The 72,089-nt window shown below is 37.9% G+C and overlaps 3 protein-coding genes across 4 annotated transcripts in view; 2 read left to right on the top strand and 1 right to left on the bottom strand.

Annotated features, from left to right (window-relative positions):
• Nucleotides 1-479: 479 nt before the first annotated feature.
• Nucleotides 480-43,590, top strand: LOC108440285 (Fc receptor-like protein 5). The gene is made up of 34 exons (XM_037543680.1): nt 480-664; nt 746-1,001; nt 1,229-1,407; nt 3,026-3,115; nt 4,398-4,433; nt 4,576-4,848; nt 4,990-5,271; nt 6,807-7,082; nt 7,266-7,541; nt 7,632-7,913; nt 8,178-8,456; nt 9,044-9,292; nt 9,393-9,503; nt 9,634-9,726; nt 9,916-9,951; nt 10,042-10,116; nt 10,859-10,936; nt 11,079-11,138; nt 13,093-13,146; nt 20,084-20,332; nt 21,173-21,283; nt 26,460-26,564; nt 28,762-28,797; nt 28,932-29,204; nt 29,340-29,621; nt 29,712-29,993; nt 34,059-34,337; nt 38,003-38,251; nt 38,345-38,464; nt 38,570-38,659; nt 39,419-39,493; nt 39,709-39,768; nt 42,602-42,646; nt 42,924-43,590. The coding sequence occupies exons 4-33, from the start codon at nt 3,085-3,087 to the stop codon at nt 42,631-42,633; spliced, it is 4,734 nt and encodes a 1,577-aa protein (XP_037399577.1). The 5' UTR covers nt 480-664; nt 746-1,001; nt 1,229-1,407; nt 3,026-3,084; the 3' UTR covers nt 42,634-42,646; nt 42,924-43,590.
• An 8,764-nt stretch (nt 43,591-52,354) lies between these two features.
• On the top strand, nt 52,355-66,051 carry LOC108440291 (C-type lectin domain family 10 member A-like). Of its 2 annotated transcripts, none has more exons than XM_037546493.1 (11): nt 52,355-52,570; nt 58,298-58,351; nt 60,479-60,640; nt 60,776-60,823; nt 62,327-62,410; nt 62,698-62,781; nt 63,103-63,186; nt 64,664-64,723; nt 64,872-65,029; nt 65,459-65,580; nt 65,739-66,051. In XM_037546493.1, exons 1-11 carry the CDS (start codon nt 52,534-52,536, stop codon nt 65,911-65,913), a joined length of 1,068 nt encoding a protein of 355 aa, XP_037402390.1. In that variant the 5' UTR covers nt 52,355-52,533; the 3' UTR covers nt 65,914-66,051. The 2 variants fall into 2 exon arrangements, with proteins under 2 accessions (XP_037402390.1, XP_017574573.1); XM_017719084.2 differs by lacking the exon at nt 52,355-52,570 and adding an exon at nt 53,528-53,880.
• A 5,025-nt stretch (nt 66,052-71,076) lies between these two features.
• LOC119264784 (cation channel sperm-associated protein 3-like) overlaps nt 71,077-72,089 on the bottom strand; it is a 3,806-nt gene continuing 2,793 nt past the window's right edge. The window contains exon 4 of the mRNA XM_037543686.1: nt 71,077-71,253. Coding sequence (XP_037399583.1) covers nt 71,077-71,253 — 177 coding nt within the window. The remainder of the gene's footprint in view (nt 71,254-72,089) is intronic.

Consider the following 72,089-nt stretch of genomic DNA (forward strand, 5'->3'; position numbering starts at 1 on the left):
CTTACAGTAACTGGAGATATCAGTGGTATAAAGGCAGCAGTAGAACTGCAGTCAGTCAGTCTCAGACAAACACCTTCACCATCAGATCAGCAGCAGATCAGGATCAGTACTGGTACGGAGGAGAGAGAGATAACAGACCCACATCAACACAACACAGAAATACTGTTATTCTAACAGTGAAAGACTATTGCTTTCATACATTCACTGTAAAGGATGATATCATAATTTAATTAGACTGCTGTTGGTATCAAACTTATATATAATTTAAATGTTGAATCTGCTGACATCTTACAAGAAATGTTGACTTTTTTATTCATTAACCATTTTGTGTCTTTTCTTATATGCCATTTTTCATGTTTTTAAGGCAGTTGTTTCTGGGTGAATAATATTTTCTGCTATTCTCACAGCTTTACCCAGAGCTACATTGACTGTAGAGCCCAAATGGAGTCCTGTGTTCACTGGAGAGTCAGTGAGATACAGTCTTACAGTAACTGGAGATATCAGTGGTATAAAGGCAGCAGTAGAACTGCAGTCAGTCAGTCTCAGACAAACACCTTCACCATCAGATCAGCAGCAGATCAGGATCAGTACTGGTGTAGAGGAGAGAGAGATAACAGACCTACACCATCACAGTTCAGTAACAGAGTGAATCTCTCTGTTAAAGGTGAGTAATTACTGTGATAATGACTCTGAGATCAGTGTGTGAATTCTTCATGGTCTGAACTGTGTGCTTCATCTCCAACAGCAGAAAAACCTAAACCTGAACTCACATCAAACCATAAAGGAACTGCACTGATAGGAAATCCAGTGGTTCTGTACTGTAAGCTGGATCAGTCTGCTGGATGGAGGTTTTACTGGTCCAAACACACACAGAGCCCTGAGAATGAGACTAAGACTGAAACACACTCCTACACCATCAGCTCAGTCAGTGTCTCTGATGGAGGACAGTACTGGTGCAGAGCTGGGAGAGGAATCAGTCGCCATCCCTGTGGTCTAAGCCAGTAAGGCATATAACTTGTAACTTTCAGCTGTTTTTTGTGTTTTGTGTTGTGTTAAAAATGAACAAAGTGGAACTTTAACAGAGAAACACACTTTCAATTTTTACTGTTTAGGGCTTACCTACCATAGTGACAATGTAAAGAGAATCTTAAATTTTAGTAATATTTGTTTGCAGTACTTGTTGCTGTAATAGTTCATTTTGTAAAGTGTAATATTTTCTCTGTTCTAGATAATAATGTGATCTTGGACAGTCCTGTTCATCCTGTGACTGAGGGAGATCGTCTGATGCTGCACTGTTTATATCACCACACAAAGCCCTCAAACCTCACAGCTGAGTTGATGGATCACTCCTCCAGACTCAGACTACAGGAGAGATGACCATCCATACCGTCTCAAAGTCAGATGAAGGTCTCTACCACTGTAAACACCTAGAGAGTCAGAGTTAGAGTGAGAAGTGAGAAAAACAGATATAATCAAAATAGAGTGTTTAAATCATCAAACAGTGGGGTTTGTATTAGACAGTACAATGTGTGTGTGTGTGTGTGTGTGTAGCAGGTGTGTCTAACTCAGGAGCTTCATTCTCAGTGTTCAGTGTAAATGAAAAAAACTAAAGTTGTCACTTCAAGCAGCAGCAATGCTTGTGCACCAGCAGAGGGCAGTGTAGTGTTTTTTGTTAGTTTTTTTCTTACACCTCAGACTGATGAAGATTACAGACAGCATTCAGTCACAGTGAGAATGAGTGAGAATAGAGTAAGAATGTAAAAGAAAACTGAATGTAGAATGACGTCCATCTGTTTTCTTAGTGTTTTCAGAAAATCAATGAATATCAATGAAAATCATATGTTAGCTTTTATCATTTTCCATTTATATGATAAATAATGCAGAAATGTGACATTTTGTATTGTTTCATGTTGTCGTTGTTAGTTAAAGTTGTGCATATGTTTGTTATGTGTTGTTCTGTGTCAGGGGTAAGGGTTCAGTTACATTAGGTTAGTGCTTTTTAAAGGGCTAGGTGTGACCTGCCATCATTTCAGGTGGTCCTCTAGTGGCTTTCTCTGCCTTGCTTGTCAATCAAGAGCAATTCTGAGTAGAAATTATGGCCTTACTTGACTCTCCTCTTGATCGGCACCACATTTGTATTATTTGTACAGATTTTACCCATTGTAAATTATTTACTATCAATTATTTTATTTTCAAGACATGTTCTTTCTTTGTTCATACTGATTTCAAAGAACTATGAAGAGAATATGGCAAAAAGTCAGTTTAAATATGTGTAAAATGGAGATATGTTTAATAAAAGTTAAAATACCTTTCTCCAATTTAAAATTCACACATTCATTTTACTCACTACTGTAGTATGGAATAAATGAATTCATTGATTTTATTATATTAAATAAAAACAGTTTATTTGAAATAAAACAGAGCGTCTTTGGTCATGATGGGATATTCAGATCTTAATGAATATTGTCTAAGTGAGGTACAGTTAGCTAAAGCTCTAAAGGTGCTAAAGCTCATGAAAAAGGGTGTAAAAAGAGTCTGCAGAATCATTCAGGGCCAAAGATTCAACATATTCATATTCACACTCACTTTGTATCCTTCAACTGACCACTCTTCTTGAGGGACATTTGTCATACTGTATAAGACTGGCCACATCCCCTTAGACATGAGGTCACTGACCACTAAACAAGGAACTGAAACAAACTAGCCACACAGAAAGATTCAACAAATCACTAATATCTATATTAGCAGACACTTTGATGAGAGTGAAATATAAAGAGCAGAATATATATATCCACTTTTTCCATTGTATCAGCTCCACTTTCCATGTGGGTGAAAAGAAAGTTCTACAATTACAGGCTGTACTCCATCTGTTTCTACACACACGTGTGGTAACGCAACGCAATAGGATGTCATTGTTGCAACAAGACAGTTTGAGAAATTTTTTCCTTACAGGATATTCTACAGCTTCAACTGCACTATGAAAGAGAAGTAAGACACATACATGTTCTCTCTCTCTCTCTCTCAGGAAGTGATGAGTGTTGAACACAGAGCGTTGTTCAGTCAGTGAGTCATTACGGGGACAGTATGGAGTTCAGGTCACTCTCTGTGATACTCTGTGAGTAAATGTTCTCTTTATGTCTTCAGCAGAGTGAGAGCTGCTGTAAGAAGATACTAATATTTAATCTGAATGATGAGGCTGGGTGTGAAAAAAGTGATCAGGTGCAGCTTTGATCAGCCTGTCTCAGAATATTGTAGTGACGGGGTGGAGATTCCCATCATTTCTTGCAGCTTCTTTGTTGTTTTTTTTTTTAATTTGTTTGTTTGTTTTTGTTTTGTTTTATTTTTGTTAATGTGCTCTTGTTTTTCCTTCTATAGCACATTTATCAGGAGTATTTTTAACATGTTGTTCCATAAAATACATGTTTGGATATATTTTGCATTGTTTTGTTATTCTAACTTTGTTGGTGTCTGTGTTTCAGTAACTACTTCATCCTGCAATGTTATATTAACAAATATTTGATAACTGCAGTCTTTGTAGTCTTAATGATGGTGTCAGTGCAGTAACTGCTGTAATGTGCTGTTTAGTTCATGGCGTGACTGATTTAAAAAAAAAAAACAACAACAAAAAAGCAATCTTTACTGTGTAACTTTCTGTATGAACATTCAAGCATTTGATATCAGAAGCTCACTAGATAAATTTGCACATCTGTGCATGTTGTACTGCATAATGAGATCCTTTAGACAGCCATGGGTTCACATTACAACATGCAAGCTGTACATTAGAATAGTAAATGAATCTGTAAATGACTGGAGAGTTTGTGTTTAGTAAATTGTGAATAGTAACCTTTTTTGGGGGGGTAGTATTGTGTTAAATGCTGGTCTTCTAAAGTAAAAAGGTAAAGCAGTTTTTAAGTACTTCACTACTAAATTACAGACACTAATCAAGCTTAATTAAAACACACTTGATTTAGTCTGTTTGCTGTTAGATTTGAGATTTGTTCTGCTGCAGTGTTACAGACATCTCTTTCTTGGCGATGTGGCCCTCCACGCAAAGAATAAAGTTTCTTTTTCATTGATAATGAGGGAGGTCTTCATCTATTTTCAGATGAACTAGAAATGACGCTGTTTATTAGAGTACCAGTGAAAAATGTGCGGACTGACAAAAGCAGCATGCGATGTAAATTCAGCTCCAGATCAGCAGATAAAACTTCATATGAACCAAATCACACTTTAAATATATTATTAACAGTCTGCTTGAGGGAAATATTTTAATGGTTTGTAGGGATTTCATTATAAATATGGTCTGATGAAGTGAAAACACTTTTTGTGCATTTTCTTGAAAAAGGGAATGAATTTCAGTGTTGACATCATGTTCCTGTTTCTCTTCCTGTTTTTAGTGTTGGTTTCAATCGTTCAAGCTGGGCATGATGAAGGTGATTTATATATGGTTAAATAATTATATTGTCTGTGCTTGTTTCATTGATTAGGGAGCTGAAAAGTTGTGTTCATAACGTGCTGTGACGAATAAAAGCTCTGTTCATTGAGAGATGTGTGTTTTCTGCTTGATTGTTACAGAGGAGCATAAGCCAGTTCTGACTGTGGAGCCTGATTGGCCACAAATTTTTAGTGGACAGAACGTCACACTTACATGTTCCATTCCAGGAGAGAGGGTAGCTTACTGGACGTACAACTGGTACAGAGATTCCGTAAAATTTCACTCATCAGATGAAAACTATTACATCATAAGAGACATAAAAACGCATCATGGTCTGAAATACTGTTGTTATGGTTCAGGAAAATGGAACTCTTACTCTCCTTGGAGTAATCAAGTTACTCTCTCAGTAACAGGTACATGTCTGGTCTTGAACTCCTGTAACATGAACTGTGAAATATAATCAATTACTGGAAGAATTTAATTTATAGATCTCTAATTGTTAGAGCAGGTGTGATTGGCTGTTTTACAGTAATATTTGTGATGTAATTGTACAGAGAGACCAAAAGCTTCACTGATTCTGGTGCCTACTGGACAGATGTTTAATGGAGAGAAAGTGACTCTCAGATGTGACATACAAGGACACACAGACACTGAGTGGAGATACAGCTGGTATAAAGATGGTGACAGTAACCATCCAGTTCATTCCTCTGATAATAAAACAGAATATTCCTTCAGCGTTGTAGAGTCTAACAGTGGTAAATACACCTGTAGAGGAGAGAGGAGGAGTGACTCTCAGAGATCAGAGATCAGTGATGCTGTTACACTGACTGTATCAGGTGAGTGTATTAATCTATTATTCACTTTAATCAGGAGCAGGCCTTGACTGCAAACACCAAAACCGTATTTCATTGCAAAAGGTCTTGCTATTGATTAGCATTACCTACCTTTACCTAACTATCTGAATCTATTAAATATAATAGTCCTGATCTATCAATACAGCCTGACATACATAAATACATGACATACATGACAAATACATGAAATAAGTCCAAGCAAATTAGTCCAAACTAATTGCTCATCACGTGAAGTTCATGTGAGATTTTTGTCCCCTGCTGCTTCATGAGTGGGGCTGAGTTCTCTGGTTATGTAATGAGTGTGTAGAGCTATACTGTACATGGTTTCCAAAAATGCTTTCTGGTACTGCTTCTTTCTTGGGGATTTCACACTATTCTTCTCACTAGTAGCACAAACCATTGCGTTTTATGCACAAATTATGATTGCCTATGGATGGAGAAGGTTTAATTGGAGATATGTTAATTTGGCAGGGATTTTTTAAACATTGTTATTGCTCCTTTTTTCTGTATACATAATTATACATTGCAATGTTTAATTTCATTTTTGTTATGTTGAGCTGACAAGTAAATTAAAAAACAGGTTGAAATAAATATGAGAGGAGGCAGATCAGGAAAGTGTAGGATGGAGCAGATTGTTTCACACTTAATATTTTATAATTGTTTTACTCAGAATTCTCCTCATAATGCAAATGTTACACTAAAAAAAGACCCAAAGTTAACGAAATCATCACAGAGCTGTCATCTACAGTCAAGGTTGAGGCACACCACTGATGCCAACAATAAATTAACTTTAGCATTAGATCGCTGACTGTAAAACACTCAAATACATCTATTCTCACAGATTTACCCAGAGATACACTGACTGTACAACCAGAGAGTTGTTCACTGGAGAGTCCATCACTCTGAAATGTCAGATTAATGGTTATGATGGATGGACATATCAGTGGGATAAGAAGAATGAATGGGGTCAATTGATTACAGTGTCTCAGTCTGTGTATTACACTGTAAACAAAGACACTCTCACCATTGGACAAGATGCTGTGATTAATGGAGATCAGTATCAGTGTAGAGGAGAGAGACATTATAAACTAACTCTTTGTTTTCAAAGCGTTGCAGACATGCTCTTATGTCACAATATTTCTCTTCTTAATGCCACAGCTTTACCCAGAGCTACTGTAGAACTACTGTAGAACTCAAATGGAGTCCTGTGTTCACTGGATAGTCAGTGACTCTGAAGTGTGAGATACAGTCTTACAGTAACTGGAGATATCAGTGGTATAAAGGCAGCAGTAGAACTGCAGTCAGTCAGTCTCAGACAAACACCTTCACCATCAGATCAGCAGCAGATCAGGATCAGTACTGGTGTAGAGGAGAGAGAGATTACAGACCTACACCAACACAGTACAGTAACAGAGTGAATCTCTCTGTTAAAGATGAGTAATCACTGTGGTAAAGACTCTGAGATCAGTGTGTGAATTCTTCATGGTCTGAACTGTGTGCTTCATCTCCAACTGCAGAAACACCTAAACCTGAACTCACATCAAGCCATAAAGGAGCTGCACTGATAGGAAATCCAGTGGTTCTGTACTGTAAGCTGGATCAGTCTGCTGGATGGAGGTTTTACTGGTCCAAACACACACAGAGCCCTGAGAATGAGACCAAGACTGAAACACACTCCTACACCATCAGCTCAGTCAGTGTCTCCGATGGAGGTCAGTACTGGTGCAGAGCTGGGAGAGGAACCCCAGTCTACTACACTCACTACAGTGATGCACTCTGGATGAACGTCACTGGTGAGTGAAAGAGTTCACAATCTATAAATACTGCAGATAAAATAAAGTTTATATTCTAATCATACTGTCACACTTTTACTTCAGGTACCACTGACACTAGTTCTCATAAATTGCAATTCTATCACTATAATTGCAAAGATTATGTACATGTGTGTGTGTTAATAATGAGTTTTGTTTCTGTAGAGAGTCCTAAAGCTGTGATTTCCATAAACCCTGATAATCAAGTGTTCAGAGGAGAGACCGTCACTCTCAGATGTGACATGCAGGGAGGAGGAGACACTGAGTGGAGATACAGCTGGCATAAGGATGATTATAGTCACGTCTCATTCAGTACAACAAAAGAGAATACAATTTCCTTTGTTAGAGAGTCTCACAGTGGTAAATACACCTGTAGAGGAGAGAGGAGGAGTGACTCTCAGACATCAGAGATCAGCGATGCTGTTACACTGACTGTATCAGGTGAGTCTGTGGGTTGTTTTGTGATGTCATTCCATCAGGTGAGGTTGTTATTGTGTCTAAGTAAATTAACTCTGTGTTTCTGTGTAACAGACAGAGCTCAGGCAGTACTGAGAGCTTCTCCACAGAGCTGGCTGAGTGAAGGAGACTCAGTGACTCTAAGCTGTGAGGTCAAAGGCTCCTCTACAGGCTGGACATTCAGCTGGTACAGAGATAAAGATGAGCTCCTCTCAGACAGCAGCAGAGGAGCTGGAGGCTCCTACACACTCAGCCCTGCTGCTCTTAATCACACAGGAGTTTATGCGTGCAGAGCAACGAGAGGAGAAACAGCCTATCACACACAGTACAGTGATGCACAGCCACTATGGATCACTGGTGAGGAAACCTAGTGAGAACAGTGCTGAATTGCAGCAAAAATTTGCATAAATGAAGAATCACTCAAATGAATTAAACTGAGCAGAAAACTTAAATTAATTATTCTTAATTTTGTCTCAGTAGAAATGATAATACATGCAGTATTGAATGGTGTTTTAATCTTTACTTATTTTAGTGAGATGTGATTAGACCTAAGAATTTGACTTTTTTGCCAACTAATAAAGACGACAATAATAACACTGAATGGTAATTTGTGTGTCTAAGGTGTTTCTCCTCCAGTCTCTCTGATGGTCAGTCCCAACAGAACTCAACACTTTAATTTTAAGCCTCTCTCACTGAGCTGTGAGGGACAGAGTGATTCTCCTGGATGGAGAGTGAGACAATACACACACAGTGAGAAGGTGTCAGATTGTTCATCAGGCTGGGGATCAGTTACAGGACCTACATGCAACATCAGCTCCCTCAGCACATCCCACACTGGAGTGTACTGGTGTGAGTCTGAATCTGGAGAGAGCAGCAATCCTGTCAACATCACAGTGACCAGTGAGTCTACATGAAGTGTCTACTGTGTTAGACACATAGGCGAACAAAACAGAGGCAAAAAGTTGACATTTGTAATAAAATATTTGTACATGCTGATGTTGGTGTATTGGACTATATGGAATTATGTGTTTTACAATTACAGTGATTTATTTTAATTATCATTGCAAAATAGGCTATAGAGAGACGAGGATATTAGGACAGCATAATGTTTTACCTAACAGCTTTACTGGCAGTTATGCATAGCTGTCTGTGTTCCCTGTGCAGTGTGAAGGCTTATGTCACAGTATGTCATTCACACAGAGCATTTTTATACAGTTTTTTATACAGTTTTATACAGTTTGAGTATATAAATTTTCACTTAAGAAGCACAGTTGTCATAAAAGAGCAAGATTTCTAAAATCCCGCACTGTTTGTCCCTTTAGAGTAAACACCTGCAAACTCCGCAGCCTTTAAAGACTACATGAATCTTTATTTTCCACGTAACAAGCAATATGACATATGCTGTATTTACTTTGAAAAAACGTTCGCTAATATGAGTATTGCTGGATTTGTTTTCTGGATAAAGTGTAATATTTTGTTTCTTGCAGATAATGATGTGATTCTGGACAGTTCTGTCCATCCCGTCACTGAGGGAGATAATCTGACTCTGAGCTGTTTATATCGCTACACAAAGCCCTCAAACCTCACAGCTGAGTTCTATAAGAATGGATCACTCCTCCAGACTCAGACTACAGGAGAGATGACCATCCGTACTGTCTCAAAGTCAGATGAAGGTCTCTACCACTGTAAACACCCAGAGAAAGGAGAGTCTCCACAGAGCTGGATCTCAGTCAGAGGTAAGAAACCCATTATGTTATTTATTTATTTATTATAAAACTGATCTAATAAGACCAAACCATATTTTGAATTATTTGTTTAACATTCTGTCTATGTCAGCTTCAGCTGCTGAACCTGCTCCTAATCACGTTGGAGTGGTTGTAGGAGTGAGTTTTGCTGTGTTGTTCATCTTCTTACTGATACTGCTGTGGTGCCTCAAAATGAAACAAGGTCTGAAAACTCATCCACATAATTTATATACAATAAACACACAGGAAATACAGAATAAAACTTCTTTACATTATTTTATATTATTACACTTGTTATATATAAACCAGATAGTGAATCTCTGTCTCTCCAGGAAATAAGCAGAACACGAACCAGACATCAATGCAGAACCAGAGAGAGTCAGGAGCTGAGGACCCTCAGCCTGAATACATACCACTACAGTCTGGTCAGAAAAAATGTCTATTTTTTCTCACATATGACTAATTCTTTATATACTGTATTTTTCCTCATGGAGTATTCAACTTAGAAGTATGTCATAATAACCCAAAATGATCCACTTTTCAAAATACACAGTGTTCAGTAATAAAGTGTTTATGGAGCTCACTATTTTTCTATTTCTTGTTCTTTTCTGTAGGAGACGTACATGTTTATGACACTTTGGAAAGAGCAGGTAACAGAGGCAAAAGTAATTATTTCATGTTAAACCTGTTTAACTCCACTTTCAGTCCTGCAGTGACTAACACACTGTACTCTGTATCAGGTGATGCTGCCAATGAGCTCACTGATGTCACTTACTCGCAGGTCATGAAACAAAACAACAAATCCAAGAACGAAGGTACGTTCTGATTAGGTATTTGTGATGCCTTTTTAAATGTGATAAAGAAAATTCTATGCTATATATTATATAGAACCATGAACCTTCAAAGTACCATTTGAATGATTAAAGGGTTGTGGTAAATAATATTGATAAATGACTCTTCAGATTGATGGGGAATGTGTTGTATATGGTTTTAGAAGCTTTTCTTCTATTATTCCGATGTCAAGCTGAAGAACCTTTCTGGTGCTATTTATAACCCTTTTCAAAAAGGTCCTATAGACAACCATCCACAGCACATTGTCCATCAGTCTGAAGAACCATTACACTACACAAAGAACACTTAATCATATAAAGGGTTCTAAGTGTTCACATCACTTCATTAAATAATCCACAAACAACCATATTTTTAAAGTTTATTAGATATACAAAAGTGGCTGAAGTGTCTGCACTACATTCATCTGAATTTGTGAGGAATTTGTAATTATTCTCTTTGCTCACCTAAATGTAAATAGCATTCTGCATCTAACAGAGAAGATGTCATATTTTAAAATGATGTTAAAAGGGACCACATGCTGAATGATTACTGTAGGCAGGTAGGCAGAGAAAGTGGCAATAGATGTTAAAGTAGAGAAATCTCTCTGAAACAGCCACAAATGTTCTGTATGTGAAGGAAGTGGGCAATGTGGGCTGTGACTGAAATTTAGTGGTCTGCTAGATGATTACAACTGCTTTTACTATGCTGTGTTCTTTGCTCCTGCAGATGCTGACACTGGATCCATGGAAGTAACTTATGCTGAGATTGAACTGAAAACGAAGAAGAAACCAAAGAGAAAACGAGGTAGAGCAAAAATAAGTTTCCTCAGTATTTTCTTTTATTCTCGTATTCACGCAGTATTAAGGCCACAATCAGTGTTTATTGATTTGGAGTTGGCTTTAGATCTTTCTGGAAGCTAATTCTGGGTTTCTTGTTTCCTTCTTAGAACAGACTAGTGTGAATGCTGACACTGTGTACTCAGAGCTGAAGCAGAACACAGATGAAGGTAAGATAAATGGAACAGAATAAGAGACTATATTTACATTTCTGGCAAACTTATGCTCTGCCTTGCAACAGAAGAAAGTTCTCGAGGTAGAGCTCCTGATGTAACTGGAAAATGACATATTGATTGCCTGTGGTACAAGATACGATTTAGAGTGATGAGGAACAGGGGAGTTTGAGTGACAAGCAAACCGCTGGTAATACGTTGATTTACTGCGCCATCTAGTGTTGATCAAATGTATGAAATCAGATGTTTTAATGCAGACTGTATAAGAGTAATGTGGAATATGTCTGGACATTTTAGCATTCAGGGTGCTAACGGAACAAAAGTGTTATGAAATTAGGATACAAAAAAGCAACTTCAGTTCAAAAAACTAGCGATATTAAATTCAACCTGCAAAACAGGAAACATGTGAACATGCATTATGTCTCTCAATTTGAAATCAACAAGTTTAGACCCATTACATTATTACAAATATCCACCCATGTAAATCCATTAAAAATGAAAAAGTTACTTATTTTTTGTACTACCTTTTAAATGCTCCCTGCTGACTCTTGTTATTCAGTTCACCCAACATGAGGTGGGCTTGTGATTCAATCTGTCAGTTATTTATAAAGCCACAATAACTCCTTACCCTGGCAGTTTCAACCTAATTCACACCTGTACCTTTACAAGACATCTACATGTGTTTCATGACATCACAGGAGAGAAGGTTTATGACATCATAGGTGTTAATCAAACAAAGAGGTTCACATCCATTGCTGACTGGAGTATATAATCAAACAGCCATGCAATCTTCATGGACATTGGCAGTAGAGAGTGTTGTACTGAGCACCTCAGTGATTTTAAACATGGTATATGTTGGAAGTAAATGAGGAAAAAGAAATAAAAGCTGACAGAAGAAAGAATGAAGGATCATGATTTATACTTGGAGAGATTTTTGCTAGGTTATAGTGTTACTGCAGAGGAGTGTAAGGCTTAGTAAGGCATGGGAATGAGATTATTAAATCATGGCCATGACTTAGTAAGGTGTGGGAACGACATTGCTTCTTACTAAGTCGTGGCCATGCATTAGGGTCTCGTTTCCACACTTTACTAAGTTGTGACCATGACGTAATCATCTCATTCCTGTGCCTTAATAAAGTCATGGCCACAAATTATTTTTATTTACACAGGATGTCACCAGTGGGGCTCCATAGTTTTAACTTGAGTTAGAAACAAAATATTTATACCATCCTTTAGGCAAAATCATTGATTTTCACTTTCAGCTCTGATCGTCAAGCTAACATCTATAGCTCTAGTTCATTAAGACTCAGACACTGTGTATGGATTAGTTAGCTGTTACTATATAACATGTTACTTAGAGGCTGTTGTTGCAATCAAATGCAGTAAAATGATAGTTTGAATATTAACTAATATTAACTATTAACTAGAGTTAACTGAGGACTTGGTGAAGATTTTTGTTGAAGAAGTCCAAACTAACAGTGCAGTTCAGGGGAGGAGTGTTCAGTGCTTTTTATCCCTGCAGACCTGTGGAGCCAATGAGGTTAAAGGCTTATGACATCACAATGGATTAAAAGAGAGAAGGAGAAGGAGCCATTATGACATCACCAGCTACTGCCATCAGAATATTTATAGCTTATGAACATTCTGTAGTGTATTTCAATGAGACTATTGTTTAAATGCAAAAATAAAATAAAAAATATATATGTAAAAATTATGCTCTTTGGACCAACTTTGAATAAATCAAGGATTTGTAGTCAGGTCCATAAGTATTCCAACAGTAATAGATATCATCATTTTGGCTCTGCAAACCTCCACAATGGATTTAAAATGAAGCTGAAAAGAGGTGATTGAAGCATAGAATTTCAGCTTTAACTCATGATTTAAATAAAAATATTGCATTTACCGTTTAGAAGTTTCAGCCATTTTTTACACAGTCCCTCCAATTTCACAGGCTCAAACATAACTGGACAGCTGCATGGCCAGGTGTGGTCTGTTCCCTCAGAATTTCATGACACACTAAGAAGATAAAAAGTCTGGAGTTCATTCCTAGTGATGGGTATGCATTTTGTAGCTGTTCATGTGAAGCTCTTACTACGCAGTCAAAAGAGGTGTAAATGTAAGTGAAGGGGGCTGTCATTAGGCTGAAGAAAACAAAACAAAACCTGCCAGAGAGACAGCAGAAAGTTTAGGAGTGGTCAAATCAGCAGTCTGGCACATTCTTAAAAAGTAATAATACACTGGAGAGCTTAGCACCAGAAGCCTGGAAGACCATGGAAGACAACTAAAGTGAAAGACTCCTTCACAACATGTAGTCAAGTCAAGGACATTCTAGAGGAGGTTTGGTATATCATTGTCAAAGTTGACTTCATGAATGTAAATACAAATGATTTACTTTAAGATGTTACCACAGGAAACACTCAAGAACAGAAAGGCCAGATTAGAGTCTGCTAGAAAACATCTAAACAAACCTGCTCAGATCTGGAACAAGATTCTTTGAGAAGATAAAACCAGGATTAACTTGTACCAGAATGATGGGAAGAGAAGTTTAAAGAGAAGGAAAGGAAGAGCTCATGATCTGAAGCATCACGTCATCGGTCAAATATGTTGGAGAAAGTTTTATGGCATTGGCATATATGGCTGCCAGCGGAACTGCATCACTGGCATTTAGTGATGATGTGAGTGCTGACAGAAGTACCAGGATGAATTCTGAACCATACAGAACTTTAATTACTGCTCATATTCAGTTAAATGCTGCAAAAAAAAAACAAACAAAAAAAACTGATAAGATGGCATTTCACAGTACAGATGGAAATGTCCCAAAATATAACGTTAAAAGCAACCCAAGAGTTTCTTAAGGCAAATAAATGGAATGTTCTTAAGCGACTGAGTCAGTCACATGACCTCAGTCAAACTGAGCATAATTTTCACTTAATAAAGACAAAACTGAAGCTAGAAAGACTCATAAACAAGCAACAACTGAAGGCGGCTACAGTAAAAGATTGGCAATGCAGAGAGGAAACTCCAGACTTCAAACAGTTATTAACAGGAAAGTATTTGCATCCAAGTATTATATATAATCAGTGTATTTATCATTTTTAATTATACAAAATAATTATAATTAAATCTCTTGAATTAAATCTGTAAGTCTTAACTTCAAGCACACATTCATAGTTTCATTTCCAATCCATTGTGATGGTTCACAGAGCCAAAATTATGAAAATTATGTCACTGTCTATAAATTTAAAGACATGATTGTATGAGTGCAATGAATCAAAAAGACTTAAGCAACCATCCCCACAGTGGAAAGAAGATGTGTAGTTAAGCATTGAATTCCATCATTTTTACAAAATCTCCATATAATTCAATCAATGAGACATAAACGCAGTAATTCTGTAACTGACTCAGATGTCTTTACAGTAGTGGTGATAGGAACCAGGGGTCACAATATCGACAACACAAATGTAGTAGAGTAGCAGTTTATTGTTTTGGAGAAAGAACAAAACCTCATCTCCAAAATGATTATTTTACAATAGGCATTTTCAAAATGTCAAAATTGAAAAATGAGGACAAAATTGGAGGTACAAGATTCTCTTTTTCTTTGTTATTTTCTGACAACAACAATAAGAGGAGATCAAAGAGAGGATTAGACTTTTTCAAGCTAACGTACTGAACTTTGGTTAAAAGTCAAATTGTAAATACCTCACAGGCTGTGTTCAGTGACTCCTAATTGAAAATAAATGAATAAAACGTATTGTTCCTCATCTCACTGTAGGTGATGTTTCTGGATTTGGTGATTCAACATATGTATTTAACTGAAAATATAAGTACGAATTGAAGGTAGGAGTGATTCTACTATAATAAATCTAATAACATAACAAAACATTGCAACATTTCATAAACATTTTAAACTGCAGTAATGTCTTCACAACAGCAGAGGACAGTGTACCATTTTTAATGTCTTTTGTTTGTTATTCTTTCAGCTCAGACTGATGAAGATCCAAGTCACTATGCAGTCACAGAAGAGTGAGAATCAAAAAGACAAACTCAATGTAGAGTCACATCATTGACTTGTTTAAGGTGCTTTCAAATGAGGTTTATTTGTATAGATTTGGTCAAGAGAGAATATGTGTGTGAATTATTATTGTTGTTTTTGTTGTTGCTATTGTTATATTTTTGAAATATGTCTTTGTATTTGGCATGCTTAATAAATCAATAAATAAATATTTGCAATGTTACTGTAAATGGTTGGGATAGTGTAGGGGGTAACACCTTTGCCTTCTACGCTGTAGACTGGGGTTCAATTCCCCGTCTAGGTAAGCACCCTACACTATACCAATAAGAGTCCTTGGGCAAGATTCCTAACACCACCTTCGCCTACCTGTGTAAAACAATCAAATTGTAAGTCGCTCTGGATAAGAGCATCAGCCAAATGCCATAAATGTAAATGTGAAAATTGTAGATGTTTTACAGAAGTTACATAAATGTCCTCCGATTTTTATTTCACATGTTATTCTTACTCATTATTGTATTAATGGATATCACAATAAATAAAAAAAATTCAAAAGGAAGATGAGATTCTTTGGTCATGTTGGGATGTTCAGCACTAAATGAAATTTTGTGTTTCAAAACTGACCCCAGATTTTAAAAGAAATGTGAAAAAAACTACTTCAATTAATTTTCTAAAATCTCAATACAAATAATTTGTTTTCTTTTTATGATCACCTTGATATCCAGGCTGTTTACAGTTTATTTTCTGCACTTTGGCTGCTGCTTCACTCTCTGAGGAACTATTATGATGCTCTCCACAGATCATTTGTGTTCATCTCAGTTTAAACCTCATATAAAATCCTCTGAATCAGAATCACTGAGAAGCAATCAGAGTGAATGATCATTCAGGGTAGATTAACATCTTTCATATACGAGCAGTAAATCAAATCAGCACAGAAACATGTTCAGAATCAAGTCAGGATCTGGATCTAAATTCTGCAGTGGAACTAAAGTGATTGCTGAGCTCCTGACAGCTGAGCTTTACTGACCCAGCAAATAGTCTTTAACCTGTAGTACCACTGAGTGCCAGTACACTCAACAGCACACAACAATCAGCAGTAACTGCAGAACCAAAGTAGAGGTCACATAAAAATCTACAAACACACTGATGCACTAAATCAGCACATCATTAATTATTATATACTGGTGTACCCAAAGAAAAATGCCTCTTGGAAGTCATCATGCTGTAAAAAGGTCAATCATGCTGTAAAAGTTCCAAATGAAAGACAAAAAAGAGTGTAGAATCACTCAGTACCAGAGATATAAACTGAAATTCATTATCACACATACTTTATATCCTTCAAAATGTTGAGAGACATGACAGTTGCCATACAGTATAAGACTGGCCTTTTCAACAAAAATCAAACCGTCACATTTTGAGACCATTTTACCATCTTGACTGTACGTGTCTGCTGTCCTAGTGCAGGCTAAAATATAATACAAGCAAAAATGCAGACATACTTCCCTCTGCATTAAACTTTAGCTCAGCTGTAGTCACAAAAGTAGAACAGTTTCTTGTAAATTGTCTCTCAGTGTTCTGCTTTTTATGAGGCTGAAGTTGCTTCTTGTTCGATGTTTCCTGTTCCAGCTTAAATGGTGCCTGAGGCGCCAGAATGTAACTGCTTCACAATTTAAGGTGGAAGGGGGAAAAAAGCTGGAGAATCAGAAACTGATTTCAGTTTAACATGTCTCGCTCCATCCACCAACGCCACGTTGCACCACAGACTGTCCAGGAGTTGGCGGATTCTTTAGTCCAGGTCTGGGAGGAGGTCCCTCAGGAGACCATCCGCCACCTCATCAGGAGCATGCCCAGGCATTGTAGGGAGGTCATACAGGCACGTGGAGGCCACACACAATACTGAGCCTCATTTTGACTTGTTTTAAGGACATTACATCAAAGTTGGATCAGCCTGTCTTCCATTGATGATTTTTGCGTGATTTTGTTGTCAGCACATTCAACTTTGTACAGAACAAAGTATTCAATGAGAATATTTCATTCATTCAGATCTAGGATGTGTTATTTGAGTGTTCCCTTTATTTTTTTGAGCAGTGTATAAAGGACGTGTATACATCCTTTATAGTCTGAAATGTGCTAATTTTGTGCATTTCCTTGAAGAAAGGAATGATCATGTTTCTGTTTCTCTTCCCTTTTTCAGTCTTGATCTCACTTGTTCAATACGCTCAAGCTAAATTATACATGTTGTGCAACTGTTTATGTTGTAAGCTTGTTTCATTTGGATCGGAGCTTAAAAAGTTCCGTTCAAAGAACGTTGTGAAGAATGTGAGTTCTGTGCAGTGACAGATGTTCACTTACTGGTTGTTAGTGTTCAGTTCTGTGCAGCACATCGGACCACAGATATTCAGTGTAAAGAAAGTTACTCACGTTATATTCCAGGCCAGAGTACATCTGACTGCACTTACTGCTAGTACAGAATTAACACTGTACTATACTACTGTCTGGTCTCTGGGGTCTGGTCTTGTACCCTTTTAACATGGACTGTAAAATATATTCATTTCTATAATATTTTAGATAATTGATCTCTACTTGCTACAGCAAAATGCTTATTAGTGATTTATAACAATATTATGATGTTGGCTCAGTAAGACTATTTTTTCTGTCAGAAAACGCTGTCATACAAACAGACAGACAAAGAAACTGAGATTATGTGGAAAATATTATATACGATATGTAAAGAATAAAGTTATAGATCACCAATTTAGTCCTCTTGTGAAAAGAGAGTGTTCATTCAGTGTAGTACAGTCTGACAGTGGTAAATACATTTGTAGAGGAGACAAGAGGAGTGATTCTCAGAGATCAGTAGTGCTGTGACATTGACAGAGGTGGACGAAGTACACAAATCATGTACTTGAGTTAAAGTAGAGACACCCAAGGTAAAATATTACTCCAGTAAAAGTAGAAGTCCTTACTCTAGACCTCAACTTGAGGAAAAGTACAAAAGTATTTGGCTTTAAATGTATTTAAGTATCGAAAGTCAAAGTACTAAAAGATTAATTGTGGCTCTAATGTCCCATTGTCATTTTTGCAACAAGACTGGTTTCCTGAATTCATTTTAGGTGAGAATCCTCCAGCGTCTCTCTTGGTAAACCAGTCTTTTAATAGAACGTCATTAATTAGTGACGCTGACGTCTATTAAAATGATCATAAGCACAAAACACTGAAGATAAACAGTTTCCATCAGGGAGAACCGAGTGGCTCTGAAATCACTTTTACAAACAAGCAAAGTTTCAGTTTAAGATTACTTTGTAAATTAGTTACAAGTTTAATAAAAACTGGCTTTAAACTCAGGATCACAAATAAGTTTTCCTTTAGTGTGTTGATCTGTAGGTCTCTGTTCATAAACATAAACTAACCGAAACTACAACTACAAGGAAGTTGGGACGTTGTGTAAAACAAATAAAATCAGAATACGATGATTTGCAAATCCTTTTCAACCTATATTCAATTGAATACACTACAAAGACAAGATATTTAATGTTCAAACGGATAAACTTTATTGTTTTTTGCAAATATTCACTCATTTTGAATTTGATGCCTGCAACACGTTCCAAAGAAGTTGGGACAGGGGCAACAAAAGACTGGGATAGTTGAGGAATGCTCAAAAAACTCCTGTTTGGAACATTCCACAGGTGAACAGGTTAATTGGAAACAGGTGAGTGTCATGATTGGGTATAAAGGGAGCATCCCTGAAAGGCTCAGTCGTTCACAAGCAAGGACGGGGCGAGGTTTACCACTTTGTGAACAACTGCGTGAGCAAATAGTCCAACAGTTTAAGAACAACGTTTCTCAACGTGCAAAGGCAAGGAATTTAGGGATTTCATCATCTACAGTCCATAATATCATCAAAAGATTCAGAGAATCTGGAGAAATCTCTGCAAGTAAGCGGCAAGGCAGAAAACCAACATTGAATGCCCGTGACCTTCGATCCCTCAGGTGGCACTGCATTAAAAACCGATAACATTCCGTAACAGATATTACCACATGGGCTCAGGAACACTTCAAAAAATCATCCTACACCATCAGCTCAGTTAGAGTCTTTGATGGAGGACAGTACTGGATGGAGAGTGAGACGATACACACACAGAGAGAAGGTGTCAGATTGTTCATCAGGCTGGGGATCAGTTACAGGATCTACATGCAGCATCAGCTCCCTCAGCACATCCCACACTGGAGTGTACTGGTGTGAGTCTGAATCTGGAGAGAGCAGCAATCCTGTCAACATCTCAGTGACCAGTGAGTCTACATGAAGTGTTTACTGTGTGAGATCAAGGCTTGCATACTGTGTTCCTTGCAGGACACACCTCTGCAGAGAACTGACACTCTTAGGTCAGTTCACAAAGGCTTTAATAATTTGCTAATTTGTTGAATCTGGTGTGGTTTTATAAATTAGAGTTAGTAGAGCTTTAGCATGCTAAGACAAGAGTCTGTTAAATTAGCCAGACTTCAACTATGTCATTTTTGAGCCCAGCAAGCCTGATCTAAACACAAACACACTCCATCAATGAAATCAGAAATTTATAAATTAATGTAACATGGGGCATGAGTAATTGGAAGTGGAGACAGGAATATGAATGATATGATAACATCTCATAAATCTCATAAAACCTTGTTATACAGCGTTGCATTACAAATCCAAAGTTATTAAGCTATATACGATCGTTGTGGTCTGCAAATACATATCGAAAGCAGCATTTCAGAGCAGGAGGAAACAATGCTTTCCAGCCATCAGCAATAACAGCCTTTGAAGATTCTATGAGGCTTTACTTTTCCACAGAATTAGCGTATTTATATATGCTATATTTCCTGTCAAGCCACTTTTACTGATATGAATATTGGTGCTGTAATTGTTTACTGTATAACGTGTCATTTTTTCAAGATGATGATGTGATTCTGGACAGTCCTGTTCATCCTGTGACTGAGGGAGATCCTCTGACTCTGCGCTGTTTATATCGTGACCCAAAGCCCTCAAACCTCACAGCTGAGTTCTATAAGAATGGATCACTCCTCCAGACTCAGACTACAGGAGAGATGAACATCCGTACTGTCTCAAAGTCAGATGAAGGTCTCTACCACTGTAAACACCCAGAGAAAGGAGAGTCTCCACAGAGCTGGGTCTCAGTCAGAGGTGAGAAAACCACAATTTAATTTGCTTGTTTTTTGTATAACTGAAATAATAATTAAATAATAATGTTTTTAATGTTTTAAAGCATCTACACAATCAGCTGCTGAATCTGCTCCTAATCTGGTTGGCGGGGTTGTAGGAATGAGTTTTGCTGTGTTGTTCATCATCTTACTGATACTGCTTATGATTTTCCTTATGTTTTAAAGATTGTTTACAAAGGACTCACAACTAAAGACATAATCTTTCGCAATATCACTCCACAGTTCTAAGATGGTGACTCAGCTAAGCTAACTATGAATTATCCCAATCAGTACATCAAAACAGGCTCATTGCTCACCTTCAACTATGCTACCTTACCAACAGCTCTAAATCCCAGCAATACAACAAATATACAATGAAATTTAACACCATACTTTTTGAACAACATTAACTGAGTAATATGCTCATAAATAAACAACAGCTCAACTGAAAAACATACAGAAATGCTCTGCAATAAGGACAATGACTTGCTCTGCACCTCACATTTCTGAGCTGCAGAAAATTCTGATGTCTCTGATATCACAGCAACATTTCTGTGTAGGAAGGAAGTGGGCATTGTGGGATAAAACTGAAAGTTAGAGTTCAGTGAGTTGGCTATAACTGCAGTTGCTTTGTTGTGTTCTTTGTTACTGCAGATGCTGATACTGGGTCCATGGAAGTGACCTATGCTGAGAACTGAAAATGAACTGAAAATGAAGAAGAAAGCAAAGAAAAAACCTGGTGTGAAACCAACCAGGTTTGAATGTGAGCAATTCCTCATTGACAGGTTTTATACATTCATTGTCTATTTTTGTATTCACTCAGTATTAAGACCACAATCAGTGTTTATTGACTTGGAGTTGGCTGTAGATCTTTCTGGAATGACAACATTGTACGTAGAGCTGAAGCAGAACCCAGACAAAGCTAAGATCAACGGTATCAATAGATCAGAATGAGAAAGGCTATATTTACATTTCTGACAAACAGCATTCTAACCATAAACAAAATTAATTCAATGAACATAATTTCTAAAATGTTTTCCTTCTCTATTCACTCTGTCTCAGCCTTTAGCAAGATTTGGTATTTCTAGAGCTCAGTTTATTACTGCAGCTCTCTGCTTCAATCTGCTGGCTGCAGCTGGCCTAGCAGATGACCCAGTCCCATGCTGGGCAGTAACACAAAGATTTACATAAAATAGGATATCTGCCTTAATGCCTACACTTGTTAGTGTTTTCAGTACGCCGACAAAGTATTCCTGTTGTAAGAACATTGCTGTTGATATTCTGATGGAATTAGTTTATTTTGAGATGTTTTGGCAATCTTTTTTATATCTACAGTATTTTGGGTATAAAATGAACTACAAACTAGTTTTTGAACTAGTAATTAAATATTTGTACCTGCCCTTAAGTAACATCAAGACCTTTTTGATTAAGACATTGTGGCTAAATGCATTAAATGCGATGTGGTGTGATGGCTTACAGCTCCATTCTTCAGGCTAATATCTACAGCTCCTGTTCACTGAAACTTCGTCACTGTGTATGCTTTAGCTTTTGCTACTAGCTAAGATGTGACTTAAAGGATGGTGTTGAAATCAACTATTAAATGATAGTTTGAAAGTAACTTAATTAACTGAGGACTTGAAGATTTTTCTGTACAAACATAAGTACAAACTTGCACAGAATTGATGCAGTTTAGAGGACGAGTGTCCAGTGCTGTTTTCTTTTTTTCTCGGTAGACCTGTGGAGCCAATGAGATTATAGGCTGATGACATCACAATGGATTACAAGAGAGGGAGAATGAGCCATTCTGACATCATCAGTTCTGCTGACAGATCAGTTTACAGTTTCTGAGATTCTGTAATGCACTTCAATGAGAAAAAGTTGTTAATGTTTTATTTTTTCTTTCCAAAAATCAAAGATTTACTTTACTTAGTAAGAGTAAATGAGCGTTGTTGGTATAAACTGCATTAATGCGTGTTGGGTCAGCTGGACGTTTTCCGTGCCAGAATGATGTGTTTATGTTGAAGATTCACAGATGTATTTTAAATGCGGAGATACAGAGAAAAATAAAGCAACAGCAGACAATAAACAAGTGATACATGAACTGCAATAATGCACTTGGTTTTTTGATGTTGATGGATGTTTGGGAAGATTGTGCTATGAATGAAAGGATAAGAGAGGGCGTGATATCAGTATGGATAGTTGGTAGGTTTTAGTGGGTTTTAGTGGTAGACACTGAAGGAGGAGTGTGTGACCTGTGTGTATGTCGGGCTGCACTGACATCACAGTGACACAGAATTTGAATCTGAACATTTTGGCATAAGTGAATGGGAACATGATTAACTTAAATTTTTAATACTGAATATTTAAAAATGCACATGTTCAATGAATATAAACGACTTAAGCAAACATCCTCAGCATAGCAGATGTGTAATTAAGCATCATGACTGTCTTTAAAGCTTTAGTTTGTAGTAGAGAAGCAGGTTGTTGTTTTGAGGGAAGAATAAGAACAAGTGGCTATTTTCAGTTCAGTCCTGATTCTAAATAAATAAATATATTAATGTTTTTTCATTGTTCTTCATGTCTTTATAGGTGATGTCACTGGACTTCTACAGGACATTCTACAGTAGATGCACTAGATTAAAATGTAAGCTGTTCTGCCTTTTAAATGTCCTACACTGACTTTGCAGGAATAATTTACAATTTGGAAGAAATATATGCTAAAATATTATATATTCTTAGATATAATGCATAAAGTACCTAAGTGTGAAAAGTAAACCCTAAACTATGATGTTCTTTAAAAGTTCCATGAGGATTGAGAACAAAAGCAGAATATTGCTGAAGATGTGAGAGAACGCAAGCCAGAAGCTGATCATATGTGTACATGTGTTTTTGTCCACTACTGGGGAGTTTCTTCAGAATAAGAGAAAGTTTTGATTAATGTATAGTAAATATAGACACAATCATTACCAGTCAACATCTGCTTTTGCTGAGCACAGTCTTAAGCTATCCAGTTGACCTTCATCAGGTTCAGTAAGTCTGAAATATCAGTGTAAAAAAGCTTTAGTAATTCTGAGCTCTGAGCTGGAGTAGCTCACTACAGTGTCATCTCCCTGTAGTTCACCAAAACTCACTGAAATACAATCAAAGTAACTCTTTGAAATCTCTATAAACCTTTTTAACAGTGTTTTACATTGATCAACATATTTAATGTAATGTATATGTAATGATATTGTACTATATGGTAATATATTCTATGTATTTTGTATTAATGTTCTTGCTTTCTTAATGTTTCCTTTTGAGTGAACTATTCAATTATTTTTATTTATTCGCTTTACTAATGGTGATATTAAATAAAATGGTTCACATCAATACATGCACGTCTCAAGCCAAAAATAGACAGACATCTCCATTTTCATTGGATTTTTTTTTTCAGTTTTTGATATGATTTGAAAATACCTGTTGATGTTTACGTTGTGTATAAATTTCATGAAGAATGAACCAAAAGAAACGGCCCAAACCAACTTGGAAAAAGTCTCGTTCTATTGACTTACATTAAAAGTAAAAGTAGTTTTTTTTTCCTTTTCCTCTAAAGTTATTATTTTGGAGATACAAACTTTTCTTCCAACAACAGGGATATGCAGATTTTTGTGACAATGAAGATACAGCATTAAATGTATGTTAGATTGCTAGATGTGTTTGATTAGAAGAGCCTGTTTAATGCATCCTGGCTACTGTTTCTCCCATTATATCAAACATGTTACTACAAAATAGCAGAGTGCACTGCAAGCAAGGCCTCAGTAAATGGAAATGAAACATTATACAGTGAAAAATGAAAAATGTTTCTAGTAATTGGTGCAGGATATTTCTTTACTTTTGGAAAGCAGAAGAGTATATTCCATTTTTAATGACAGAAAACAGGTTTGGCTAGCATTATTGCTCCTGAGTGTGTAACGTAATGATCTATAATATTGTTCTCGGTGAGCAATACTTACCTTACGTATCCATGCCCTGCACCAGGCCAGGCCAGAGAAGACTTCTCTGCAGCACACGACCTGTACAAGAGAGCAACAGTTCTGTTTTCTAAAGCTGTTTATTAGCGAATAAAGTCCATGTTACTTACCTCGACCGGTGTCCTCCTGCATGAGAGAATCATCTTACAGAGTGTTGATTGATTGGCAAGCTGATCAGCTCATTGGTTTAGTGAAAAGTTTGATGTTATAAAAGTACAAGGCACTGTTAGAAAGTCTAAAATGCGAGTTCAAAGACGGTAAAAAGGGGTTCTAGAGTGTTTCAGTGTGTCAACAATGCCACCTTTAGAGACAAAGGCAGAGAAAAGCTTCCTGATGGTCTCTGGGTTCAGACTGAGAGGCTTGACTGCTAGCATCAGCCTTTGTGATCCAGTCATCTGCAGGCGCTATCTTGTCTTGTAATAAGAAAGGTTCTGATTGAGTAGCAAGGAAACCTTTACGCGGTTTAGACGTAGATAGTGTCCAAGTGCCGGTCAGGTCTGGTTAATATCATGTCCAAACTATGCAATTAGTGGGTCGTACAACTTTGAAAATCATTCCAGTGTTTCAGGTTTGATTTTACAAATAAGACATGTTTTGTACATTTCAATAACAATACAATTAATTACAAACATTATTTTGCTACTAATATTTTGAATGAATACTCGTATATTCTTAACAACAAACATGTTTATTGCTTCCACCTTGTGGAAACATCCTGGATTAGGGGGTCATTTTCCTGGTCAAGTGCCCTTTGCTCTGTATACAGTTTCATTGCTTTGGCTGGACTGTGTCTGAAATGACCCGCTGTCTTGCGGCACAATCGGTGCCCACTGTTTTAACCTTTTGCTCAGTTTTCCAGAACTCAGCTACAGAAAAAATGCTCTGCGGAGTTTAGTGCATGATGTCTGTTGACTTTCTCTACAGTGAAAGATGCTGATGGCCAAACTTTGTTAACAGCGCACACTGAGACCGCGGTCACGCCAAGGTAGTTAGACCTGCTGGCGGAAGTCCAAAGGTCCTCGGTCAATGCAACACAATCAACTGCATTCAATACGTCGTGTTTTGACTGCTTTTCACCATAAAGCTGCCCTGATCTTACTCGCCATGGTTTTCCTACACGGGAGTTCGTGAGCAGGATCCGATGTCGCGACCTAACACAGACTGTAGCCCCCCATCCTCGACCCGCGAAACCGGTCTACAGTCTGTTGCGATCCATTTAGCCGGGAGTTGTTTAGTTTTTCAGACGTAGACTTACTTATTTTGGCCCTGAACCCGGTCGCCTGGTCCAGTGCGGCCGGCTGGGGCGGTTATTTACCGCTGAAATCAGCTGCGGGGGCGGCTCCGCTCACCGCAACAAGTTTAGCGTTGAGATGGTATTTTAGGCTTGAGGAGCTTCGGTGATGAGCAAACTCCTTTTTGCACAACTTGCATACAACAGCAGTCTTTTCTAAAGTCCCATCAGGAGGTTTTTTAAAGCTAAATTGTCCCTCAGTGGCCCAAGAGAAGCGGCTTCGTCGTCCATCGTTGTTGTTTGCGTGCTAGTACACGCGAATACAAAGGTTCCGGCTCCAAACTTAAAAAAAGTGATTAATTCCGATAAAAGTTTTAACGCGTTAAAGTCTTTGTAATTAATTAATCTAAATTAACGCGTTAAAGTCCCTAATATATATCATTACACAAACATAAAACGGTCCTTTCATAAAACGGAAAGATTTTTTTTCCACGTGTCCCAGCTGTTAGTTGGAACTTAGCAGGTTGAGAACGAGAGAGGTCACATAATTTTGAGTCCTTTAAGTGTTCCAGGACATAACAGCAATAAAGCTATATACATGGGATTGGACACACACACACACACACACACACACACACACACACACACACAACTTCATTTCATTAGTTTTATGAATTTCATTATTGATTGTGACCAGTCTGGTTGCCTTTGGAAGAACATGTGAGTTTTTCTCAGAAAAGAGAAGTAGCAAAACTCTGTGCAAGGAAATGAGAAGTTAAGCGGGTCAGAGACACACAAATATATATATAAATAGATATATATATATATATATCCTCTCTGTCTCTGTCTCTCTCTCTCTCTCAGGAAGTGATGGGTGTTGAACACAGAGCATTGTTCAGTCAGTCAGTCAGTCAGTCAGTCAGTCAGTCATTACGGGGCCAGTATGGAGTTCAGGTCTCTCTCTGTGATACTCTGTGAGTAAATGTTCTCTTTATGTCTTCAGTAGAGTGAGAGCTGCTGTATGAAGAGACTAATATTGAATCTGTGTAAGTGATGAAGTTGTGTGTGATGAGGTGATTGTGTGTATTTCAGTCAGCAGTCAGAGTGGAACACTACAGTTTCTGTTCTGTATGTTCAGCTTTATCGGTTAATCTATATCTGTGATATGAATGTGTATGTATTTAATTAAATGTATTTAATAGCGTATTAAGCTATTATAGCATCGTTACTGGCTATGATTTTTCACTCCTCAGATTTCAGCCCAATTTTACATTGGGTAGAAAACAATGACCATTAAGTGCCGTCAAGTCAGTTCCAACTCCTGGGGACCATATAGATGATGTTTCTCCTGAATATCTTGTCCTTTGTTTGGGATTCTTAAAGGCTGGTTCATGGTTCACCTGATTATCTCCATCCATCTTGTTGCTAGTCGTCCTCTTAATTTTTTTACCTTCAACTTTACCTTCAATGGTCTTTTCCAGTGACCTGGTTCCTCTCATCGTATGTCCATGGGTTCTGTTTGGTTATCTGGGCTTTGAGTGAGAGGAGAGGATTGATTTAATAAACTGATCCATTTATTTGTTTTCTTTGCCATTAAAGACATTCTCAAAATGTCTTTACTAGCACCAAAACTCAAAGGCATCAATATTTTTCCTGATCTGCTTTTTTGTCATCCTTCTTTTACATCCGTAATAAACCTCAGAAACGACCACAGCCTGGACAATAATCATTTTTGTAGAACGACATCTTTTCATGTTTTCAAGTTCCATTTTTTCTGCTAAGAGCTCTGTGTCGTATTTCTTGACTGCACAATAGTTTTAATAACTGATCCAAATAGGCAAAATCTGTCAACCACTTCTATATCTTCACCATGAATGCAGTCTCTCATTGCCATGACTTGTTTTCCTTATAGTAAGCTCACGTCCCATCTTTTCACTCTTTTTATTAACTTTGTTATTAAAACCTTCAGATCCTGATTTTCTGCTGTGCCTTGTGTCATCAATATATTGAGGCTTATTCATAGTAATTCCAGTCTTGAATTCTCAATCATCTTCCTCCAGTGCTACTTTACTTATTACCTGTTCAGTGTACAGGTGGAACAATAATGGGGACAGTATGAAGTTTGTCTAATTCATTTGCTGATGTGGAACCAATGTGTTTATTGATTCTGTCATGACTGTAGCTTGCTGATCAGTGTTCTGGGTCCTCTGTAGAATAATGAGATGCTCTGCTATGTCCATTTTCCTGATCATATGCCATCATTTTTTTTGTGGTTCACACAGTCAAAGGCTTTAACCTCTTAAAATCCCAGGCTTATTACACACTAACACTTATTATTTAGTAACTACAGAAAAGTAAATGCAAACTGCCTGAGCTATTTAAAAGTGACAATGAAACACATTGACTTCCTTCATTAATTCCTTAGATTTTTCAATCATTTATGTACATCAGCAGTTTTATGTCTTGTTCTCTGCCTTCATTGAACTCAGCTTGTATGTTTGGCATTCTTTGAATCTTTCTGGTCTCCTTTCTTTTGGATTGTGTTTTAAAGCAATAATTGTTGGGACATCTTCATACACTACAGACAGTTTGTTTTTATGCTCAGATGTTTAATAGCTCTTTCATACATCTTCTGCTTAAAAAAGCAATCTAATGTGTATTCACACCAGCTTTTGATTAGACTTTGTGCTTTCATTTAAGCTTGTTCAATTTGTATCATTTTTGTGATTCAACTTCAGCTGCATTTTTATGTATGAAGTGTTTTGCAAAAATATTATTACTAAAGCGACTAAAGTGACAATGATGAGGGTTAACAGTGTTGTTTAAGTTCTCTGATGGGCTGTAAAACTCTGTGGTTTTGGCCTGGTTCATCAGAACACTGCTGTCATGAGGCAGAAATGACTTCATACTGTAAATGTGAGAACTATGAGCAGCGCAGTGGCCTGAGTGGAAATGTCTTGTCAGCTTCTTGTGAAGAAAGTTTATTTCGGCAGTAGATAGCTTTGACAGTTTTATTAGATTTTCTTGTGTATATTTAGTCTCATATAGTATTTATTTCAATTTTCATGCTACTTTAGTTTTTAGTATGCTTTGCTCCTTTTTTCTGAAGAAAAGGAAATATTTTAGTGTTAACATCATGTTCTCTGTCTCTGTCTATTTTTTTTTTTGCAGTGTTGGTTTCACTCATCCAAATTGTGCATGCTGAAGGTGATTCATGTGTAGTAAACTGTTTATATTGTGCGTTTGGTTTATAACAGCCAAAAAGGTTGTGTTCCTTGATTAGCACATATGAATGTGAGTCCTGTTCAATGATAGATGTGTTTGTTGTTTAATCTTTACAGTGCCAAAGCCCCGTCTGACTGTGCAGCCTGACTGGCCACAGATATTCAGTGGAGAGAATGTTACACTCACATGTGACTTGCCAGGAGAGAAAGTAACTGACTTGACGTACTGCTTTACCAGTGATAACTCTCCAGCTCAGCATTCTGATGAAAAGCATTACATCATGAGAGACATCAAAGTACATCAGAGTTCCATATACAAATGTTATAGTCACAGAAACCATGACCAAGAAAAATCTGACTGGAGTAATGAAGTGACTCTCACAGTGATAGGTACATGTCTGGTGTGAAACTCCTGTAAAATGCACATCATTATAAAGAAACATTGTCATTAAATATATCTGAAATTCCCAGAGCAGTGTGTGATTGGCTGTTTTACAGTAATATTGATGTGATGTAATTGTACAGAGAGACCAAAAGCTTCACTCATCCTGTTGCCTACTGGACAGATGTTTAATGGAGAGAAAGTGACTCTCAGATGTGACATACAAGGACACACAGACACTGAGTGGAGCTACAGCTGGTATAAAGATGGTGACAGTAACCGTCCAGTTCATTCCTCTGATAATAAAACAGAATATTCCTTCAGTGTTGTAGAGTCTGACAGTGGTAAATACACCTGTAGAGGAGAGAGGAGGAGTGACTCTCAGAGATCAGAGGTCAGTCTTGCTGTTACACTGACTGTATCAGGTGAGTCTGTGGGTTGTTTTGTGATGTCATTCCATCAGGTGAGGTTCTTATTGTGTCTAAGTAAATTAACTCTGTGTTTCTGTGTAACAGACAGAGCTCAGGCAGTACTGAGATCTTCTCCACAGAGCTGGCTGACTGAAGGAGACTCAGTGACTCTAAGCTGTGAGGTCAAAGGCTCCTCTACAGGCTGGACATTCAGCTGGTACAGAGATAAAGATGAGCTCCTCTCAGACAGCAGCAGAGGAGCTGGAGGCTCCTACACACTCAGCCCTGTGGCTCTTAATCACACAGGAGTTTATGCATGCAGAGCAATGAGAGGAGAAACAACCTATCACACACAGTACAGTGATACACAGCCACTATGGATCACTGGTGAGGAAATATAGCAATAACGGTGCTGGGTTGGAGCACATTTGTAGCAAGTTTATGAAAGATTAAGATTAAGTATAAGATTTACACTACTTTTCTATTATTACAAATTATTAACAAATGATCTTTCTCTATCTTAATTTGAAGAATTATAGCAATGTCGCTGGTTAGTGTATTGTGGCAGGATGCAAGTTTGCAATTGTTTTATTATCATCATCAGATTTCAGAGTCTATAAATTGACTGAATCAAGTAGTTTGAAGACATCCATAATGAAAATAATAAAAAAGAACCCAGAAATTAGAGCAAAACATAAATCTAAAAACTGTATATATATACACACATTAATAAACTATCTACAAGGAATAACCAGAAACATGAAACCCTCATGGACAGTCACATTACTGAATGCAAAACAAGACACAGTGTGTTTTTCCACCATGCAGCCAAGTATGGTTATGAATCAGAACCCAGAACTATCCATACCTTGAATTAATTAACTGTTTGTTTCACATCACATAGCAGAACTGTAAATGCAGGTCTTTAGCTTTTGTGGTCAGATGAGTTCTCATTCACATCTGACCTTACAGTAAATATAAACCACAGTTGAGAAGCCTCAAGTTCTATATTACTGTTTACTCAGTATTTGATTTTACATAAGGAATCACAGACAGCAATTCTGGCTGTAAAACATAACATAACATAATATATCTTAATGGTGGTCAACTGATATTAGTGATACCATGTAGCTTTGACAAGTTTAACCACTGAGTGGTTTAGTTTATGACATTAACTGCCCAATCCATACCTTTCAGATAAGTACACTTGGTACAGCAGTGAGTGGAGTAACCAAATTCACTTTTATTATTCAGGTACAGTTCACCTGACCATGGAAGTAATTCCACAATTTGTGATTACGGATTTGTAACCATGCTGAAGCCTACTGCCCAGTGGAAAGACCCCCTTAGCCAACACAGTAGTGATCGCCATTCTGGCACTTTTCAGTGAGTCAGATCAATTTGTTCAGCTCACAAATAAGAGCTGACTCTTGTTGCTCCCAAATGACTTTTCATTTAGTGGCATTTTCAGTTTTTTATAAATTTTTTTTTATTTAGCCAATTTAGTGATATGCATTATGTTTGTTAAAAACTCTAATGTCAAAATAAATTCATTAACATGTTATCAACAATGACAGGTATAAGTAAAAAAAATGAAAAAAAAAAAACGATCAGCCCAATTGAAAACTACCATTACACTTGTTTATGAAGAGTTAATTTGCAAAAAAATGATCCTTAAAAAAAAAACACACAAAAGCTGACACAGCATATTCTGAACCCTAAATATGTCCAAATATTGTCCATTGTCAATTCACTACCAGTTCATGGTTTAGAGCACAGTCAAACAGTCAACAGTACCTGATGAATTTGTTCAGTGAATTAACATGAAGCATTCAGGTCAGGTGAGGGAACACTGCTATCCACTGTTGTAGGCAGAATTTCAAATTGCTGACTTCTCTCTACAAAGTGCAGCATGTAGGGCTTTATTTTTATTCTACTGCATTCAAACAGCGCACAGTCTTTTTAACAAAGAGCCACTTTGGGTTCAGTTAGTGTGAACAAATCCATACTGCACTTAAAGCGTAATATTGGGGTGTAAATGTCAGAACTCACATAGTGCACTATACAGTGAGCAGTTGTCACGAATGACCCCTCCCAGTCCTGTCCATGTGTTCATATTTTGGTTTAGCCCCCTCATTTCATGACTCCGCCCCTGATTGTCTCCACCTGTTTTCCACCTGTCCCTCGTTTTCCATGTGTATTTAAGCCCTGTGTTTGCCCCTTGTCTTTGCTGGTCTTTGTTGTTTGAATCTCTGTCTGTGTTGTTGGTATTATCTGCTGTGGTGTTTGTTCTGTTCTGCTTGTTCTGTTGAATTCTGGTGTCTGTCATGTCTGCCCCACGTTCTCTCCATATTGGCTACTTGAATCTGGACTGTTATGACTATGACCCTGGATTTGCCCTTAATAAATCTCGCTTATCTCAGCACGTGCGTCCGCCTCCTCGCTCCCCGTTACAGCAGTGAGCCATTTGAGATTCAGCCTTAGGATTTTTTGAGGTGTACTCTTATAGATCTTTAATAATGCATATTAATAGCCTATCTTTGTTCAGTTCTCAGCATTTTATCCACTTGTTTAATGTTAAAGAATGATAAATATTGCGCTTAAAAGAAACATTACATGGCTTTGTTTAACTCTGAAACATGAAATGACCACTGGAGTTTTCTGTTTTTGCCAAAAAAGTTACATTTATTTATTTATTTATTTATTTTTACTTAAACAATCCAATATCAGTTTTAAATTATATGATTTGGAATGCAGAAAAAATCCAAAACACATGTAATAAACATTGATTTAAATAGAGATTTTTTGCAAATAAACTCACAAATCATTCATATATACGCACCACTACACTATTCGTCCATTTTATCAGCTCTACTTTGTAGTTCTTCAATTACAGACAGTAGTCCATCTGATTTTCTTACTTTGTTGTTTTCTTAACCCCCTTTTACCCTGTGACCCCCACAGGACCACTACAGAGCATGTATTATGGGGGTTCAATCAATCTCAGCACTGCAGTGACACTGACGTGTTGATGGTGTGCGAGTGTGTGTTGTGCTGGTACAAGTGGATCAGACACAGCAGTACTGCAGGAGTTTTTAAACACCGTTCCCACTTACTGTCCACTCTACTACCTTTTGGATGTTAAGTCAGATATAGTAGGTCATTTGTTGTTGCATACTTTAGTCATCCTCTAGTCCTTTATTGTTGGTCATAGGATGCTCTTTTGGTTGGTGGACTATTCTCAGTCCAGCAGTGACAGTGAGGTGCATAAAAACTCCAGCAGCACTGCTGTTTCTGATCCACTCTGACCAGCTACTCATTCTCAGCACTGCAGTTTACACAAATAATACCTGCTCTGTGGGGGTTCTGACCTTTGAAGAAAAGGAGGCTAACATAGTATGCAGAGAAACAGATGGACTGCAGTCTGTAACTGGAGAAATACAAAGTGTAGCTATATAAGTTACTCTTATATAACTGACAAAATGGACGATTATTGTAGAGGTAGCACGTATATACATACATATATATATATATATATATATATATATACACTCAAAAGAGGACCCAAATATTCTGTAACTCTTGCTTGGATGAAGCAATCCGAACAAAACATTGTACTGCTCAATATATGGAGCTTCAAAACAAGCCCATGTCAGAGCGATGGGGAAGGCGCCGGACAGCCATCACAACATTTAAGCATACCCCCGTACATATAGACGAATGACACATATACACAGTTACAGAAAATATAATGTGTAAACCAGTTAAAGAGTCTACAGGACAAATCAGTCATGCTTGACTGGCAAGTCATCTAATTGATTTTTTAAACTACAACACCTAGGATTTTCCATTTCTTTCCCATTAGTCTTTTCCATCAATTCTGAAATAATTTATGTCATCTGAAGAACTGAAAGTTAATTGCAGGTTTATGCTATTAACCTTCCTGTTTTTGCCCTACTTTCAGCTTCATTCAGCTGTAGCAACCCCTATAAACTGAATGGTTTCCCTGAACATCTCAGAGACATTTAATAGAATAGAAAACAATAACACCAAGAGACAACTTACTTTTTTGACTTTACTGAAAAGAATAATGAATAAAACACCTGTTCTTAACTGAATATTTCTGCAATAAATGTTGTCACGTGAAAACATACAGTGAATAAATACAAACAAGAAAGACCTGGCAGTAATGAAAGGGCAGTGTATCAGAATAAACAGAGATTGGCAAAATGATAACGAGGTCCAAGGAGGTCCAAAACACATTGTTACTTTTATACTTCTAAACAGGGAGTGTTTAAGGCAAGTCAATAAAATTAAAGAGAACACAATATTTCAGTGTGTAATCTCTGTAATTCTCACCATCTAATTCTAAAATGTGTTCAGTACATGGGCTATAGTGTTAGAATGAGAAATTCACAGTTACATATATTGATTGTAATTTCTGTGTTTAAGGTGTTTCTCGTCCAGTCTCTCTGAAGGTCAGTCCCAGCAGAGTTCAACACTTTAGTGCTGACTCTCTCTCACTGAGCTGTGAGGGACAGAGTGACTCTACTGGATGGAGAGTGAGACGATACACACACAGGGAGAAGGTGTCAGATTGTTCATCAGGCTCGGGATCAGTTACAGGATCTACATGCAGCATCAGCTCCCTCAACACATCCCACACTGGAGTGTACTGGTGTGAGTCTGAATCTGGAGAGAGCAGCAATCCTGTCAACATCACAGTGACCAGTGAGTGTACATATGTGATTATGGTATACTGAAGAATAAGATTGTCTGCATTCAGAGAACACTGAGGACAGGATGAAGCTAAACTTGCACTTCAACTGCGCAACTGCTGCGTCATTTAAGCTGGATTAAAACACATGGATAAGTAGCTAATTTTAGTATTATGAGAAAAGAAACACAAGATAAAATCTAAATACTCAGTCATGAAAAGTATATCTGATTAGTAATGGTTAATTTATAAAGAATTATGTACAATTTTTACAAAATTATTAGATGGAATTCTTACACGCCCAGTAACCACTGATACCAACAAATACAAAGTTATCTGTGACCTAATCTATGTATTTCAGTCCTGGCTGTAACAAAGACACACTGTTAATGTAAAGGGTGAATCATCTGTTCTTGCAAAAGTAATGTATGGTGTTCCACAAGGCTCTGTTTTAGGACCTATATTATTCAGAAAATACACTGCTCAAAAAAATAAAGGGAACACTCAAATAACACATCCTAGATCTGAATGAATGAAATATTCTCATTGAATACTTTGTTCTGTACAAAGTTGAAGGTGCTGACAACAAAATCACACAAAAATCATCAATGGAAATCAAATTTATTAATCAATGGAGGCCTGGATTTGGAGTCACACACAAAATTAAAGTGGAAAAACACACTACAGGCTGATCCAACTTTGATGTAATGTCCTTAAAACAAGTCAAAATGAGGCTCAGTATTGTGTGTGGCCTCCATGTGCCTGTATGACCTCCCTACAATGCCTGGGCATGCTCCTGATGAGGTGGTGGATGTTCTCCTGAGGGATCTCCTCCCAGACCTGGACTAAAGCATCCGCCAAATCCTAGACAGTCTGTGGTGCAACGTGGTGTTGGTGGATGGAGCAAGACATGATGTCCCAGATGTGCTCAATCGGATTCAGGTCTGGGGAACGGGCGGGCCAGTCCATAGCTTCAATGCCTTCATCTTGCAGGAACTGCTGACACACTTCAGCCACATGAGGTCTAGCATTGTCCTGCATTAGGAGGAACCCAGGGCCTCTGAAGGATGTTGCAGGCAGCAGATCGCTCTCCACGGCGTCTCCAGACTCTGTCACATGTGCTCAATGTGAACCTGCTTTCATCTGTGAAGAGCACAGGGCGCCAGTGGCGAATTTGCCAATCCTGGTGTCCTCTGGCAAATGCCAAGTGTCCTACACGGTGTTGGGCTGTGAGCACAACACCCATCTGTGGACGTTGGGCCCTCATACCATCCTCATGGAGTCGGTTTCTAACCGTTTGTGCAGACACATGCCCATTTGTGGCCTGCTGGAGGTCATTTTGCAGGGCTCTGGTAGTGCTCTTCCTGTTCCTCCTTGCACAAAGGTGGAGGTAGCGGTCCTGCTGCTGGGATGTTGCTCTCCTACTGCCTCCTCCACGTCTCCTGGTGTACTGGCCTGTCTCCTGGTAGCGCCTCCAGGCTCTGGACACTACGCTGACAGACACAGCAAACCTTCTTGCCACAGCTTGCATCGATGTGCCATCCTGGATGAGCTGCACTACCTGAGCCACTTGTGTGGGTTGTAGAGTCTGTCTCATGCTACCACGAGTGTGAAAGCACCACCAACATTCAAATGTGACCAAAACAGCCAGAAAGCAGAAAGGTACTGAGAAGTGGTCTGTGGTCCCCACCTGCAGAACCACTCCTTTATTGAGTGTGTCTTGCTAATTGCCAATAATTTCCACCTGTTGTCTATTCCATTTGCACAACAGCTGTGAAATTGATTGTCAATCAGTGTTGCTTCCTAAGTGGACAGTTTGATTTCACAGAAGTTTGATTTACTTGGAGTTATATTGTGTTGTTTAAGTGTTCCCTTTATTGTTTGGAGCAGTGTATATGCTACCATTAGGCACCATTATCAGTAAACACGGCATACATTTTCACTGCTATGCCGATGACACTCAGTTATATATATCAAGCAAACCGGATGATAAAATTAAACTGGGCAAGATTGAGGACTGTGTAAAAGGATGCAAAAAAGCTAGTTCATGCATTCATTACTTTAATGCTAGATTACTGTAATGCCCTGCTGTCTGGATGTCCCTGCAAAAGCCTTAACAAGCTTCAGCTGGTCCAGAACGCTGCAGCCAGAGTCTCACAAGAACCAGAAAGTTCAACCATATTAGCCCAGTTTTATCAAACCTGCACTGGTTACCAGTTAAATTTCACATTGATTATAAAATTCTATTACTAACTTATAAAGCTCTAAACGGACTCGCCCCTCAGTACTTGAGTGAACTTCTCTCCCACTATGAACCATCACGCCTACTTAGATCACAAGGTGCTGGCTTACTACTGGTACCTAGAATAAATAAAGCTACATCAGGGGGGAGAGCTTTCTCATACAAAGCCCCCCAGCTCTGGAATAATCTTCCTGTTAATGTTCGGGAATCAGACACAGCCTCAGTGTTTAAGTCTAGGCTAAAAACTTACCTGCTGGAGTCTCTGCTGCTCTGTTTTACAGTAATCTGTGGTCAGCCACTCTTTACAGTACTAAATCTGTTTTTTCTTCTCCTTTCTCTGCCGAGCTGATCAGCTGCCCATCCTGTGCGTCTGATGCTGTTGCCTCTTCTGCCTTGATTGGTGCCGCTGCTCACCAGCCTTCTGGACCGGTTTGACCACCACTGAGCTTCTTGCTGTACAGCGCTGTGCAGTCCTCATCCTCAGATCTTTTCTTTTCCCACTTTACTATAATACTTCATACTAATAATGTTTGCTATCCGGTGTCGACCTTAGGAGGATGGGTTCCCCTTCTGAGTCTTGGTTCCTCTCAAGGTTTCTTCCTCTTTAGGGAGTTTTTAGAGACCCAAGAGGAGTCCACCACTCAACATTCCAAAAAAACTCTTCTGACCAGGCTAATAAAGGCATTAATAAAGTCATAATAAAGGCATTAAAGGCATAAATGAGGATCTTGACCTAATGTGCCATGGGTCAGCAATGCAAAAGGACCCATTTTCCCCTGTCCTGGGAGCCACAACATTGTCCATTTTATTGAAATAATATTTTACCATCGTGGATGAAAATGTCTTACTGTGTGGTAGCTAATGTCCTTGCATAGACTAAGAAATATATAAATGAAAAAGACAGACAGAATGCAACTGCTGCACCATTTAAGGTGAAACAGGAAAATTCAAACAAGAAGCTGGTGAATGAGATGCCAACTTCATCTTTGTGACTTAGTGTCTCTCTGAAGATTAAATGTATCTGGAAACCAACCTAATGCTAATGTTTGTCTTAAATCTCTCTTTACCTTTTCGTTAGCTACTAGCTAGATGAGACGTGATTTTTCTCATTGACAGTTTTAGAGCAAGTAAAGCACTAAATGATGCTGTACTGTGATTTGAGTTTGACACTTTAAATACACTCTCTTAACCTTTAGTCAACCAGGAGAATGACATTGAGATTAAAATTCTCGTTTACAAGTGAACCCTGTCCAAGAAGATATGCCTTGCCATATTCAGACCATACTAGTGAGATGTCCAACCATGTATAACTATTAGAATGTAAATTTCACCAAGACTTATTTATTAATAACATTTGTTTCAACCCAGCTCTTCATCACAACACAAAAAGCTCATTAATCAGTTTCATGAATTAGTTTAATATTTTCTCTGTTCTAGATAATAATGTGATTCTGGAGAGTCCTGTTCATCCTGTGACTGAGCGAGATCCTCTGACCCTGCGCTGTTTATGTCACCACACAAAGGCCTCAGACTGCATAGCTGAGTTCTATAAAGATGGATTATTGCTCCAGACTCAGACTACAGGAGAGATGACCATCCGTACTGTCTCAAAGTCAAATGAAGGACTTTATCACTGTAAACACCCAGAGAAAGGAGAGTCTCCGCAGAACTGGATCTTAGTCAGAGGTGAGAAAGTCATTATTTCATTTGTTTAATGTAAACAAATTTAATAAAAGGATAGTTTTATGAAGTGTTTCAGTGGAATTGGATATTTTTCAGTTTCTACAAATCCGGCTGATAAAGCTGCTCCTAATCTGGTTGGAGTAGTTGTAGGAGTGGGTTTTGCTGTGTTGTTCATCATCTTACTGATACTGCTGTGGTGCTACAGAGCTAACAAAGGTCTGAAACTCATTCAGCATGTATAAGATACAGAGAATAAAACTTATGATTCTTTACAGTTGTTTTTATATTGATCAGATTGTGTGTGTCTGTCTCCCCCTTCAGGACTCAAGCAGAACATTGACCAGATGTCACAGCAGAATAGGCAGCCAGGAGCTGAGGTCACTCAGAATGGACATACACTGAGACATGCTGGTTAGACAATGCATTAATGCCCATTTCGCTCTTTTATAATTTAACTTAACAGTAAGCCCTTATAAGGGCTGCATGAAATCAACAAAATATTAACAGTGTGATTATGTTTCTACATATTGCCATTGTGATATGCTTTCAGGTGTACATATATTAATCATTACATCTTTGAAAAGATGAAAGCAAGTCTTAAAAATGAATGAAAGCTGTTTAGGTAAAAGGTGGACACAAATGCTAAGCAGCATCTTCCACTGAATAAAGATGCTGTATTGTGTATCAGGTGATGCTGCGGATGGGTTCGGCAATGTCACTCACAGGTCATAACAAACAAGAAATCCTGGAACAAAGCTATATTCCGATGTCTCAAATGTTTTAATGTTTCATGTAATATCAAATATACCTAATCAGCAGATAGAATGTGTCTGCAGTACAGTGAAAATAATGTACACATACCAGTATACACCCCAGACAAAACACGTTTCATGGCATCTAATTTTTTCTCCATATCAGGGGAAGATATTTCAGAACAGTCATCACAGAATGAAAGCATGGGCTCAAACTCCAAAAGTCAGGCAAAGCTACAAATCTGGCTCTGTCCCTCTATAGCTATGTCACTCTGCAAACTGAGTAAATATCACATGTTAAATGATAACAGTGGTGCACTGTTGGAAGGGAGCAGGTACTATGGTATGTTTATGACAAAGTTAAAAGGTCAGCCAGAATATAACTGCATTTGCTTAGTTGTGTGCTTTATGATTGCAGATGTTGCCTCTGGATCCACAGAAGTGACTTATGCTGAGATTGAACTGAAAACAAAGAAACCAACAAAAAAGCGAGGTAGAATATAAAATAAATTTGTGATGTAACCTAGTGCCACAACAAATGACAATATTTCAGATACTCATGTTTAATTCAGTCTAGGTTTGTTATAGTTTAGGCATCCTCTTTTATTCTTGTATTTACTCTTGTATTCAGGTAATGTTCTATTTATTGAATTGGATGAATCAAACATCTTCCTGGAAGCTCACTCTGTGTTTCTTGCCCCTTTTTAGAGATGGCCAGTGTAAATGCTGACACTGTGTACTCAGAGCTGAAGCACAACACAGACAAAGGTAAGACCATTGGTCCACTTGGTAAAACCTCTAAGGATTGAATCTTGTTGTGGAGCCACTGGCACAAGATTAGATGACCCTACTTTGAGTATATGTGACATGCAGGTCACCAGTCAGGCAGTGATCTGCTATGCCATCTAGTGTTGATCCAATTCATCAAATGATATGTTTCAGTGCAGACCAAGATTCACTTCCTAAATGCTTGTGTGTAGCTATGTCAGCAAGTTCCACTGGTAAAACCATACTTAGTCAAGAGAGTGTTGCCCAAGTGATTATATCATTGATTCTGGATGTTCACTTGATGAATCACTGAAGGCAAGCAGTCTGTGAGATCTGTGCATTTGACTCATTGCAATTGGCAGGAGTGGAATGAGAGAAAAGGAATGAAAGATGAATGGAGTAAGAATAACGTGATCGTGAGTAGGTTTCGATTACCGTAGAGTGGAGGAGGAGTCTTCAATCTATCAGTTCTGTAGACCTGTGGAAGCTGCACTGATGACATCACAATGGATCAGAACAGAGCTGGACTATGAGCCATGATGACGTCATCAGGTGCAGATCTGAGAATATTTACAGTTTCTGAACATACTACAGTGCATTTCACAGCAACCTGAGTAGCAGTCTGTGGAGTCCATGTGCAAAGTTTGGTGTATGAGGTTTAAAAGTTGTAGAGGAGATGTGGGAATTCTGCACAAGAATACAAATAAGAAGGAATGTAGCAGAGGTAGAGCTACGTGGGCCAACAGTTGGATCTTGTTGTACATACAAAATAAATGGATTTTAATGGGACTAGAGATTAATGAAAGAAAAGATAGAAGTGTGATTAGTATAAACGGCAGATATGTGCTTTAGGTCATCGCTCTTGTCACTTTAAATTCAAGGACTTACAACATGAATAAGTTTTAATGTGGATGCCAGAGTGGAGGACAGGAAGGTGACAGAATACAGTTGGTACATTTTAGATAGTTACTTTAGCAGTAAAGAAAGTAAAGCAGGAGAGTTTAATGTGTGTTCGGCAGCCTATGCTGATGACATCACAATTACATACATGTGGAATTTGAATCAAGAATAATTTATCATCATGTAATTAATCTACTCAAAAAAATAAGTTTGCATGAATCTAATTCAACTATATCACACATTTCCATTCAGTCAAAAGTCAGCATACAAGGATGTTGTTTCCTCAACAAAGATTTCAGTGCAATTTGAATTTCATTGCAATGGAATTCCCTTTGGAGCAACATAGACAGTTTATATTTCAATGAAATGCACTTTTACTTTGTCCATTTTGTGTAAACCACTTGCTTAAAGAAATTGCACTTAGTTTATATTTTACATCAATGTATTTGCAGTTTGCAAGTCCATCAAGGCTTAATTTTTTGAATGTGGAAAATGTTCATAATTTGAGAAATATTAAAGTTATAATATAATGTGATAGTATAATTAAGACATGTGATCATCTGCGCTATGGCAGGAAAAGGTTTGGTGGATGCATCATGCAATTACATACAATGCATATTATAATTAGAAGCACAATAAGACAAATCCATACTCATTTGACAAATCCATACTCATTTGAATGCAATGAGCATTTTAACTAACATATGTCCACAAGGGGGCATCTTTATTGTTTGAAACATGACTAAAATATTAAAAGGGAAAGAGATTCCCACACACACACACACACACACACACACACACACCTTCTTAACAACATCTTGTGATATAAAAGGTACATCACCACCATTGTGATTCAAATAGTAAGACCACCAAATAATTGTTTCTAGAGGTATTCCACTGTGAGCACGTTAGAGTTAAGAGCTAAAGGGGCAGTGGCAATGGCAATAATGTAATAAGCTGAGTTGAATAAAATAAACTATTTTAATAGAATTGTATCAGTATAATGTATCAGCAGGCAGTGTCAGCTTATCTATTTGGTGTCCCAGGTGAAATTTTACTTGACACCTCCATTTGCTACATTGCACAATCCAAATTACCCATTTTTTTCTTAATAAATGACACTGTTTCAAGGCAATGTATTATCAACACTATGGGCTGTGATGGTCTGGATGAGTAAAATTGTGCAAATACAATACTTTCTGCTTTACATCACTTCCCTTACACATGAAGTATAAAAAACAAAGCTTTTTAAAACAGATGTATTCAGGTCAATAACAACTATGGGATTATTTTTTATAAAAGTAGATTTGCCACCACATACAAACAAAGAACTGATCCAAAACATCAACCAACTGAACTTGCATTTTTCCATAGTTACCTGAAGGGGAATCGCAAGATCTCCAATTTAATGAAGGAAAGTTTTGCTTGTACAAGTGAAGCACATAGTAACTTAGGATGCTTTCACCTTTACCTTCTGTGGTCTGGACCTTCAGCCTTTTCAGTGTGGTCTAAACCAGAATAGCTAGGGTGGAAGGTACCTCAGACCACAGTCTGGACAAAAGGACCAAAAATGGTCCAATCAAACGGATCACACTGATCCATGATTCATTCATCTGCAGTGTGAAAACACGTTTTGGATGGTTTGAACTTTGACCTATTACAGGAAGTTGGGGCAGGCTATTTTTTTAGAGCTTGCGCACTTGGGCAGTTGGGTATGGTAATGAATAAGCAGCACACTTTAAATGGTGCACAGACTCAGGGACCAGCCTCAATTCCAGGGACACTGGTGCTACCCTAGCAGTTGCCACCCTAAGCAACTGCCTATAATGCCTATAGCAGGAGCTACTTGTGGCAGCAGGATATGCTCAGTGAGTCAGAATTTCAAGTAAAAAAGAAATAAAATCACTACTTTTTCTTCCTCACCCCTCTGCAGGCAATGTTGCTGGACTTGGTGATTCGGACTAACTGAAAACTGCAGGTAGGAGAAATTCCTATATGATAAAACTAATCATTCCAATATTGCTATATAATAAGTCACATAATACCTTAAAATGTTTTAAAAATGTGTGTGTTCATTTCTGTTATGCACACTTTAGAGAATATATTATATGCATTCTAAAGCTGTAATGCCTGACCCTTGCTGACTTTATGGACTTAATATATTTTGATTGTATAAATAGATATTAGTATACTTATTTTGCATACTAAATGCATACACTACTAATAAGCTTTGTTTTTAATATGAACTTTTACAGGTCCACAAGGAGTGAGCCAAAAAGCAGAATATTGCTGAAGATGTTAAGAAGCTCGCGACCTTAAAGGAGGATTGGCTTAGAAAATGTGTGTGTGTGTGTGTGTGTGTGTGTGTGTGTGTGTGTGTGTGTGTGTGTGTGTGTTAAGAAGCTGGTCAAATGTGTCTTTATCCAAAATTATTACAGAAGGTGTGAGCAGAGTGTTCACCTTTTTCAGCTTGTGTCTGGTCTAAGGGCCAATTGTACCAAGACACAACATTTATGCATTTCTGCTGACTGTGACAATATAGCCCATCTGTGTAGAAAGCTTTTTCCATTGCTGATTTTCTAAGTGAAAATAAATTAACATATGCTCTACAGAGAACAGACTTTTTACTTGACATTTTAATGTACAATTTTTACTGTTTGTCATATTGGGGAAAAAATGAAACAAAATGTAGCCTGAACAAAAGTTATTGCAGATTTTGTTTAATATGTTAAACTCACTAAAATGGTCAGAAATGTGCTGTTTGTAATTGGAATTGTGTTCAAAAACTTGTTTTCTATAATTGCCGTTTTAACTTGTGTAAAAAGTCAGCTGTCTCTTTCATTGTGTAACAACATCATGATGAATGAATCAATAGTAATGTTCAGTAATTACTTGCAATAAATTCTGGAGATGCTCTTTCTACTTTAGTGTGATTGAGCTCTGATTTGATAGAGATGCTGCAAGTCATAACTAACAGTGGATTAAAAGGACCTGTACTGACTTTAGGAGAGTGAATTAATCATTGATGAATATGAGCTTCCACCAAAGCTGTAGTGTTAAAAAATAAAAATAAAATAAAATAAAAAGATAGAATAGAATTCAAAAGATCAAAAAGACATGCACTGGCATGGAACAATCTCATTTAGACATAACGTTACAATTATTGTGAACTTAGTATGCAGGATTGTGATCTGGCATGTTCACACTGTGCATTACTGTAAACCTCTTCATTCATACATGTTCTGAAAGTTTCTGCTCAGTAAATTAAGCAGATGACCAACTAGAAAGTCAATACATTTAAGCTATTAAAATCCCAGTTTTATACATTTTAGGGTTTATTATTCAGAGCTTCTGAAGACAACATTGCAAACTCAGTTATTCTTAAGTTACTTACTTCCAATAAGGTAGCACTGCATCACATCACCTGAACAGGATGTGAGTTTGTCACTCTACAGCATGGGCATTTAGCTAGTTAGCTATTGTGCCAGCATTAGCTTACTATAGCACATTTTGCCTTATGTCAAGATGCTTACAAAGTAATAATACTAAAAATAGTAATCAATACATCAGCTTACTATTCTAGATTCTGGTGCACTTAAAATTCAAAACATAAGTAAAATCCATTAAGCACCTGGGTGCATTTGGCATTACGGCCCCAAACACAAGGTTTTAGCATTATTGTCAATGTTTTGTCCGTGTTTGAATTCATTGTAAATCATGCTGCAAAATGAGCTGCTTTCACACTGATTGGACACGAAGTTATCCACCTGGAAGTATAGCCATCCATTGTTTGTTTGTAAACATCTGATTTGGTGTATAGAACTGTATAGTTCAAATCTGCAGGTAGGTCCTGGGCCATTTAAGGTGTTAAATGCCATAATTATATATATAAAAAGTAGACCATATTTGTATTGTAGTTCATGCAGCTCTAAAAGGTTAGCTTAAAAGAAGTGCGTAGCTGTTTGAGAGAGCCAAGACAAAAGAGAGACACCATTTAAAAAGAAAATGGAAGAACCCGTAAGGTTAACGTTTATGTCTGATGCAAGAGGAAGTTGTTTAGATTTCTTTGCCATCTTACACTCTAAGATTTTTTGTTTTGTTTTCGTTTAGTGAGTTAAAACCTGGCTGTTTGAGTTTGTGCACGCCTGGTCAAATTACATGTGTTGTTAAGTAAAAAATGCACAGTTACTGTTGATTTGCTGAATATACCATATGAGGGAAAAGTCAAATCTGAAATGTGGTCCATGATGACGGACTTTAGCTGGCATTACGGTGGTGTGCTTTTCTGATCATCGTCTTTTTCAGCTAAGTCTAACTCATAAATTTCCCCTCAACAAATTTGGTTTGGAATTGCTGGTTTAATAGCTTTCCTCTCATCTTTGTCTCTTAAGCATGATGTTCTCTCTCTTCATGGCTATCTTAATGTGAGTCATTCCTCAGGGTCATTCTTTTATTTCTCATTTGCTTCTTTTTCACACTCAGAAGTAAATTTACATGATGTCATGGCTGTTGACGATGGCTGCCAGTCTGATCTAAATACCTTCTTTTGTCCTTATTCCTCTATGACCTGTTACATCAAGTCCTGCCAATCTACCCTCATCTCTTTATTTTTAACTGACCAGCCTTCCTACGGCCTTCTTACAGTAGGTAACTTCTCATGATGTTTTGGAGTAGGCTCCATCCCTGCTGACCCTATATGGCAGAATCTGCAAGGGTCTAGACGTACCAAGACCAAAAAAACTGTTGCCCATCAAAAATGAGTTGAATCTCATTAAGGCAATTTTCTTTCTTGTAGAACTGAGAATGTGTTTAGTATTTATTTATTTAAAGCAGCAGGCTCAAATAAAAGAGGCTATAAATACAGAACGAATGCAAATCTACTCTCGCTCACGTGGGGAACTCTTCACACTTGTAAGGACAGAGAACTGATTTTACTACAAATCAGAGCTGTGCTGTGTTATTTCATTTCCCCCCTTTTTTTTCTTTTATTCTTTCCACCCAAACCTCTGTCTAATGTAGTGTACCATACTGTTTGCATCTCTACAAAGGTGTGACAATGAACTGTTGCTGGTGTGGGCTTTTAAATCTGAGCCTAGCGGGTGTGCCTGGTCAGCTCTGATTAGCGGTGGGCATTTTTTGATTCAGATCCACAAGCTCAATCTACACTGCCCAGGCTCCCTGCTGGTGTCCAGCAGCACAGGCCAACCCCTTACACCTTGGGTGCAAAAAAAGGAGCCAACCATGATACTGCTACAGTGCATTGAAATATACTCAACAAACTAATATTCCGCTTATGCTTATGCTTATGCTATTGTTTGAACATCACAGCCTGAACTAAACTAAAAAAAAAAAAAAAACAAGCTTAACTTGTTTAAAATATATACCTTTCAGTTTTCATCGTGTTCAGCAGGGGAGCATGGGGCACAGCCTTCTTCATAAATATTCTGATTTTGATGTTTTGATGGCTGCTCAATTTAAATAAACACAAAACCTCTAATTAGCACCAAGTTGACAGCTTTTAACTTGTTAAAATCATGGATTTATTGCAACTCATAAGATTTAAGAATCGTTTAAGAATTTAAGAATTGTTTAAATTTATTTGCTATCATACAATATAAGAAATGATTTGATGTTTAAATGTATAAAAGTACAATCTTGTTGTATTGGGATAAAACTGGTCAAATTACATGTCTTTTTGATTTTTAAAGTAAAATGCACAGTAACTTTTCATTTGCTGAATTTAACATGGGGCGAGGGATAAAATGCAAAATATAGTATAAATTCAAACATAAAACAGGGGTGTTCAAACTAAATGCATGCAACTGTATTCAAATCATTGCATAGGTCAAACAATGTAACTGAAAATATACAGATGTAATGTAACTGACAATATACAGATGTCAGACAAATGTATTTTTGCTTACTAGATGGGAAATGATTTTTTCTGAACACAGGAAGGCAGTTTCTATCAGGCATTACATCTCTGCAGCAGGTTCCTCTTATTAAAAATAATCTAGAGGAGTAGGAGGCAGGGCTATTGTGGCTTAGATCATGCATTCAAGTTTTGTTTTAAAAGACTAAAACAATAGTGACTTTCAGTAAATTCAATATTATGAACGAATCTCCTTTACTGGTAGAACTGCAACTGTAACTCAGCCAACACAGATCCTGACCATTAGAATAGAATAGAATAGAATGCAGTTTGCATCCATCCAGAAGTGCTTAGCAGAAATATAAATATGTGTGTTACAATGTACAGTAAGTATAGTATATACAGGTTAAAAAAATATGAGGGGGTATGAACATGAAGGGGGTTATACAGCTTATAAACAAGAATGTACAGGTTATAAATATGAAGGGGGAAATTATAAAGTACTATGAACTATGAATAAATATGAGGGGTTATAAAGTACTATGAACAGGTTATAAATATGAAGGGGGATAAGTATGTACTTATGAACAGGTATAGTATTTACACAGTATATACAATAATGGGCAGTATATACAACAGATGTAAGTGCCGGTAAGTGGTGTTGAGTGGTGTTTAAGTCTGTGTGTTATTGGTGTGTGTTAGGGTACAGTCCATTGTTATTTGTTTAGATATCAGGAGAGTTCAGGAGTGTGACAGCTGTTGGAAAGAAGCTGTTCCGGTACCTGGTGGTCTTAGTCCGGAGGCTCCTGTAGCGCCTCCCAGAGGGCAGGAGGGTGAAGAGTCTGTGTGCTGGGTGGCCCAGACACCGCAAGCTGACCAGGAAAAACTAATGACAACAATCATTTGAGTGGTGTTAAACAACCATGCTGCTCTGTGCAGTTTTGACCATCCTATTGCCTTCTTTGAGCTCTCTCACTTCCTAATGCGTTGATTCAGATCCCTCTAATGGCTGATGCTGACACTGATCTATAGAGCACTCAACTGGCCAAAATAGAGCTGACAACAGCCAACTGGAGCCAACAGTGCTTAACATACGTTCACTGATGATGTGTGACAGCCAATGGAGTGTCAGGACCCCTAGATATTTGACAGCAAAACTTCAGTGAAATGCTTCACTGTCTGAATTTAGCATAATTCATTCTTGAGCATTTTAAATGGACTGTTTTGGGTCCAAATTTGCTGTGCTATGATGATTTCCGCAAGCCTAGAGAGGCCTGGAGAGGATATGGAGTTCATACTGTATATTTGGGTTCTTAACACAGATTGCTGGATCTCTTTTTATATATATATACACACTGGGGCAAAAAACTATTAAAGTATTTAGTCAGCCACTGATTGTGCAAGTTATCCTACTCAGAATTTATTTGTAAATTATGGTGGAAAATAAGTATTTGGTCACCCACAAACAAGCAAGATTTCTGGCTCTCACAGACCTGTAACTTCTTCTTTAAGAAGCTCTTCTGTCCTCCACTCGTTACCTGTATTAATGGGACCATTTTGAAGACTTACAGGAAATGTTTGACCTCTGTCATTGCCAACAAAGGTTATGTTACAAAGTACTGAGTTGAACTTTTGTTATTGACCAAATAATTATTTCCACCATAATTTACAAATAAATTCTTTAAAAATCCTACAATGTGATTTCCTGGATTTTTTTTCTCATTTTGTCTCTCATAGTTGAGGTCTACCTATGATGAAAATTACAGACCTCTCTCATCTTTCTAAGTAGGAGAACTTGCACAATCAGAGGCTGACTAAATACTTTTTTGCTCCACTGTGTGTGTGTGTGTGTGTGTGTGTGTATATATATATATATATATATATATATATATATATATATATATATATTAAGGATGTATATCTGCCACCGATACGATATAACTGCGATACTCTGAAACCCCTTGTCGATACGATGCGATACAAATCACTCCTGTTCACGATATGATGCAACTCAAAAATGATTTGATAACGATATGACTTAATTATATGAGGATTCGGTTTGATAAGTGATCATTCGATACAGTTAGTTGAGGTTTGAGGATGTATTGGCCTAACCCATCAGTTTTCTTAACTCAATGGCACAACTCTACTTTAATCTCTAACAATTTAAGGGATGTATGCATCTGGTTGTTTTCAATGGAGCAAAACCAGCAAGCAAGCAAGCAAAATTTATTTATATAGCGCTTTTTACAACAGGTGTTGTCACAAAGCAGCTTTACAGAACAATCAGTATTACAGAGAGAAGAGAAAAGAAGAAAGAAAATCCGGGTCGAGCCCCCATGAGCAAGCCAGCGGCGACGGTGGCAAGGAAAAACTCCCTAAAAGAGGAAGAAACCTTGAGAGGAACCAAGACTCAGAAGGGGAACCCATCCTCCTAAGGTCGACACCGGATAGCAAACATTATTAGTATGAAGTATTATAGTAAAGTGGGAAAAGAAAGATCTGAGGGTGAGGACTGCACAGCGCTGTACAGCAAGAAGCTCAGTGGTGGTCAAACCGGTCCAGAAGGCTGGTGAGCAGCGGCACCAATCAAGGCAGTAGAGGCAACAGCATCAGGCGCACAGGATGGGCAGCTGATCAGCTCGGCAGAGAAAGGAGAAAAAAAAAACAGAGTTAGTACTGTAAAGAGTGGCTGACCACAGATTACAGTAAAACAGAGCAGTGTAGACTCCAGCAGGTCTAGACCTGACAGGGAAGACTAGTCACCAAATGCTTGACTGTACAAATAGGTTTTTAGCCTAGACTTAAAGATTGAGGCTGTGTCTGATTCCCGAACATTAACAGGAAGATTATTCCAGAGCTGGGGGGCTTTGTATGAGAAAGCTCTCCCCCCTGATGTAGCTTTATTAATTCTAGGTACCAGTAGTAAGCCAGCACCTTGTGATCTATGTAGGCGTGATGGTTCATAGTGGGAGAGGAGCTCACTCAGGTACTGAGGGGCGAGTCCGTTTAGAGCTTTATAAGTTAGTAATAGAATTTTATAATCAATACGAAATTTAACTGGTAACCAGTGCAGGGCTGATAAAACTGGACTAATATGGTCAAACTTCCTAGTTCTTGTGAGGACTCTGGCTGCAGCGTTCTGGACTAGCTGAAGCTTGTTAAGGCTTTTGCTGGGACATCCAGACAGCAGGGCATTACAATAATCTAGCCTTGAAGTGATAAAAGCATGAACTAGCTTTTCTGCATCCTGTAGAGATAATGAATTTCTTAATTTAGCAATATTGCGGAGATGCAGGAAGGCAGTTCTAGTGATATTAGTTATATGTGTGTCGAAGGAGAGATCAGCGTCTATCATGACACCAAGATTTTTAACAGATAGGCTTGATGAAACTGAGAGATTGTTAAGTTTTAGTGTTGAGTTAGACAGTCTGTTTCTGGCTAATTTTGAACCAAGAAGCAGGACCTCTGTTTTATCTGAGTTAAGTAACAGAAAATTATTTGACATCCAATCTTTTATGTCTTTTATACAGTCCTCAGTCCTCAATCTTGCCAAAACCAATACATAATATAAAAAAATGCATAATTCAGTATATTCAGACAGAGCATTAATTTATTCAACTGAATTATTCAGTTATATTCTCCATCTATATTTATACAAAACGTATAAAACATAAGATGAACAGTTTTTAAAAGTACTGTATTAACAATGTGCATAGTGAAAATTATGATCTGCAACACATACTAAGACTACTAGACTGAACTGCTACACAAGGTTTCAGATAGTTGACTGACTGAGTAGTGAACATAAATGGCTCTAATTCCATTTTACAAATAAAAATTAAATAAGAACGTAAAAATAATACTATTATTGCAGCAGGTAGCAGCTGCTGTAAACAATACTTTCACTAAGGTGCTCAAATAGAAGTATTGCTTTTCAAAGTCCATAGTACTCCTGTGTACTTAGGAAAAAAAATTATTGTGTGATTTATATTAGAAATGGAACATGTAAACAAAAAACATCAACTGGCAATCAAACAATGCATAAAGTGCCAACACCTTTCTTCACTTCATGATTTATCTCACATGGCTTAGTGTAAGGTTTTTCTTTAGAAATATTAACTGGTCAACATGTTCTGGGAGTAGCAGACTACGCTGAGCAGTCACGATGTCACCGGCTGTACTGAATACACGTTCAGATGGAACACTTGTTGCAGGGATAGATAAGTAGGTTTTGGCCAATTTGGACAAAAGAGGGAGATCCACCTGCTTTTTCCACCACTGCAACACATCACCATGCAGATCTAAACAATCCCTCCCCCCGTACTTGGCAGTTTCCTCCTTAGCTCTTTCTCTTGAACTCTTCTTCTGTGCTCTTGGAGAGGAGAAACTTCCAAACATCAGGTCCAATGCTGACTTCTTCATGTGAGGCTCTGGGTCATCATCTAGAAAAGAAAAGAAATTTAATACAATTTGACAAGAACTATATTATATCAAAATACGTTTGAATAAAAACAAACATTTATCCTCGTCTGCCTCCTCTCTGTGGGAGCTCTGTTCATTCTCTGGGTTGGTTGCCTGTCTTTCATTCAGCCTGCCATCCTCTTCTGCCTGAGAATAATAAGCAGATATAAACAATTACATTTATTTTACTAAATCATATAAAACACATCAGTTTGACATGGCAGAATGAATTTAGGAATAAGAATAAACGTAATGAGCATATTACCATGTTCTCCACTTCAGCTGTTATTCCCAGGTATACGGTGTCCCTGGTGTGGTCATCATCCAGAAATTCCAGTTGAAGCGGGGGTCGAGTGCTGAGGCTTTCCAGAGAAAGTCTTGAATGTATGTGTAATGGGTGCTGAAGTCCTGTCTAAACGTATCTTTCATCTCAGAGATGACTGGCAGGTCACTGTCATCAGGATCAAAATGCTCCAGCAGTTTGGCCAGTGTTGGGGCGATGATGGAAATAGTGGGGGTCTTTTCTTCACTGAGACACTTGGTTGCTGTTTTCAGTGGTGTCAGCAGTTTAATGATCTCAGGCATCAAGGTAATGTCCTCCTCAGTGAGATCAGGTAGGTTCTCTCCTCGACTCCTTGACTTCATCTTCCTTGTTGTCAAAGTCACAGCAGCCTGCTGCTCCCACAAACGCTCCATCATGTCCAAGGAACTGTTACACCTTGTGGTGACATCATGAATCAACTTGTGGTCTTTTAGTTTTAACTGGGCTTGCACTTCATGCAGAGCTCCACAGGCTCTGGGGCTTTTGTGAAAGAATGTTACAAGTTTCCTTATCTTAACCAGCAGTGCTGAAACAGTTTCAGCCTTGAGAGCTTTTTGGGAGGACAGATTAAGAGTGTGAGCAATGCATCTGATGTGTGGCTCCATGTCTGCACCTGCTCCAGCCAGTAGCATGTTCCTAGCATTGTCAGTTACTAAAGCTTCTTGTCTTCAAGTTTCCATTCACAGTAAACATCACGCAGAAAAACTGACCGATTGTGTCCAGTGTGGGCTTCATATTCTTGTTTGTAGAACATAGTTTTTCATATTCCACTCATTCTCAATATGATGTGATGTGACTGTGATATATGAATGAGTGGCACATGTCCAGCCATCCACAGTGATAGCAACTCGTTTGGCATTACTGAGGGAGTCCATCACCTCTTTCTTCACTTTTATGTACAGAGCAGGAATTTGTGTGTCAGTAAAAAATGCCCTTTGTGGTATTTTATACCTTGGGTCTAAGATGTGGGCCAGTTGTTTAAATCCCTCGTTCTCTACGACGCTGTGGGGCTGAATATCTTTGCAAATAAAGTAGGCTATGGCATCGGTTATGGCTTGGGAGCGAGCAGAGTCAGCTGTCGGGGGCGCGTTTTGCCTAAATAAACTTGCGATAGACCCGTCACCTCCTTTGCTACTGCTCAGTGTGGCTCAGTGTGGCTCGTGTTTCAGCAGGATCCGAAGAAAACGAGGGGCTAGCGGCCGCAGAGATGTCCACACCGGGCCGTCTTTCATGTGTGTCGCCAGGTTCGTTGTGCTACTAACGTATTTGATAGCCCCACGGCATTGTTTGCAGATGGCGTGCGTCTTGTCAAGTTGACCACCTCGCTTAAAAAACCCGAAATATTGCCACACGTTTGATCTGTGTGTCTTTGTCGTTGCTAATGCTCTCGTTTCCCTCCAGCTTTGCTGTGTACGTCTGCGTGCTTGCGTCAGTGCCTGAGGACACGAGGGGGCATTTATGTTGCCTCGGAAAAAAAAATCAATAAAAATAAAAAATATGTTGCCTTGAAAATACGTTAGAATAAGGAATAGATAGTGGAAAACACAACACCAGATTGAACCTTGGTATGTGCCGAAGCAGAAAGGCTAGAGGAGATGCACCGCAAATTAAACCCGATGCACGTTGAATGTACCGGTGGAGTCGAATCGCAGACATGTGTGCCGAATCACCGATGTGAATCGGTGAATCGCCCCATCCCTACTGTATAGGCATGAGAGTGAATAACTCATTTTGAAACAATGTTTATACACAGTACTATATCAAAAAGCTTCATCCACAGTGAAGGTCTTGGAAGTTGTGAGATCAGAATTGGATGTTTTTGTCACTGCTGAGCTAATTTCTTTAGGATTCTGGGGGAAGACTCTCTGTATCAGCATTGCTCTACCATCCTTCGGGGGATAGCTAAAACAACAAGCACACCATCAGAATCCCAAGAAATTCAGACTAGATGAACTCCAAATAATCACTCTCGCAGAACAAATTACAGCAAAAAAACAGAAAACTAGACTTGCATTTGCAACTCATATCGCAGCAACCAAATAACCTGCTCCCTTTACCGTTCTGCTACTCCCTCACTTTGACTTAACCTCTAGTGGCTTCCTGTCAAAGTCACACAGTAGTCTTAAGCAAATTTTAGCATTTTCCAGAATATTAAAGAGGAACCAGAAGCACTACTAAAATAGAAAGAAGGAACAAGCATATCTGAGTGGTGAAAGAAGGTGCACTTAAATGTACTCCAGCCTTTACAGTTCTTTTTTTTTTTTCTTGTGTTCTGTTTCTGATATTAACTTATTGACCATGCTCAGCCAGCAGTACATTCTGGTGTCATGTATGTCTTTGAAAGCACACTAAATGTGAGAAAGCAGAAGTGACACTCTTCACTGGACGCTCTCAAATAATGAGAAAGAAATTAGTTTATGTCTTCTCACTCTGAGTTAGAGTAAGTGCATCGTCTACACACACGTTCTCACGACATACATGGCAGCCATCTACTCTAATGTGAATTTTATAAATTCTGGGACAAGAAAGCCAAGAGAGGATGAACCTTTCAGAGGTGAGTTATAATTTCTTTTTATGTCCATTAATGAATGCAAAACATTTACAGGACAAGAATAACAGGGTTGTATTTTTTATATCGTGCTGTTAATCCTGTTATATGTCATGTCATGCATGCTGTAATCCTGTTGAAGTGTGTTGCTGATTTGTGATTCTAAAGTGTAGCTAGATTTCCTGTTGTGTCACTTAAAGGTAGAATTCACAAAGAGTCCCAGACTTTAACTGCAGTGTGAAGATTTCACTTGGAGGAAATAACTTTGGAATAGTATGGAATAGGAAATATAACTGTTTGTAAAGAATGGGAAAGATAATAGTGCTGATGCAATTAAAAGTCATATGAGAAAAGTAAGTACAATTAGGGACGATGCAATTCTGTGATCATGTTGTGGTTTGAGCTAGACTGGATGTGTAAAGTACCACCCAAGTGAGTTTCCTGAAAGCTTCATAGCTTTAACATTGTTGTATTAAGTGTAAAATGTCAGGCAAAGAGATCATTCGAATTGTATAATCTGCAAGACTTCTTATAATACCAAGTCTCGAGTCAGGCTTTATTGTCATTTCAGCTGTATACAAGTACACAGTGAAACAAAACCACCTTCTCCCAGGACCACGGTGCAACACAGGAACACCAGTGCGAGACAATACAATAAATTTAGTGCAGACAATACAGTATGATAAATAATACGGAAGACTTACAATAAATACAAAACAGAACATGATACTGAGAGTATGAGCAACCAGAGCAGCAATATACAGTATACAGCATTTGGTTGATATAGTAATTCTAGCAGCTAACACTGTTAAAGTGAAGTAAAATGTTCAAAAATGCAAAGTCATCAGAAGATTCACCAAAATTGTATAATTTCCTACTTCAAAGGATCTGCATAAAGTAATTCATGTTTTAAGCTCATCTTGCCTGAATTATTGCAGAAGTATTTTGCTTTTATTTAGTATTTTGGCGTCAGCCAGTCTTGCATGCCTTCAGTTTGTTGAAAATGCTAGGGCTACACTAAAAAAGAAAAGTACCAGAACCACTTCTTTGTGCATTGTCACAGAAGAAGAGCCACTTTAAGTTCCCTAAAGAACCTTTAAAAGGATGGTTCTTTAAGAAACCATTTTGTAAAAGAGACAGTGTGACGCGTCCAATCACCTTTTTAAGTTTTTTTTTTTTTTTTGGGAATCAGAAGTTGTTGTTCTGTGGTATCGCTTACAGAACCCTTTTGTGCCACTTTAATTATCATATACCCCCAGCTTCAGTGCCCCTCAATTGGCTTCCAGTTCACTGCAATGTTCAGTATAAGATTATAGTGTTTGTTACTAAGGCTGTGAATGCACTTCCCCCTCCTCACACTGTGGATATGTTATCAGCCCGGTAGCTGCGCAGTGGAACAGTCTACCAGTTGATCTTAGATGGGTCATTCCACTAGAATGGTTCAAATTGGACTTTGACATTTTCAAATTTTTTGCTTAAATGTATCATTGATATGTATACCTCACAGTCAAACATGTAACGGGGTTGAGTGTGACGGGGTTGTGATTTTTGCACAAAATGGCCGCTGCTCTACATACTGTATACCAGAGAGAGAGCACATGGCATGCATGAGATTCAGAATTAGCATATAGTTTTGAAATAAAAAAAACTAACATCAAACATCAAAATATATGGACTTTTTATAGTTGTATTTGGTATATTCTAAGTATACTTTCGTTGAAGGCCATGAGGGACATGACAAAATAGGTGGTGTCAGCAAAAATAAACAAATAAACAAAGTTCTCATAAAAAGATAAAAAAAAAATAAAAAATACACTGTATTAAAGGAGATATTTCAATGTATGTGTAAAGCTGGTAAAATATAGATTTTTGTGACCCTGTAGATAAAATACACCTAAAGAGGAGATGAGGACTCAAAATGTGCCATTTCCATGGAATGACCCAGATACAGTGGTGTGAAAAAGTGTTTGCCCCCTTCCCCATTTCCTGTTTTTTTGCATGTTTGTCACACTTAAGTGTTTCGGAACATCAAACCAATTTAAACACAGTCAAGGACAACACAAAATGCAATTTGTAAATGAAGGTGTTTATTATTAAAGGAGAAAAAAAATCCAAACCATCATGGCCCTGTGTGAAAAAGTGATTGCCCCCTAAACCTAATAACTGGTTGGGCAACCCTTAGCAGCAACAGCAGCGTTTGCGATAACTTGCAATGAGTCTTTTACAGCGTTCTGGAGGAATTTTGGCCCACTCATCTTTGCAGAATTGTTCTAATTCAGTTACATTAGAGGGGTTTCGAGCATGAACGGCCTTTTTAAGGTCATACCACAACATCTCAATAGGATTCAGGTCAGGACTTTGGCTAGGCCACTCCAAAGTCTTCATTTTGTTTTTCTTCAGCCATTCAGTGGTGGACTTGCTGGTGTGTTTAGGATCATTGTCCTGCTGCAGAACCCAAGTTCGTTTCAGCTTGAGTTCACGAACAGTCGCCAAAAGTGTTGGGGATCATCAAGATGTGTTTTGGAAAAATTGAGACAAGCTTTAATGTTCTTTTTGCTCAGCAGTGGTTTTCTTCTTGGAACTCTGCCATGCAGGCCATTTTTGCCCAGTCTTTTTCTGATGGTGGAGGCATGAACGCTGACCTTAACTGAGGCAAGTGAGGCCTGCAGTTCTTTGGACGTTGTTGTGGGGTCTTTTGTGACCTCTTGGATGAGTCGTCGCTGCGCTCTTGGGGTAATTTTGGGCAGCCGGCCACTCCTGGGAAGGTTCACCACTGTTCCATGTCTTCGCCATTTGTGGATAATGGCTCTCACTGTGGTTCGCTGGATTCCCAAAGCTTTGGAAATGGCTTTATAACCCTTTCCAGACTGATAGATCTCAATTACTTTCTTTCTCAATTGTTCCTGAATTTCTTTGGGTCTCGGCATGATGTGTAGCTTTTAAGGATCTTTTGGTGGACTTTACTGTGTCAGGCAGCTCCTATTTAAGTGATGTCTTGATTGAGAACAGGTGTGGCAATAATCAGGCCTGGGTGTGGCTAGAGAAATTGAACTCAGGTGTTAAAAACCACAGTTATAGTATGTTTTAACGGGGGCAATCACTTTTTCACACAGGGCCATGATGGTTTGGATTTTTTTTCTCCTTTAATAATAAACACCTTCATTTACAAATTGCATTTTGTGTTTACTTGTGTTGTCCTTGACTGTGTTTAAATTGGTTTGATGTTCCGAAACACTTAAGTGTGACAAACATGCAAAAAAACAGGAAATGAGGAAGGGGGCAAACACTTTTTCACACCACTGTATGCTTCATGTCACCTGTTTTACATCAAAACTAAAGACAGTGATGAGCACTTTGTACAGCTCCCTAGTCCAAACACATTGTTTTACATGTGCCTTATAGTTACGGTTTACCTTACACACATACCCAAAGCCCTACAAAAGACATCTGAAAAAATCTGTAAAGCTATTTTTTCTCTGTTCATTGAGCATTTATTTGATGAAAAAAGGATTAAATAACATTAGGATAAACACAAATAAAGAGGACATAGTGATTTGATGTGTGTTAGCTTAACCATTTCCGAACCTCTCCTTCACAGTTACCTTTAAATTATTAATATTTTTTATTGACAATTTAAATTAAATGAGTGCTGCTGATGGTTTGAACAAATCCATGCAGTCATTGTAGTATTTTAAGAGGTCAGGAACCAAACCTGTGTTCTTCTAGATGTCAGTGATTTTGCTGAAAACAAGGGATTGTTGGTGTGTTTTTGCTGTATTTACATTTATTTCTTTACATTCTAATGTTATAAAGTGGTTTAAAAACACATATGCTAACCAGCCAGAACATTAAAAGCAACTTTTGTTTCTCTACTCTTTTGTCCATTTTATCTGCTCCACTTACCAGATCATATCACAGGAGCATGTTGTAGATCTACAATTACACACTGTAGTCCATCTGTTTCCCTACATACTTTGTTAGCCCCTTTTTACTCTGTTCTTCAATGGTCAGGGCTCCCACCGGACCACCACAGAGCAGGTGTGGATCATCTCCACTCACTGTCCACTCTATTAGACACTCCTACCTTGTCAGTCCACCTTGTCGATGTAAAGTCAGAGATGATAGGTCATCTGCTGCTGCACAGTTTGTGTTGGTCTTCCTCTAGTCCTTCATCAGTGGTCATATGACGCTGTCCACAGGACGCTGTTGGCTGGATATTTTTGGTTGGTGGACTTATCTGTCCAGCAGTGACACTGTTTAAAAACTCCAGCAGCACAACGTGCACCAATATGGAAAGTGGAGCTGATAAAATGGACTGTAAAAACAAGGAGGTCTTTTTAATGTGATGGTTGATCATATACTGCCATAAAGTAAACACATTTAAACCGTTTGTACTGCACATTCTCTTCTCATGTTTTATCAGCTGTTGCACAAAATGAGGAGTTGATCTATTCCACAGTGAGATTCTCTACAGATGGTGAGTCTGTGTAACTTTTCATACATTACCATAAGCAGAGAAAGGTGGTGGTGGGGGTGGGGGGTGTCATATTGTCACACTTCGAATTTCCTGCTCAACGCATCTTGTCTTTGTTTCTTTTTCTTTTCTAAATTTGACAAAATAATAATAATAATTATTATTATTATTATTATTAATTTCAAACAATATAATTTTTGGTTTCACTTTATATTAAGTATCTCTAATAACTTGTAGTTGCACATGAATAACAAATGCAACAACACTGTAATTACTGATGATTTAGACAATATCACAGATGGATTACAGAAGTACAGCCTATGTAATTACACATGTTTTGCTTAATGTAATTAAACAAGTGCATCTTCTGCACAGGAACTTTCCTGTAGTTTAGGGTTGAAGTTACACTTTAAAATAAGTGGACAGTTCCTGTGTAGCTGTTATACAGACACTGTATAATAATGGAGTGGTAATATAGACATTGCTTTGGGGGAAATTCAACACATTTAATTAATGTCATTAAAACTACATTTGAAGCTAAGGGGACATCTGCTGTACTGTCACATACACATACAGAAAATACACAGCTCTAGCAACATAAATGCTAGCTAAATGTTGGGAAGGCTGGCAGATACAGTGTAAGCAATGTCTAAAAGTATGTTATTAGGTACTGAAAAAACTTCCAAAATTACATTTGTGTTATTACCCTTGTGTAATTACATGAGAGAGAATAGGCTTTTACAACTGTTAAGATATACTTGTGTAATTACTTGAGGCAAAACTGAAGTTGATACACATGTGTACTTTTATATGGTGTACTTCTGCAATCTATCTGTTGTTTAATATTTGAAAAATAGACATTTTAATATTTTAAATGATTTTAGACCTTTGGGCTCATGGTTGCCAGCCCCTTCTGAAACCTGCATGCACACATACATTTTTCTCCTGGTTTAAAAGACTCTAACTAATTTATAAACTAAGTGAGTGCTTGTGTGATATGTCTTGCCAGTTTCTGTCTACTTTTAAAAGATGTAATTTTAAGGCTGGACCAGACTTAAACAGCAATCATACAGAATACGAATACAGAGCTGGCTGTTAAGAAGGGTCACCAAAGAGCTCACTTATTGCGTAAACTGAATTCCTTTCATGTTTGTCATTCAGTGTTGTGCAGTTTTTACCAGGCTTTTATTGAAAGTGTCTTAACCTTTTCGTTTATTTGTTGGTTTAATGGGCTGTCAGTGAGGGACAAGAATAGCCTGAAAGGCATTGTAAAAATTTGTTCAAAGATAATTGGAGTTCAACAGAGAGACCTGGTCTCCCTGTGGGAGAAACGAGTAGCTCAGAAAGCAAAAGGAATCATCACTCAGGGTGATCATGTTTTGTCCAGTGAATTTACGGTAATGCCGTCAGGTCGGCGTTATATCATGCCCTTCAGTAGAACAAATCGCTATTCCAAATCTTTTATTCCTTCTGCTATCAAGCTGTTAAATGGGGATAATAGTGTTTTTAAATGATAGTTATATAGTGTTTGTGTGTATATGTGTATATGTGTATATATGTATAGTTGTGTGTGTGTGGACGAGAAGGCTGCAAATGAATTGCCCTCTGGGGACTAATAAAGTACTGTGAACTGTGAACTGTGAACTGTGAACAATCACGCTACCAATTTTTTCAAGCTCTGGTACCTCGACATGATCTTGGACATGACTGCATTCATCAGTGTTTACTAGATTCTCATTTTCTTGCTAATATCTGAGCATTCTTGGCTATTTCCAGTCCTGAAATATTTGTTGATCTTCAATGGGACTACATTTTTCAGCACTGGATGCAATTTTGAGTACTATAACTTGTTTTTGGTCTCATAGCAATTTAAGTATTTCTATTACTTGCAGTTTGTCCTGATATTCTTGGCCTTAAGATAGCAACAATTAAAGAAGCTACTTCCATGGCTACAGGACGAACAGTGTTAAATCTGTCATCTCTATCTTTGTTCATTAGGCCTTGTGTTCTTTACACCCCAGTGCTGAAACAAACTTTCCTCTGAACTCCACACTGCACACTGCTATGTATATCTGGTCAGTAGCTTTCATTAATGACAATTTTCCTTATAAATCATTTCTGTTCTGGCAGTTGGCCCTAGCCACTCTGACCTGCATAGACCAGATAAACCTGCTGACCCCTCACCTGAGCCAAAGTCAAAGGCTGTGACAACTGGACAAGCTAAAGAGAGAATACTGTGGATTTCTCTCTGTGCTGTCCTTTTTGTTGTGGCCCTCATCATTGGAGTGCTCTGTGAGTCCAAACTCTAATATATATATAAAAAATGTGTCACTATTGCTTTATGAACTTGTGTTGCTGTTAGGAGGAAAGACACTCACTGTAACTTCTCATTCAATTTTCTGCGGATCTTCTGCTTCTGTTCACCAGTCATCTATGGCCATGTTTCACATAAAGAAACTGTTCAACGGCTCACAGGTTAGTGTCTGAATGGAAAACAGTGTGAAATTCTGAAAATGGAAAAACATTGCTTTAGGAGAACTTGAAATGGTTATTGTCACTGATACAAGTGTCCATAAAGACAACAGAGGAGGCAGTAAATAGACTTTATTTTAGTGTTTACTGGAGCACTAAACACCATGATGGTTGGGATTACATGTACTTACAGACAGGGAATAAAACATTGCTCAACACAAATTATCCCTGAAAAATGTAAATTTTTGAACACTGGCTTCCCAGTAGTCCACTCAGCTGCACCCCACTGCCAGGCCAGTGCTTTGACGCTGGCCATCACCGTGACCGGATTCCTATCAATCCAATCCTCATTGCTGGGCCTGGCCCTGTCCCCCCCTCTTGCCTCTTCACTGGGACAAGCCTGTTGTTAGGCTGACAAGTAATGTAGTAAGTTAGCATAACTGAAAGGTCCTCCCAAAAATTCCAATTAAGCTTGTAGATTTTAGCATGTGTTTCATGTGTGAAAAATATGAAAGATGTGGTAAAAATAAACATTACCCTTGGAAAGGGAAAAATAGTTCTATTAAACTGGACTATACATTAGCTTAGCTATCATTGGACCTATCATTGGAAGGCATCATTAATGCTGAATGATATATACATGTTTTGGCAACATATACTGCCATTCAGATGCTGTCTTTTTCAAGGAAGGCCTTGATTATTTCACAAGACAATGTAAAATGTACAACAGCATGGCTCCATAGAAAATCAGTCTACCAGCAGTCCAGTCACCATTGAAAACATCGGCATATGATGAAATGAAAAAGTGAGCAGCTGAAATCCTATACCAAGCTGGAAAAAGTACAACAATTGGTCTCCTCAGTTCCCAAACACTTAGAGTGTTCTTAAAAGAAGACATTGATGCAATATAGTGGTAATCATGTCCCCATCCCAACTTTTTTGGAATGTGTTGCTGGCATCAAATTCAAAATGGGCATTAAAAAAATATACAATTTCTTATTTTTAACATTTGATATGTTGTATTTGTACTATTTTTAATTGAATATAATGTTGACATGATAGTATATTATGTATGAAATGCTGAACAGCTACTGAGAAATCTTGGAAGGGATGAAAACATACAGGATATTATTAGTAGGAAGTACACATGAAGTGAAGTGAGAAATATAATGATTAACTCTGGCATAATCATAGATCTTAGAAATTTGAAAAAAGAAAAGACACCATGATCACACACACGCACGCACACACAACACACGTCTATACAAACTGTATTTCATTTGAGATTAAGTTTTCACACTTTAGTGTGAAGAAGAAAAGGAAAACCTTTCCAGTGAACCTTAATGTAGGATACATTTCTATGTCTACAAAATGCTAAACACACACACACACACCCTGTTCAGGTTGCCAGTCCATCACAGCAAATGCTAAACTTTTAATATAATGTAAAACAACTGCTGAATAAATTCGGTGTGCATAATTCATAATTGTATACTTGCATTTCAGGGATGGAAAATTATCTAAATAAGACACAGAAGAACTACACAGCAATCTTGGAAGAGAAGAAAAACTTACAGGATAACATTAGTAGTAAGTACACATAGCAGATTCAAAGTGAAGTGAAAAATATAATGATTCACTTTTACGTAAAGGCAGATTAACATACACAACAAGGAATTTGTTTACTGTGTTTTTCATAGATCCGAAAATTTTTAAAAAAGAAAAGACACTATGATCATACACACACACCCACACCCACACACACCCTGTTCAGGTTGTCCATCCATCACAGTAAATGCTAAACATTTAATATAATGTAAAACAACTGCTGAATAAATTGGGTGTGCATAATTCATAATTGTATACTTGCATTTCAGGGATGGAAAATGATCTAAATGAGACACAGAAGAACTACACAGCAATCTTGGAAGAGAAGAAAAACTTACAGGATATGATTAGTAGTAAGTACACATAGCAGATTCAAAGTGAAGTGAGAAATATAATGATTCACTTTGGCATGAAGGTAAATAGCAGATTTCACTATATACAACACGGAATTTGTTTACTGTGTTTTTCATAGGTCCTAAAAATTTGAACACTATGATCATATACACACACACACACACACAAACGCACGCACACACACACACACACACACACACACAAATACCCTCTTCAGGTTGCCAGGCCTTCACAGTAAATGCTAAACATTTAATATAATATAAAACACCTGCTGAATAAATTGGGTGTGTATAATTCATAATTGTATATTTGTATTTCAGGGATGAAAAATGATCTAAATAAGACACAGAAGAGCTACACAGCAATCTTGGAAGAGAAGAAAATCTTACAGCATAACATTAGTAGTAAGTACACATCATAGCAGATTCAAAGTGAAATGAGATACATTAAACAATTCACTATAGCACATTAGATAATTGCTAACAATGGGCCTCCTTCACCAATCGTTCTTGAGAAGAAATTTCTTCTTAAAACCTACTTATGCAGTTTTCACCAAGATCCCAGTCTTCACCAGTGTTTCCTTATTTAGGATTTGTTCTTGGGTAAGAACAGAATCTACACTCACTCAAGAGCACAAAGGTGCAAACAGTTCTGCGGTTTAAGAAAACGTCCTAAATCAGTAAACCTGTATACTTTGTCTTAGGACCTTTTTCTCAAAACTAATTTAAGAAAAAACTTGATGAATGAGTCCCATTAACTGTAAAATCTAGAGGATGAAATTCTGGTGTATTACTAACTCGGTTGGAAGCAAGCCTGTTCACACCCATTTGCTGTTTTGGCAGACAAGAATGATAGTGAGTGTAACAACATGGGTGGTGGGGTGTAACAGGAGGCGTTACTGTAACAGTGTAATATTCTCCGTGTGGTTACCATTTACAGCATTTAGCAGACGCTCTTATCCAGAGCGACTTACAAGAAGTGCTTTGTCAATCTAGAGAAAGTATCTTTGCTAGTTACCAATAGCTTAGAGAAAAGACAGTCCTGGGCTCAGATACTGCTAGAAACAAAATGTCACTGCAAACACCAAGAGAAAAAGAAACAGAATTGAACACAGAACTCTGAGCCATTCAATGCAATACCATAACAAACAATACAATACAATACAATAAACTACAATACACAGTGAAGTACAATAAAAAATAAGTGCATCTTATAATTCAGTGCTCATTTAAGTGCTGTGTAAAGAGATGAGTCTTCAGTCTACATTTGAAGACAGCAAGAGACTCTGCTGTTCGGACAGCCAGTGGGAGTTCATTCCACCACCTGGGTGCCAGTACAGAGAACATTCTCTACGCTTGTCTTCCGTGCACCTTGAAGGATGGCGGGTCAAGCCGAGCTGTACTCAAAGCTCGAAGGGCTCGTGGTTACCAGACTGGCTGGTAATTTGATAAAGGCCTCTCAGGTCATTTATGGGTTTTAAATTTAGATAAGTTAATTAATTTAACTAAAAAAATAAAATGGTTTCATCCCAACACTATCATTATGTATTTCTTCACCTTAATCAATACAGTTGGGTCCATAAGTATTTGGATAGTGACACAGAGCAAGTTCCTGGCAGTTGAAAGGGATAAGAGATGATGTGGCCAAGAACAGAAATTGTACTGCAGAGCAGCTTTCATTTACAGAAGCTGTTGTATTTCCTAATCTGACCATCAAGTGCATTATTCTAATTTTCTCAATGAGAATGTGCTGTCAATACTATTATGAATAATTATTAATTAAAATGTTTGTGTGCTTGTTTCTGTTTAACTATGTTAGACTGTGTCTGGTGTTTACTGTTGTTAATCTTATCTTTACTTGTATGACATTATGACTTTCCAGTGAATGACAAAATCATTCAGCAGCTCCAAGCAGAGAAGAAACAGACCTGTGATCGTCAGTGTAAGATCTTTACCTGTATAATGTATTCTCTATTATATAGATATTATGTTTTACAGAAGTCCTAAAAAAGAATACATAACTCCTGTGTGTTATGATCTTATCACTATCTCTAAGAAATGTCTTAACAGTGAAAACTGTACTTATGCAGCTCTGTGTGTGGATCAATCTTGTTGTACTGGGCACTGGAAGTACTTCAACGGAAAGTGCTACTCCTTTTCTACTGATGTGAAGACCTGGACTGCCAGTAGAGATGCTTGTGTGGCTGCAGGAGGAGACTTGGTGATTATCAGCAATGTAGAGGAGGAGGTATGATGATCAGATATAATGAGTGACTCCATAACACCCACTGACTGAAATGCACTAAGAATAAGCTGTGCTATTAAATCAAAGACATAAACTTATCTTGTAAAAAAAAGTATAAGTTACTGTGTCAAGAAAAACCCAAGAAGTACTTTTAGCAACACCATAATAACTATTTATAGAGTGTTATTCAAACAGGTAGCAGCTTAAAGTGGTAAAGCTCAGTAACAGATGAGTTTGTTGATTTTTTTTCTTTTAATAAATGTTAAAATGTGTTAACAGCAATAAAAAATAAAATTAAATAAAATGTATATGTTGTCATATTATTACATATTGTATAATTATAATACTCATGTCTAACTTTTTCTATACAGTTATAATACAGCAATGTTTATAACAAAAATGTTTTATAAACAAAAATGTTTCTGGTTACAGATTTTCATAAAGAGGTCAAAGCCTGGTGATGGTGAGCAGCGCTACTGGGTGGGTCTGACTGATGCTGTGAAGGAGGGAGACTGGCGCTGGTTAGATGGAACACGACTCAGTCAGACAGCACAGTAGGTCCATTTCAGACTGTAAAACACCTGATCCGATTTCTTACTTTCACATTTAACATTATAGTAAAGTTCTAGACATTTAATTCAGTGTTTTTCATGCGTTTTTAATGACACACTGTGTGAAGAGTAGTGAGTTTATGTTGTTCTCTTGTTTTTAGATATTGGACTGGAAATGAGCCTGATAACTGGAAAGGGGTTCAGAGTAAGTATCCTGAAGGAGAGGACTGTGCTGTGATGGCTCTAAGTACTAACAGTTATGTTTTACTGGATGCATTCTGTGATGCAGAGGAGAAAAAATTCATGCATGTCTGTGAGGCAAAAGCACCAAAGTAAACAAAAAACAGAAAGTATCAGTTAGGACAGTAAAGTGGAGAGGTGGGAAATCAAAGTTCACAACAGATTTCAAGTTTTTTTTTCCTTTTTTTTCCTATTTTTCTTTTATATTTATTGTATTTTTATTTTATTTGTCCAGTATATACAACCCCAATTCAAAAAATGTTGGGTCACTATGTAAAATGTAAATACATATAAATAAAAACAATGTAATGATTTGCAAATCTCATAGACCCATATTTTATTCACAGTAGAACATGGAACATTTCACCAATTCCTGAAAAACACCAACTCAATGGCTTCAATGTATTTAAAAAAAGGGCCATGTCTACCATTATGTAGCATTCCATCTTCTTTTAACAACAGTCTGTTTGGGAACGTTTGGAAAGTGAGGAGACCAATTGCTAGAGTTTTGGGAGAGGAATGTTGTCTAGCTGATCAACAGTGCTGGGTATTCTTTTCTGGATTTTTCACATCATGATGCACCAAATGTTTTTATTGCTGAAAGGTCTGGACTCTAGGCAGGCCAGTTCAGCACCTGTACTTTTCTTCTGCAAAGCCGTGCTGTTGTGATGGATGCAGTATGTGGTTTAGCATCCTCTTGGTGAAATATGCAAGGCCTTCCCAGAAAGAGACACTGTCTGGATAGGAGCATACGGTTTTCTAAAACCTCTATATACTGTTCAACATTCATAAAGCCTTTCCAGATGTGTAAGCTGCCTGCGCCATAGGCATTAATCCAACCCCAGACCATCAGAGGTGAAGGCTTTGGAACTGTACACTGATGACAAGCTGGATGGTCCCTCTCCTCTTGAGCCCACAGGACATGGTGTCCATGGTTTCCAAAAACAATTTCTAATTTTGATTCATCTGATCACATAAGTTTTCCATTTGGCCCAGAGATAAAGGTGGCTTCTTCTTTGCATGATACAGCTTTAACTTGCATTTGTGGATTGCACGGTGAACTGTGTTCATAGACAATAATTTCTGGAAGTGCAGGATGTTTAACTGATGGGTGACATGAAAGAGAATATATAACCACAATTACTGCTTTATTTTTTTCTATTTTTAAGATCACCGAATATGAAGTAACTGCACTGACTTTAAAATAAAATGTGCTTTTTTAAAAATATTGTGCTGCCGACATGTCATTTACATCTTTTACCTTCAGAAATTAACAAAATATTTCATTTGGCTGGGTGTGCCCAAACTGCTGCAACTGTATGAAAGTTTTTATTCTCATTTTTTTAATCATTCAGAAAGATTTAAGTTGTTTTTCTTTACAAAATCACATAACCACTGTTTCTGTCTCTCACTATGTTTTTAATATAAAGAGCAGTGAGCATTTTCAAACCATGTATGAATAAATACATAAATTATTAAATAAATAAATGCTGCCAACAATGATATTGTACATTTCTTTGTCTTCAACAAGAAAAAAAAAGCTCAATGGATTTTTTTGTATTTTTTCTTTGTTTGGGGCAATAATAATAAGAATTGGTGTTCCTGAGTCATTTCATCATTGTTTTAAGGAACACAGCCATTTTAACCGTCTGCAGAGACACTGGAATTTCATCTAAAATATTAGCAAAATGTTTCAAAATCAACATGCTCAAATGGGACCTCTTTCCACAGCAACATTACATGTATGTGTAACGGTGGGGAGCGATGAGGTGGGCGCACGTGCTGAGATCCAGGGTCATGGTCAAACGGTCCAGGTTCAACACGGATCAAATGGGGGACATACATGATGAAATACAACCACAAAACCAAACACTTCCAACAGAACAATCAAACAACAATTCAAACATCAAGCAAAGACCAGCACTAGACTAAGGAAAACGCAGGGCTTAAATACAGGAGGGCTAAAGAGGGTTCACAAGACATAGGTGGAAATCAGGTGGAAACAATCAAGGGCAGAGAAACAACGGCCAAACCGGGAGGAAACCAAACAAAGAAGCACATGGACAATGAAAAGTAAACAAAAAAGCACATGGAGGAGTGGGAGGAGCCAATTGTGACCATATGAGTTCACTAGAAAACTATTATTGGAAATAAAACAAAATATCTAAAATACATTTGGATTTTTAATTACGCATGAAACCATATCACCACGGGTGGCTTTGTGGTCATCAAGATCCAGATCTTGGTAGTTTCAGAAGGATTTTTTCATGTTCATATTTACATTTATGAGACTTAACATGGAAACAGCCGTTTATGCTGAGCCTACATATACTCACCCCCGGTCTACCCAATCACATGAGAAAAGAATATTTAGAGAATTACTTTAGTAAATGTGTTGGTTTTCATGTAAACAGGCTGTTTCTGCAGCTTAGTTTCTATGTATGGACTGTAAGGACAGGGACAATCACTGCTCAATTCTGTCAGAGTTCATTGCGTGTACGTTAAGGAACAAATCCAATTCCAAAAAATTGGGATTGTATGTGGAACGCCATTAGAAACAGAAAGCAGGAATGAATAAATTGTTTGGCCTGTATTAAATTAAAACAGCACAAAAAGATCACATTTGATATTTTACTTAATGAACACTTTTGTAAATATACACCAATTTCAAATATGACGCGTGTATCTTTTCTCCAAAATAGCTGGCACAGCAGCAAGTTTACGTCTGTTACATCATCTTTCCTTTAAACAGCACTTGAACATTCGGAGGCTGAAGACAAAAAGAACCAGTTTTAAACGTGGATTTTTGTCTTTTCAGTTACACATATAGACTCACTGACCACTTTATTAGGCATGTTCAATTGCTTGCTAACACAAATGGCTAATCAGCCAATCACATGGCCACAACTCAAGGCATTTAGGCATGTAGAGGTGGTCAAGACAACTTGCTGAGGTGCAAATGAAAGTAGCATATTTGTTGGTGCCAGACGGGCTGGTCTGAGTATTTCAGAAACTGCTGATCTACTGGGATTTTCACACACAACCATCTCTTGGGTTTACAGAGAACAGTCCAAAAAAGAGAAAATATCCAGTGAGCGGCAGTTGTGTGGACGAAAATGCCTTGTTGATGTGAGAGGTCAGAGGAGAATGGGCAGACTGGTTCCAGATGATAGAAAGGCGACAGTAACTCAAATAACCACTTGTTACAACCAAGGAATGCAGAACACCATCTCTGAATGTACAACATGTCGAACCTTAAAGAAGATGGGCTACAGCAGCAGAAGACCACACTGGGTGCTACTACTGTCAGCAAAGAACAGGAAACTGAGACTACAATTTGCACAGGCTCACCGAAACTGGACAAGAGAATGTTGGAAAAATGTTGCCTGGTCTGACAAGTCTTGACTTCAGCTACGACATTCAGATGGTAGGGTCAGAATTTGGCTTAAACATAAAAGCATGGATCCATCCTACGTTGCATCAACGTTTCAGGCTGGTGGTGGTCTAATGGAGTGGGGGATGTTTTCTTGGCACACTTTGGGCCCCTTAGTACCAATTGAGTATTGTTCAAATGCCGGAGCCTACCTGAGTATTGTTGCTGACCATGTCCATCCCTTTATGACCACAGTGTACCTGTCTTCTGATGGCTACTTCCAACAGGATAATGCACCATGTCACAAAGCTCATATCATCTCAAACTGGTTTCTTGAACATGACAGTGAGTTCACTGTACTGCAATGACCTCCACAGTCACCAGATCTCAATCCAATAGAGCACCTTTGGGATGCGGTGGAACGGGAGATTCACATGATAGATGTGCAGCCGACAAATCTGCAGCAACTGTGTGATGCTATCATGTCAATATAGACCAAAATCTCCAAAAGGAATGTTTCCAACACCTTGTTGAAAGAAGAATTAAGTTGAAAACGAAGAATTAAGGCAGTTCTGAAGGCAAAAGGGGGTCCAACCATTTACTAGCATGTATCTAATAAAGTGTATAAATTCAGATTCCTTTATTGATCCCAGGGGGAAATTGCATAATATCAAAATATTATGAGCTTGAGTCCAGAGAAGCTACTGGACATTTCTGGACATTGTTGACATGTGGATTCCACTGTGCATCATACAGGCTTAATGTACATTTGGAGATGCAGTGATTGTGTTTATGACAATGATTTGTCCAAGTATTCCTGAGGTCATGTGGTGATATCCAACAGAGACATGACAAATTTTAATGCACTGGTGTCTTGAGGTCACAGGCGTTCAGCTGAGGTTTTTAGCAGACAGTTATGTTGATGAGCTAAAATGCTAATTATCTGGTCTCAGTGCTGTTCCTGTTTAAATACGGCTCAAAGTGAATTTACAAATCACTGTTCTGTTTTTATTGGCATTTTACTTACTGTCCCAACATTTTTGGAACTGGGTTTGTAAAATACGTGGCCTGTTAGCAGTGGATGTTGGTATAATACTGTAGCACGATGTTGCAGATTACTGTGGGTCTCTTTCGCGCTCCTCTTCCTCTCTCTGCTCTTCCTGCTGCAGCTCCAGCAGCTCACTGAGGACCTCTAGCATTTCATCATAGATCTGCTGCAGCCTACAAACACACATTCAGGTCATAATGTTAATGTTGGAGCTCCTTAATGTCACTTCAACATGGCAGGTTGATATTCATCATAACACATTACATAGTAAATTTAAGTGATAATTAAAACAGTTTACTTGTGGAAAGATAAATGGTTTTATGGAGGAGTGTAAAACACAAGACCTCAGATCTGAACTGTAAGGCATTTAGAATGAAGGATAGCTCAGCAAACAGAGATCTTACTATTTAACTCTATAATACCTAAAGCAGAAAGCAGCCTTTTCTGTCTCTAATTTACTCTTCTCCTTTAATAATGTCATTTCTTAGTACTGCTTTCTAATGTAACAACAATACCTAACAAATATGGAAATTTATAGATGTTCAATTTAAAAGATATGCCACCTTTTCGAAACAAGCAAATGTATTTTATCACAGTTTGTGAGTGTGTTAGGAGCTTTCACATCTGGGTGCATTCGATCCATTTCTGTATTGATTATTAGTCTGTTACTGTTTTATATCAGCATTATTTTGCACAATAACTGGCTACTTTCTGATCTTTTTGTTGCTACACAAATCAAATATCACAAAACCTAAAAATGTTATTTTCTTACACTCTACCACAAAGTAAGGAGCAGTAAAACGCTGTGTGTGTGTGTGTGTGTGTGTGTGTGTGTGGCTCACTTGTCCAGTGTGGTGTCTTGGTGTTGCAGCGTGGTCAAATAGTTCTGCAGAAATGTTAAACTGCTGCTCTTATCCTTGGTGACAATGTGGTCCGAGTCAGAGAGAGACGTCCTGAGCTGCTGGATGATCCGATGGAAATTCTCGTCTGTCTTAATGTTTGTATCAGACCACTTCTTCAGTTTAGACACCCAAAGGTAAAGAATGTCAAAACACTTCAGTAAACACTTTTAAAGCAGTCATCTCCTCATTTTTATCATGTCTGTCAAACTGGTCACACCGGCAGCATCGACCTGAGCTTAAACAACACTACAGTCTGTTAATGATCAGCCTGATCACCAGGCGCACTACACACTGAGCTCCACCAGCTCAGAGGACTGTATGCTGTGCACTTCATCTCTGACTAGCCTTATTTCTAGTATATTTATACTGTAACTGTTTATTTAAGATGTTACCTGAACATTATGCTCCTACTCTGTACCTGTACTGTACACTTTATATACAGATCACTGTTTACATCTCTTTTTACCAATAGTACTTCTGCATTTACTGTACTGCAATTCACCAGCATATTTCTGTCCATATACCTGATACACTTGAATATCTGACTATGCATGAACTGTCTATATGTCCAATACACCTATAACACTTGCCTATGCACATCTTGTCTACGTTCGACACCTGTACCTACTGACTATGCACATTTTGTCTGTCTTTTACTGTCTTTTGCCTTTGCACTGTTTACTATGCATCTTTTATTACTGCACTGGAAAAGTAGCCCGATAGTGTTTCGTTATACTGTACTACCCTGTATTGTATAATGACAAAGTTCAATTCAATTCCACCTGCTAGGTAGTTCTCCCCTTATGAAACAACATTACCTAGCAGGGAGAGTGAAAGCCATCACCTGCTTTCTTCTGGGCCACATGAAACACCACTGCCTCATTTCAAAGTGCTTTGTCATTAAAAAGCTTCTTAAACCTTTACAGTTGTTCCCACTCAGTTTTGTGTA

The sequence above is a fragment of the Pygocentrus nattereri genome, chromosome 2 (assembly GCF_015220715.1).
Source record: "Pygocentrus nattereri isolate fPygNat1 chromosome 2, fPygNat1.pri, whole genome shotgun sequence".
In the NCBI taxonomy this organism is placed as follows: domain Eukaryota; kingdom Metazoa; phylum Chordata; class Actinopteri; order Characiformes; family Serrasalmidae; genus Pygocentrus; species Pygocentrus nattereri.

Excerpts from the sequence above, each read along its gene's own strand:
- LOC108440285 (XM_037543680.1), top strand. The coding sequence starts at position 3,085 with ATGGAGTTCAGGTCACTCTCTGTGATACTCT. Across the intron at positions 29,622-29,711 it reads TGTTACACTGACTGTATCAG|ACAGAGCTCAGGCAGTACTG; the intron begins GTGAGTCTGTGG and ends TCTGTGTAACAG. Across the intron at positions 38,660-39,418 it reads ACATACACTGAGACATGCTG|ATGTTGCCTCTGGATCCACA; the intron begins GTTAGACAATGC and ends TTATGATTGCAG.
- LOC108440291 (XM_017719084.2), top strand. The coding sequence starts at position 53,805 with ATGGCAGCCATCTACTCTAATGTGAATTTTATAAATTCTGGGACAAGA. Across the intron at positions 62,411-62,697 it reads CTTACAGGATAACATTAGTA|GGATGGAAAATGATCTAAAT; the intron begins GTAAGTACACAT and ends CTTGCATTTCAG. Across the intron at positions 64,724-64,871 it reads ACAGACCTGTGATCGTCAGT|CTCTGTGTGTGGATCAATCT; the intron begins GTAAGATCTTTA and ends GTACTTATGCAG.